This window comes from Cucumis melo, chromosome 3 (genome assembly GCF_025177605.1).
Source record: "Cucumis melo cultivar AY chromosome 3, USDA_Cmelo_AY_1.0, whole genome shotgun sequence".
In the NCBI taxonomy this organism is placed as follows: domain Eukaryota; kingdom Viridiplantae; phylum Streptophyta; class Magnoliopsida; order Cucurbitales; family Cucurbitaceae; genus Cucumis; species Cucumis melo.
In genome coordinates, this window is record NC_066859.1 from 11,708,519 (window position 1) to 11,772,850 (window position 64,332).

The window sequence follows — 64,332 nt, forward strand, 5'->3', positions numbered from 1 at the left end:
TTTCAGGATGGTTAGTCTTTTTATAAAAACAACATGGAGGAAATTTATCTTTTCTCAACACTCCTTTTTCCATATTTCTCTCGATCTTTAGTTGTTTGTCTATAAACTTCTGCAACAAGTTTCTTGTATTTAAACTTTGTGTTAAATGCACCCTCAACTTGCTCCTCATTATGCATTGTACCCCTTAGTTCATGAGCTTGTGATTTGCTAATTAATTCAAGCTATAAAGAGACTTGTTAGATCAAAATACTCTTCTATGACTAAGATCTTTTGACTCAAATTTATAAGGAACACTAACCATTATTTTTTCCTCGACTCTTTGATTTGAAAATTCTTCTCTAGCTAGTCTTATCTGGTTTACCATGGCCATCACTTTTGTTGTGTGATATCTCGCAATATCTTAGTCCATTTTAGAATCTCAAACTTTCTCTTGAGAGTCAATAGTTTGATAGCTTTCACCATTGCACTTCCTTTAAAACCATTGTGCAATTTATCTAAAGCTACTTTTGCCGTTTTAGAATCAATAATCATAGAGAAATAGGATACAATAAAGAAGCATGAATCACTAATAAAGCTTTGGGCTTCTTCAATTTCTTCTCTCCACTTAGTTTGATCTGATTCAACATTGAATTTTTTTTTTCTAGTGGTTGAGGATCAGCATCAGTTGAAAACAGATTCCAAAAAACCGAGTGCCTTGAGGTAAGATTGCATTTTCATTACCCAAAATTGATTTCACCATTTAAATGTGGAGGTGAGGAAACACTGAAATTAGAAGACATGTTTCAAGTAAAAAAAAAAAAATGAATTTCACTGGCAAACAAAATCGTAGACCCTTTAAATCAGGCTCTGATACCATTGTCAAAAAAATCAAAGTAGCTTTGATATTGCTGTTGAGAAAATGAAATTGATGAAAAAAATAAACGTTCCTGAAGCAAACCAATATCTCAATATTTTTTAAACGAACAGAAGAAAAAAAATGAGAGTATAATTAAATGTTTTTATTGACGTAAGAAAAGATATTCACGTGAGAGAACCCTCTCACAGGAACAAAGGGTAAACATAATAACTGAAGCCATGTTAAAAGCATAAACTTAATAACTTAAAATTAAAAATTTAAAAACCAAAAACCGCAAAATAAATCAAACAATGACTTGAAGCATTAAATAAAAATTTGAAACCAAAGGTGAGATGGAAAAAACTCATAACTCAACAACAAGCTCAAAATTTATTTTATAGAAGCATCGAAATGAGACATGGTTTTGGAGTTCGGTGTTCTAAATAACACCAATATATAAACCACATTCTTTTTTTTTCTTTTTTTTTTTTGGCTTTTCTCAAGTTGTGGAACTGTCGCTTGAATTGCCCACGTATTTGAATGGAATTTGGGAATATATGGTGTTCTATTTCTAACCCCATGTGATATTGCAGCCAATGAAAGAAATGAAATAATATAAAAAAGCTTACCAAATATGGTTTCAGAATTATGGTTGAGGTACTTGTAAGTGTAAAATTTCGTGTTAAGATATCACAAAAGTCTAGAAAAAAACAATTAGCATATCTAAAGGAAAATGTCATCAATATACTCCAATGAAGTTATTAATAATAGTGAGCTTCGCTTTATGATGAGCTTCAATTGCAAGCAAAATTAATTTGCTTTTGATCATATCTATTTAGACATGTTGCAAATATAATTTGATTATGATTGAGGCTACTCTGACAATATTTAAATTGAAAATTCATTTAAGAACATTAGCAAATAGGTCTTACGTAATTGTCAAATGCAATCAAGGTACCATTGATGTATTATGTTTCACTTAGAATAAACATGGCCTTGGATCAAAACTGAAAAACTATCCAAAGTGAAACCTGCCTTTTCCAAAATTTGGCCAAGAATTTGAGTTGTGTTTATATGCTTTCTAGAAACTAGATCAAATTAGAAATCGATAAATACATATTTTTTAGGAACGGAATAAAAATGAAATAATAATCACAAATTAGAATGGAATGATCCTAAAGACTAAAGAGCGCAAAGAGAAGAAAATATGACGGCTTTAGACAGTTGTCTTGATTGCTCTCCAAAACCTTTCTTTTGTTAAGCTCCTTATACAAAAAAAAAAAAAAAAAAAAAACAAAAAAACAAAAAAAAAAGCCTACACAAGACTACGCAATCTTGGAGAGCATAAAGCTACACAATCTTGGAGAGCATAAAGACTAAAGAGCTTCTCTTTCCCCCTCCCGTCTATATGGAGAACCCAAAAACAGACACATTACTATAACCTTCATCAAAGGCTTCTAAAACTACTTGGCCTGATTGGCCATCCTCCATAGTTGACCTAACATCTTCATCGCAGCTGATTCTCTCGCATCACGAGGGTCGGAACACAGTTCACCACAGCTTGAATACTCAAAATCCATCCCTTTTACAAACACATTAGCTTGGAACCCACCTTCAAAACACGTAATACACTTTAGCACCACTATTCCATAATAGATGCTCTCAGATGATTTCAAATTGCAATACGAGAAAAACCATAAAAGCTTTTAAAGGCGGAACCAGAAAAGATAGGAAGGAGAATGAGGCACCACCTAATTTTCAATCCACTGTACTAGAGTATAAATTGTATTTGTGGAATCTTTCGAGATGCAAGAAGGTAGAATCCGATTTTCAATGAACTTTAAAAGACAAACAAACCAAAAACACAAACAAAATAATGTGAAATCCAGAAAATAAATAATGCCATAATGCCATGCACATTCTACTCCAGGTGAAAGGAGAAGTATATTTTATCATTCATTCCACGTAATCTACTTTGGAGAAGCACAGTGCACTAGAAAAGAAGAATTTAATGTCTATCCATCAGTAAAAACCGTACCTCTAAAAAATTAAAAGAATAATAATATAAGTAATAACTGACTGAATTCACGAAGACTTTACCATCTAATGACGAAACTCCGTAGACTGGCAATATCCAATTATTCTTATGACATATACCATCCAGTTCCTGCCAAGTCAACAGAGCATCATTACATCTACAACTACAAATGTGGAAATAATGAAATCAGACTACCATTTCTTCCCTCTTAAATGCCTGTATAGAATATTTAACATAAAATGTACATCCCACACATTTTAAACCGTTTTGAAATGTTTATACTACATGCTTTTCAGAATTTTTTATGTTTGATGTTTCTTGTGCTATGCAAGTCCAAATTGATAACCGGACTCAATCAATTAGGCATGCAAGATACAGTTCCCGTTAACACATTAGAGACATCAATACAATACAACTTTTATTAGCCTAAGTTTGTCATACATAACAAATACCATCTTAGCAGCATCCTCAACTGCATGTCTCATGTGGCAATACAAGTTAAAAGTTCTTTTGATCAATTTGTTGCATCCTGGTTAAAGTATAAAGATTTGTTACTTCAAGGCCATTACAACATGACATTTATAAATTGTACATTGTCCTGGAAAAGAAATTCCCTCTTTAACAAAAAGAAAATCCACGGAATCCACATGGATATTGCAGTTTTGATTAAAGAATCTAGAGGATAGGGATCTGTTAAGCCAATTTCAGAATTTAGTGTTTCAATTACATGATCATTTAAAGTCAATAGTCGCCGTTTGTGGACTTTTTCTAGTTTGAATCTTCAGCCGTTGAATGAAGTCCCCCCACTTCTTGGACCAACTTCTGTCTTTCCATGATTCTCTTTGCGTGGGTGAGCAACTAAAGCCTCACTGATTGTGGTAGCTTGCTTAATATTGGTTTTTGTATTTGGTCTTTGTTTTCTAGCTTGCCAAATGGGAGTAACTACTGGGAATTTCTTTCGGGAACAAATTCTGTGGTTTGGAAGAGTTCTTCAAGCTCCTATGGGTATTGGATAGCATTTGCAAGATAGTTTTGAGGCAGCTGGATGCTAGCATTTCTCTTTCTCCTTTCATCTTGAAGATTTGAGCGTGCAAGATTTTACATTCGAATGGGCTCCTTTTGAGAGAGATTTTAAGCTTTGCATTGTTTTTAGCTTTTCATTGTCTTTGAGTGACTTTGATTAGCTCATTACTTTTTTTGTTCAAATTCGTTATTAGGTTGTCTAAGTATAGTCTTTGTTCGTCTTGGACTGTCTTCTCCCTTGGTTCTTTTTGTTCTTAGTATAATACTCTTGTACTTTGAGCTTTAGTCTCATTTATTATTATTAATAAAGAGGCTTGTTTCTATTTCAAAACAAATACAAGAGCGACCATAAAGAAGTTTAAACATGAAAAAACAAGTGGGCAGAACTAGGACCTCGAAAATTAGGCACCAACTAGTAGCACAAAGAATATTGAGGCAGCAGTTTCCTTGCATAAACTATGTCATATATATAAAGTAAAGGGGAAAAAATAAAAAAATAAAAGACCTTGAAAATTCACTCCCCCCTGCCCCCTCACCAGACGCAGTGAGAACTTTCCAATTGTCTATAACAAGTCATACTTCCAACTTTTAATAATGCATTCTTATGTCATCTCTAGTTTTGAAACATGCTACCAATACCATACTGTCCATGTTTTATATTTGGTTGACAGTTTGGCATCACAAAGAACTATGCTTGACGAATATCCAATCTTCACTACCACCAAAACATTAGCCAACAGCTAGATCAACTCTCACACCTTCGAGGTTAATAGTGTTATCAAGCTGATAAACGTTAATATTAAAAAAAAATATTATTTAAGTGAGGCTCCCAATGATCACTCAAAAGTTTTATTTGGTCAATTATCTTGTCACAAATTCCCTTACTTTCCCTCTTCTCTTTTTTTTTTCAATACAGGATAAGGATCTTTCTTTACCGAGAGAAAATGTAATACTATTTGAAAGCTATGCCAAAACCTCATAATGAATGCTCAAAACCATGTTCAATAGAAGAAACCAAGGACTTTGCCTCCAACATTCTTCCTTCTAGCCTCTTCATGATCCATAATTCCAGCAGATGTGAGCAAAGCACAATGAATCCAAACTGTCGGGAAGGGAGCAACCTAGCAATCCAACCTTCAATTTCCTTAACACCCACATCAAAATGAAGACTAATAGCCCCACATTTGTTCAGCCTACCATTTAGTTCAACAACAATTTCTCCAGATCTTTCATCATCGACAAACTCAAATTCACCAATAGCTTCTGCATAACCAGAAGAAACTTGATAATCACTTTCGGAGAAGGCCTGATCATGACCTGTTGTTTCCCTCTCTCCACTGCATTGTACATGCTCTAAAGAGCATCACTCAAAACACCAACTCTCACCATCCTTTCAAATTAAAACTTCGAAGGGTTTCTGAGTTGCAGCAGGAAGCATCGGATTCCTATTTCTCTTTCCTTTTTTTTTTTATTCTATATTGTTGGGTATCCAGACCCACTTGCATATTGATGTTTGAAACCATAACTCAAAGTCCCTTTAGGTCAACCCCCGTAGTTAATTCTCACTTTTTGATCTTCCTTTTGTCACAGTACTTTATAGTAAGATTTCAAATAATAAGCCTAAGGGTTTACTAGTTGATGGTAGCAAATAGGTGATATTGGCTATACCATCTCAATGATAAAATAGTAAGAGGCTAGAAGATGGTGGGTCACCCTATGGACGGTGTAATTTTTTTCAAGTCCAAGAATTTGCAATTTTTATACCAAGTGCCATAACAAAGCGTTTAACATCAATCTGTTCTACCGATGCAATTTTTGTGCTGTACAATTTTTTGAAGAGTTCCTTTCATGCCCCTTTGATCTTGTAGCCTCTCTTTTAATGTTTTACTTGCATCTCTTATAATGAAAGATGAGTTTCCCATAATTTAAAAATATAAATATGCCGTGGGCAGCATGAGGACATAACCATAACACAAATACAAACATGCAAATACCCCGGAATGTTAAAAAATGTAAAATTGATTTTCTTCAATTATTAACCCACCTGACATGGATTCTGTATGCAGAGAATTGCTTCTGACAATCTCTTCCTTGTGACATATTGAGATGAGCAGTTTTCTTCAAAGTATTGATAAGATTTATCTTCAGCAGTGCTTTGGCATAAATCATTGCAACAGTCAATCACAGAATCCAGCTTTAAAACCAAATCATCTTCATCACCTTCAGCAACCAAAATATATATATGCAGTTCAGACATTTTCTTTGGCTAATTATGATACCTATAGATTAAAAAACATCTCCATTGCTGTTAGCCACGCAGACACACCCAATGATGAGTTAGTACTTAGAATAGCAGAAGTACTCCACATGTTTTAGCAAAGTTTTAATTTCAATCTGAGTTTCTAATATTACTTGTTCTAATTTAACACTATCCATCAACGTACATACAATATTGAAAATTTAGCTCCAAAATATACACCGTATTCAGTAAAGCAATAACAAAAACCAAATCCAAAAATACTACTGTTACTCCCTTTTGAAGCTCAAAATCTGCCAACACTTGAAATAGTGATCATGACGATAATTCAAATCTTAGTCTCTAGCCAATACTGAAAAGTACTTTAGCTTTGGTGCAGTGGCCTTATAAGACCAAAAATCATAGATAGCTGGGGTAGGGGTTCATAAAGTATTTGAAAAGAGAAATTATCTAAATTTCTTGAAGCTTTTGTATTTGAAATAGTTTAAATAGACAAAAAGTGTAGAAACAAAACAAAAACAGAACAGAAAAGGAAAAGAGACAATAGAGCTTACCCCTTAATATTGTCTGCATGTTTTTATCACACTGAGCAATCTCATCTTCAATGAGGCGTTGTTGATGAGACTGCAGACAGAATGAATGGATTACACTGTCAAAAATATTATGTAATATGATTGAAAAGAGCTCAATCTATAACCAACCCCTGTTCAGAGAGAGAAGAATGGACAGCTGAATGTCATTGTATAGTGATACATACAACAATAACAGAGCAGGATCAATTATTTTCCTACAATCTCGTCTACTAAGGTTGAGATTTAAATCACTATGCCCATCTCTATTTACAATTATGGTGTAAGCTCTAAGCTCTTTATCATATAATATGTGCGTCAACATGCTAAACTTTAAAAGAAAGTTTCTGGTTCAAATGAAAATCATGAGACAAGGATAATCCCGAAGCATAACCACAATATAAGATGTATGTCCGTACCAGCTTATCCCTCTTTCTGATTAGAGCTTTAATTGCAGCTTGTGACAGTGCTGTTTCTTTTGAAACAATAATTGCTTGTAACTTGGAAAGATGCTCTGCATTCGATTGACAGGTGATGAGAGCATGATCACCATTCCTATTTTGATCAAACGAAATATTGTCAGAGAGATTTCCAGAAGCAATCTTTTCACCACTGCATTCAGCAATACACGGGTTTGTAGCTAATATCCCATCCTGGAAAGTAAACTATGGTATCAGCTAAATTATAAATAAAAGAATATGGTAAAATGTAATTCATTAAAAACTAACAGATTATACATCTGAAAATTCTGAGTTATTAGCACAAAATTATTTATTTACGACATCCTTGAAAGTGAATTATGCTATAGTTGAATTATAAATAAAGAAATATAGTGAAAACTAATTCATAAAAGCTAACAGATTATACAATCTGAAAAGTCTACTTGTTAGCACCAGCTTATTTATTTACAACAATAATAATTCTCTTTTTCACGTGCAGAATGAAACTGTCCTTTGATTTACAAGCTCATCACACAGATAAATGATTTGATATGGCCATGCCAAAATTTGAAAACCAAATTTACACTATGTTGAAAAGTAACCAATCATTTTCTTATTTCACAATTTCTTCAAAAGCTTCATTTGTTAAAATCATTTACCTTGCAACACCCGAGATAGTTCTTTACATAATCAAAGAAGTCAGGGATTTAAATGTGCAAGTTCTTCAATTTAATCCATCAAAAAGATGAAACCAAAAACCAAATAGTATCTTTTGTGGAGTCTAAAGCAGAGTAACCATGTCAATCCATCCCAAAGCTATCCCTTGGCCCAAAGATCCCAACATTGAATCTCGTTTTGAGTGATTGAAGTATGCATACAAAGTACCCAAAAAAATATTATTTAAAATCTGCTCTTATCATACCCAGATCCTTCAAGGGATGCACCCATAATAATTCTTAAAGTATAGACATGATTAAACGCCAAAATTTATAGGGAGAATAAAATATGAGTCAATGTTCCCACAAGCATCAGGAGTCCCAATAACAAATACAAAATTAAGACAACCTGTATCTTAAGGTCCCTAAACTTAGTGAAAAGACCCCAATTTCTTACCTTAGCTTTGATACCACTTTCTGAGGCATCTGATTCATTTACCATACACGGGATCATCAGTTCATAGCTATTGCCAACTTGCCTATCAGTTATTTTCTTTGTATAAGTCTTTGTATAAGAAACGATAGCTTGGCTAGTGTTTGGTACATCTTTTTTCTTCTCTACTGGATAGGAGGGAACTAAGTCATCCACACTAGTACTCTGGGGCCTGTAGATCGCATCATGCAAACTACCAACACAGTTAGTTTTATCTGGCAATCTCTCGAATCCTTTACCATAAATGTTAGCCCTTATATTCAGATTGTTTGCACTAGCACCATTTTGATTGTTTTGAACTTTAAGCCTCCTGATTACATCTATTCTCTCAGGCCTGTTCAAATTTTCATCAACCTTTTCTTCACCTATGACTCCCAACTTATCTGATGAAGATTCCCTACATGAATGAAAAGATAAGAATATTAGTATGGAATCACCTGTCTGTATACAAGTCAAGAAAAGAATAATAAAGCTTGCCGCTATGTAGCAAAAAGAATACTTCCTTTGCTCTAAAATATGTGATTATTCACTAACATAGATATTTATTTCATTACTTAAGAAAATGCTATATTACTAAAGAGTGCATTCTCCACACATGCAAACTACTAGAACGACAGATTTTTAACTGCAAATAATCAGCTGGAAATAAGGGAGATATGCAGCCAAGATCTCAAATTTATAGGTAAACTTTCCGCACTACTCAGCTTCAAGCAAGAACGTTTTCAGTTGCAAAAGCTTGCTTGGATCGCTCAACATAAATTCTCCCTTCATTTGGGAAAAACCCTTCCATCCTTCAATCCTTCTATTAAAAGATTTTCTTCCGTTTAACAAACTTTCAAAAAAACTTTTTCCAAAACCCATGAACAGTATACAAGCTTTACAAAAAAAAAAAGCACCAACAAGATCACGATGACATGCCAATTTATGAAAATGTAGGACACAAACACACTGGGAACACACTAACTTTAGTTCATTTTACTAACTACTAAAATCAATTAAGATTTGAAAATAATAAATAAATAATCCAACCCTAAAAAACTCCTTCCCCTCTCCCAATTCTTACTGCCCCTCCCTTGCTCCTCAGCTTCGTTCGACCTCCCTCTCTCCACTTCCAATGGACTTCGCCAATGACCATATTTGCTAAGATCATCATTATGTGATAACTTGTAAATACAAGTTATCGTAGCATTTTATTTAGAATAACGAAGTTAAATTGAGAAAGAAGGCAATGAACTGTAATAAACTAGTGAGGAAAAGCTTACTGTGCGAACACAAGTTCAAAAAAGCATAGAATGCCTGTTTATTATGAAAATTCTATGCTTTGGATGCAGGATTATTATAAAAGAAGAATAAAACGCAAGGAGTAAGCTGCAATGAAGAAACAAGCAAAAAGGTGCTCAAACTTGCACAAGATCAACATGTCAAGCAACGAACCAAAACCACGCGATGAAATCACAAAACGACAAGTTTAGTTGGTAGTCGCCCAATCAGCAAGTCGGCAGCCGTCAAAGTTTAGATTGTGCCAGATCCAATGGACCTATGTTGCGATGAAGGGGCAAGTAGGGTATGGGATTTAATATTCGGCGTGACAAAATCAGAAGGAAGATATCAAGGAATATTCCAATTTGACACCTATATAAAGCCCTCAAGAGCTCAGTCCAATACACAATCCAGAGAGATCATTCTAGCTGAAGCTCTGTCACTTTCGCCAATCCATCCCCTTTCCTCTCTAACTTCGTTGATGTTTTAGGTGAGATATTTAGTTCTTCTCTGAGAATAGAGATGGAATCCATTATTTTCGTTCACTAGATAATCCTTAGGATAGACAACTATGCAGCCAAACTGTCGATTGAGTTAAATTTCTAGAAAATAAATGGTAAGTTCTCTCCCCTCTCCTCTCTCATCTCTCCTCTCTATTTCTGGCTGCCGGCATTTCCTTCCTGTCTCCTCCCCTCCGACGATTTTCAAGCCTCAATATGGAAGTAGTCAGTTGCGAAGCTTTTCAGTCGTACTATTGCATTTGGAAAGAGGAAGCTCGCAGAATCATATCAATACCTGATAATCATCTCGAATGGATTTTGAAAGCAATCTCGGATTTACTAAGAGAGCCAGAGGAGAGTTATTTTCAAAAGCTTGGTGATGTTGACAGAGGAAGATTGAAGTTTTCAAAGTTCAAAGCAAAGATAGGTTGGGTTCTAAGCTGCAATTATTGACCTTATTCAGGGGGTCACTCAAATTTAAGTGTGTTCAGGGGAAAACCAACAGGGCTGGAGGTCTTACTGAGAGGAGGTTGCATTGGCTAAAGTGTTATCCTGCACAAACTGGTTTATGCATCAGAGATGGTTGGGAGTTTTGCCATCCAGATCATGCTCCAGACTCATCTTTTCGCTTTCTTCTTGAGAAATGGAAAGATCATTCTCCCCCTGGGTATTTAGTCAAGGAAGCGTCCGTTTGATCATCCTATCAAAGAAGATACTTGTCGCTGCCATTTCTCATTTGACCCAGAAGACAATGCAAGCGACACAGTTGGTGCTAACACATCAATGGTTTATTGAGGAGAGAATAGCTATGGATTTTGCTGATATACCTGATGCTACTGCTGTGGTATATTGGCCAAAACATGAAGGTATCTGAAAAGTGTTAAAAGTAGAGTGCACTCCCATCCTTGGAGATACAAAGTATAATTCCATAGTCGCAATATTATCTAGGAAGCATAATTCCGAAGGTTGTAGACCTTAAAGTGCACGGGAAGCTTGTGGAGAGTAATTCTTTCAAAGGCTCGGGTGTCGGGGCATGGTGTGGAGGATCTCCAGAGAAAAGTGTTGCCAGATGTTGTTATTGTTGGAGCAGAAGACGAGGAGCATTGCTTGACAGGAGATGACATTGATTCAACCTTGGTTCTCATGTACACACCTGTTACAGAAGAAGGTGCCAAAGGCGAACCTCACTATAAATATACTGATTTTGTCAAAGCCACTCCCCCCCTCAGTTAGTAACATTCAAATAATAGGATGTTGTTGAAGGGAGCTGGTGATTACATTGGCGGAAGAGAAAGCCCAAGCAAGTTTGAATGGTTGTATGAGAACAGGGATGCTTGGGGTTTTGATTTAGTGTCTTCTAGTACATATGAATATACCTTACATAAAGAAGACGTTTGGCGGCAATTAACTTTTGAATATGTGCCTGTCAATTTGGAGGGGCAAGAAGGTGAATCCGAGTCAGTGACATCTAATGTAGTTAAACCAGCTTCTCTGTAAGTGAAGAGCGTGTGGATAATTGGAGATGAGAGAACAGTCAGGTTACTGTAACCGGCACTGTTACTGGAGGAAGTGAAGGCTCCAGTCGAGTACAATGGTTTAAAACATGTTCTTCAATATTGGAAAGTTTGGATGGCTTCGAGGCTTTAAGCACATCCAAAATTGCAAAGGGATTCCGCATACCTTTAGGCATTGTTGGCCTCTATTTTGTTGCAAACTTCACTCCAATGGTGGTGAATCTGGGGGACCCAGATATGCAAATATCAGATAATTCAGTTGATACCCTTCCACCTAGCCTGAACTTCTTATCAAATACTGGCAATTACGCAGAAAGCAAGATATTAATAGCACCTTATGGTTATGTTGGGAGTCATGAAGGAAAAAGCTTTTACAGATGGTATCTTCATGAGAAGCACAAGATTCGACTTATTTATGGTTTTTATTTTAGTAGAGGAACTCCAATTCATTCTGTTAGAAACAGGAGATTTTATGTTGGGGTCTTTTTGATACTGCTTCTCCCCTGTACTCTTCTTTTTTACTTTGGGTTTGGGTTTGTTTTCCAGTCTCTGGACTATTTGGTTTCTATATGTTCTCTTGGAATTTTTCATCTAGGATATGATGATGGCGCTAAGGGGGTGTTAACCTAGTTCAGATGTTCAGACGCGCCTCCTAATCCTCTCTCTCTACTTGTTTGGCTTCTCTATTATCCTCATTGTATGATTCTCTTGAATTTTGAGTTCTATATTAATAAAGAAGTTAATCTCCTTTTCAGAAAAAAGACAACTATGGAGCCAAAGGATGCAAGAAATTACATCCTACTGCTCAACGTATTTCTATTCTCATACTTGAATTTTCATTTAGTTTGTATTTGTAGTTTGAATTTGATCGTCGAAAGACCAAAAGTTTCTAATATAAATAAGAGTACCTTTGAAACGGGAAGAATGAATCATCAACAACTCCTTCATCTTTCAAAGCTTAGTTTTATGTCTGCAAGTCAAATGGGTTTGAAAAATCTTCAAATGATAAACGGCCCTTGGTTAACGGGGGAGGCTCGATCTATTCAAAATCACCAAAATGCAAGAAAAAATTCCCTCGGTTGAAGTCTGTTATTTCTAATATAGCTTGTACAAAACCATATTGGTTTCTTTTTACTTGAATCTTTGCTTCGGAAACATTTAGTAGGTTAAACGTTTCAAAAATGATATTTTCCAGACCTCCAAAATGATCTCCTATAACTTTGAATGTCCTATTGCTGCAATAATCATGAGGGAGGTTTTTATTTTAATCCATCCTCTATAGCCTTCAACGATTGATGGTCTGCTATGTTTACTTTTGCTCCATTTCTCAAACTTTAAATGAAAAGGACCCATTACTTGCCATAACTCTTTTCTAATGAACTCTTCTAAGGAACCTTTAGCCAATTTAATCAAAGCGTTCTCTGCAAACAATTGATCAATGATTATCTTCATTGAAAAAAATTCTCCAAGGCTTTTCTAATTTCCTTCCAATCATCAAACGCAAATAATCTTGAAATAATCCATAGATTATCAAAGTCTTCTTTTAAAACTTCCGGACTTTTAATCACCTAATGTTGAGTTGCACTCTGAATTTCATAGGACAAAACAGGGAAAGAAGTGCTTTGTTTTACCAATTCCTGAGCAAATGATCCATTAAGCATCGCCTTTTCAGCATAACTTCCTCCTAGTGACTCAAAAGGAAGCTACAAGGAGGTATGGAGATGTTTTCTGTACCGATTCGAATAATTGTGCTTCATCAAGAAACTTTCCAACATTTTGTGAAAGGATTTCCAACCACTGTCGAGAGACACCAGAACAAGTATGGATGAAGGATAATTTTTTGTTCCTCTTCCAAGCTACACATCTAACCTACTTTTGACATAAATTTTAAAAGCCTTGTACTTCCAAAATCATCAAAACTGTTTCAAAGAAGAAAAGCATTCTCAGGGCCACACAAGAATTCTGAAATCTCCTTCAAGAACCACGTAAGTTAAGTGTTTGATAATGTCAAGATCTTCCGAGCTTCCACGTCATCTATATGAAAGTATTCTTTGTCGAACCAAATACAGTAAAGTGTGTTTGCTACTTTGCATCTTTCTATTTCCATTATCACCAAAACCAGATTGCCACTTAATAGGGATGGACAAGAAGAACAAGCTCTAGGGACTTATCGGAGAAGAAGGATGAGAAACGCCAGAGGAGAAAAAGGGGGCTGGAGTGTGGTTAGGGATGAAAGGAAGGAAGGAAGGGGAGAGGAGAGAGAAAGAGCATTGATGACCTCTAATTAATTCATTTATTAGTATCCAATAATAGTCAACCTTCACATTTTGTATCTTTAGAGCATTAGATAAAATGTTCCGTTTCTTGTCATCAAAATAATCATCTGTTAACCCTCACACTACTGGCAACTAGCAAAAGCCAAGAGGGTGGATATAGAAACAGAAAGCAGAAACAAACAAGGTCATGAACAATCAAGCTTAAAATATCAAGTAATGCCGATGATAAATAAATACACCAACATTTAATACTAATATCCATAGCAATTAAGAGTATACCTGTGAAACCAGGTTAGTGCCATTTTAGCATAAGGAAGAATGTGGAAGTACTCAACTTTTGAAGTAATGCTCCATCTCCTTCCACTTTTTCTAAACAATGAATCCTGCAAACTAATACCATGGAAAAGAGAAAAATCATGAGCAAAAAGGGTATCCATGCCTTTGAGGACTTACCGGCATCCATGTTCATTGCACATGAGGTCCTGGAACATGCATTCAAACCATGACACAGAATTGAAGACAACAGGGGCAAAAGAAAAATAATGAAACCTGTTAACGACATCTCTTATGGGAACTTGAATTACATCTTCAGTTGCTGATCGGGTGCACTGAATCATATAAAAGCAGACTGCTGATTTTTCTTTACTTAAAGAGTATACAACGTGACTTTCTAAAATTTTGAGATCGCTTTGATTAATCCCTGTTTTGCATCAAAACAAATAAAATGTTAGAACTCCCATTAAGTTTGTGTATAGCAGAAAAAAATAAGAAACACAGTGTAAAATGTGAGAGGGAAGTCGGTAAGTAGTTAGTATAAAAGTTAGTTGGTAGGTGGGAAAAGGTATCAGAACATTTATGTGAGGAGTGGGGTTGCATCTCAAGAAGGAGATCAACAGTGAGGAGAGACCAAATTGATAATTCATCAATTCGATTGTAATTCTTTGTGGAAATAAATAAAGAAGTTTCTACAGAAGAAAGAGTTCCATCATTTTGGTATTAGAGGATCGAAGAAACACTGGAACAGATCGATCAAGAGATCGTCGGAATAAAGAAAGAGATAAGTAAAATGCCAGTTATCGAATCGAGTTTAAGCGATATCGTTAAGAACCTGGAGTTAATGCGATCGCAATCAGAGAAGCAACAGCAGATGCTTCTGCTGATGATGGAGTCGATGGCGAAAGAACGATCGGCAGTTAACAAGCGGATGACTGAATCGGCTATGCGCGAGTCTGTATCGATGAAAGGAAAAGAGAGCAAAGCGACATCGAGTAAATCGGCCGAGTTGAATCGCAATATCAGGGAATGTCAAACTGAAAGGAAATCCGATATCGAAGAAATTGCTGCTGACCGGAGCAAATTTAAAAAAGTTGAAATGTCGGTGTTCATCAGAGAAGATCCTGATTCGTGGTTATTCCGCGGTAACAAGTATTTTCAAATTCGTAAGCTTACAGAATCCAAAAAATGTTAGTTGCAACAATAAGCTTCGACGGTCCAGCCTTGAACTGGTACCGCTCTCAAGAAGAAAGAGATAAATTTCTAAGTTGGTCGAATCTGAAAGAAAGACTGTTAGTACGATTTAGATCGAGTATGGATGGTACAATCTTAGGAAAATTTCTTCGAATCAAACAAGAGACTACCGTAGAAGAGTATCGTAATCTTTTCGACAAACTTATTGCTCCTTTAACGGATATACAAGAAAGTGTAGTAGAAGATATGTTTATGAATGGGTTATTACGTTGGATAAAGGCTGAGGTTGCTTTTTGTCGACCAAAAGGGCTAGCTGAAATGATGCAAATTGCTCAATTAGTTGAAAACAGAGAATTAATCAGGAATGAGTCGAATTTGAAAGGCTTCGCAGGCGGGAAATATCCTAACTAGTCTGCGAATACCAGTAAGTCGATAGTAGGAGGTACAGTGACTGAAAACAAAGGCAATGCTACTTTTCCTGTCTGGACAATAACATTGGGAAGCTCCAATGCTAATGAAGTACGAAAGGAAGTGAATTCTAGATGGCCGGGTGCCAAATTTCAGGCCAAGAAAGAGAAAGGACTCTATTTTAGACCATAAATGTAAAATGAAGGAATTACGAGAGCCAAGGATGTTTGTAGTAATGAACGAAGAAGAGGAATATGAAATAATTGAAGAAAAAGAATCAGTGGAGAAAGGCTTAGTAGTGTTAGAAGTGAAAGAAGATAATAAAGCTTATGTTGAACTATCCATTAATTCAGTTGTGGGATTAAATGACCCGGGCACAATGAAAATTAGAGGGTTGTTGCAAGGCATGGAAGTGATAATTATGATAAATTGTGGGGCAACTCACAATTTTATTTCTTAAAAAATAGTTAAGTCTTTACAAATACCAACCAAAGAAACGGTTCATTATGGAGTCATCTTAGGTTCTAGTACGGCCATTCAAGGTAAAGGTGTATGTGAAAATGTGGAGATTCAGCTGAAGAATTGGAGTTTGAAAGAAGATTTCCTGCCTCTTAAACTTGGAGGTGTAGATATAATTTTGGGTATGCAATGGTTACACTCATTGGGCGTAACAGTGGTGGATTGGAAGAATTTAACACTCACTTTCACTGGTAATGGTCAACAAATATGCGGGACAGAGCAAGACTGGTCTATGAAAGGGAATTGATGGTTGTAGTTTTGGCTATACAACGTTGGCGTCCTTACTTGTTGGGGGCAAAGTTTGTTGTTAAAACATATCAAAAATCCTTAAAGTCTTTGCTCGAACAGAGGGTGGTTCAGTCGCAGTACCAGAAATGGGTGGCCAAATTACTTGGGTATCCGTTTGAAGTTGTCTATAAACCTGGCCTTGAAAACAAAGCAGCCGATGCTTTATCAAGAAAACCCCCGGTGGTACAATTGTGTGGAATTTCTGCACCAATTCTGCTGGATTTGAAAATTATCAAAGAAGAGGTAGAAAAAGATGAGAAACTACAGAAGGTAGTAAATGAATGGAAAAATGAAGATGGAGAAAAGAACAATAGATTTTCAGTGAAAAATGGGATGCTGCACTATAAGAACCGATTGGTTCTATCAAAAACTTCGTCCTTGATTCTAGCAATGTTGCATGCTTTCCGTGATTCGGTGGTTGGGGGCCATTCTGGGTTCCTAAGGACGTATAAAAGATTGACCGCTGAACTCTATTGGGAGGGCATGAAGTCCAATGTGAAAAAGCATTGCGAGGAGTGCTTGACATGCCAACGTAATAAGACTTTGGCTCTATCGCCAGCTGGCCTATTGGTACCCTTGGAAGTTCCGCAACAAGTCTGGAGTGACATTTCCATGGATTTTGTTGACGGATTACCAAAAGCTAGAGGATTTGAAGTAGTCCTTGTAGTGGTTGATCGTTTGAGTAAGTTTGGTCACTTTCTACCATTAAAACATCCATACACAGCAAAGACAGTGGCAGAATTGTTTGTCAAGGAGGTTGTTCGATTACATGGATTTCCTTCATCCATTGTTTCTGATAGAGAAAAATTTTCTCAGCCACTTATGGAAGGAAATGTTTAGATTAGCGGGCACGAAGTTAAATAAGAGCACCGCTTATCATCCACAGTCTGATGGCCAAACTGAATTCATAAACAGGGGTTTGGAGACTTATCTGCGGTGTTTCTGTAGTGAGAGGCCAAAGGAATGGGTATCGTGGCTGCCGTGGGCGGAATTTTGGTACAATACTACGTTCCAGAGAGCATTAGGCGTATCTCCGTTTCAAGTATTCTATGGACGTAAGCCTCCTCCGTTATTATCCTATGGAGAAGGTGATACTTCTAATTCCACGCTAGATGAGCAATTGCGTGAAAGAGATATAGTCTTGGCGGCATTGCGGGAACATCTCATCTTGGCCCAGCAGCAGATGAAACAGTATGCTGATCGTAAAAGGCGGCATGTGGAATATCAAGTGGGTGACTGGGTTTTTCTAAAAATTCGGCCCTACAAACAACTTACGTTAAGAAGAAAAAGGAATGAAAAACTCTCCAAAATATTTTGGGCCTTATAAAGTTTTGGAGAGAATTGGTGCAGTAGCCTATAAGTTGGATTTGCCAGCGAATACTTCTATACACCCAGTTTTCCATGTCTCCAAGTTGAAGAAACTAGTGGGTAGTCATGCTGGAGTACATCCGATAATCCAATTTATCAATGAACGTTTGGAATGGTAGGCGCAATCAGAAGACATTCTTGAGTATCAGAAGAATAAGGCTGGTAGCTGGGAAGTGTTGATTGCGTGGAAAGGACTTCCTAGACATGAAACTTCGTGGGAGGATTACGATGAGATTCGTCAGCTGTATCCTGACCTTCACCTTGAGGACAAGGTGACTTTAGAAGGGGGGAGTAATATTAGACCTCCCATTAAGTTTGTGTATAGCAGAAAAAAATAAGAAACACATGTAAAATGTGAGAGAGGGAAGTCGGTTAGTAGTTAGTATAAAAGTTAGTTGGTAGGTAGGAAAAGGTATCAAAACTTTTGTGTAAGGAGTGAGGTTGCATCTCAAGAAGGAGATCAACAGTGAGGAGAGACCGAATTGATAATTCATCAATTCGATTGTAATTCTTTGTGAAAATAAATAAAGAAGTTTCTACAAAAGAAAGACTTCCATCATAAAATTAGCAACTATCAAGGGTGATAATAACAATAAAGATTAACTCCATGAATTTTGCTTCCACGCATTAGCATCTGTTTAAGGATTAAATTGAAGAAAATTAACATTAACAGTGAAGAAAGATTTAAAATTCATTCAAGTTTATTGAAATTTTCAAACAGCTTCTTGGAGAAAGATTACTTCTATTAAGGGGAAGACTACCCAGAAATCCCTTGTATTTCTTTCTTTTCAACTGTCATGGATCCATCAAGAAAAATTTGGAAGTCACAAGAGAATTTCTATGGGGAGGGGCCGAGGAGGGAGGTGGGTCACATTTAGTGAATTGCAGTGTGTTGTCGAAACCTAGAGAGGAAGTTGTTTAAGGATAAGAATTTGACAAGAAGAATTAATTTGAGGATACAAAATAAAAACAAATAAGCTAACAGGGGACCAAACATCAACAAAGGAGCTCTTACACCCTCGTCCTATTGTTTCTCTCCCCTAAGACTCCCACGCAATAGCATATACTCCAGGTTGCCAAAAAAGATCGCCATTTATCACAAAAAGGTGGGTGGAGGAAAAGCTCCACGAATGAATCCTTACAACTACAGTGGCTGACAAAACAAAAGCCAAACACCGGAAAGAAACTGCTCCAAACAACACAAGCAAAAAACAGCTCCACATGATATGTTTCAGGTCCTCAGATTCCCTCCCCTGGAGAGAATACAACAAAGTGGCTCGACCACTAAAAACCCTCTACCCAAGATTCGATCCAAGGTGTTAACTCTTCTAAGAAACACTTGCCACAGAAAGAACTTAATCTTCTTGGGAATTTTCACCTTCCAAACAGAGAAAAATGAAACCCCCCACCATGGGTGGGTTCGAAAAGAACTAGAATGAAGAGTCACAAGAATAACCTTTCAAAGGACATGGGATCTAAAGGCGAAAATCTATCCTTCCAGGCATAAAGTGAAAAGAGGAGAGAAAGAAAAGGAAGCTGAGACATTCATTGTTTCCCTATTGATCAATGAACAATGAAAACCCATTGAAGGAGACGACAATAAATCTAAATGGCCAAGGATCAAAGTAATTGAGTGGTTCTTGAGAGAAGATAAAGTGATAAACGAGAGTTTTTTTTTTTTTTCGATAACATGTATATTCATATAACAAGAGAGAACAACCTAAGGACAATGGACAAGAGGGACCTTCCAAAAGAAACTATAAAATATGGCCTTTCGATTGTTGAAAATCATAGAAAGGCTATAATTACAAAAAAATTTTGGTGTAATTTGTACTCCACCAAGAAGCTGTGTGTTGCAACACAGTCCAAAAAAGATAAAGAAAAATTATAGCTATCTTCAAAAATTCTCCATAAGATGTTCCTTTCGGGCTATAACCTCTAATGTTGAGCCCTTCAATCAGCCAACTATCAACCTTACTAGAAAGACAAAGCTCCAAATCAAAAATTCTAAACAAAGTGTTTCAAGCTTTCTTAGTAACGAGACAATGCAAAAATAAGTGGTCTAGGGTCTCCTCTTCTTTGAAACAAAGGCAGTACATCAAGGGGCTGAGCATCGTGTGCTGGAATTTCTTATGGAGTTTCTCATGGGTGTTAAAGACTTCTATAGGCGAGCGACCATAAGAAGAACTTCACCTTTTTTGGAATTTTAGTCTTCCATATGTGACGAATCAAAGGAACAACAACGAAGGAGGATCTCTTGGTTAAATTAAGAAAAGCAGACTTCATAGTTGTTATATGTCCATTATCGTAATTGTACATACAGTCTAGGGTTTCTCTGTTCTATATATATGTAACTTTATTTTGAATCTAAATGATAATAATAAAGATACTTTTCTCTGACTTCTTGAGTACATGGTATCAGAGCCTTTAGGGTTTCGAATTTCATAGTTGGTGGTTTCCTTCTCCATTAGAGCTTAGTTTAGGTCATCTTTAAGTGGCCGTTTGTCGACACCGTCCAGCTCAGAAGAAGGGTCATTGCCATCCGCCGCATTCTGTCGTTGCCGATCGCCTAGAAACGCCGCGCATGAGCTTCACGCGCCATAGAAAGATTCCTGCACTTGCCTCGAATCCTGTTCTCCAGTCATTCTATGCAGTTGGGTCCATCGAAGATCATTCGATTTTGACGAAAATTGAGGATTACTACCTCGTTCTAGGGTTGTGGCTGGTTTTGTTTGGATTGATTTGTTTTGTTTGTGTGGACTACAATCAGTTTGTCTCTAATATGGCCGAAATAAAGAATATGGCAGTTTCTAATGTTATTCCCTTAGCCTCTAAGATCACTAAACACAAGTTAAATGGATCTAATTATTATGATTGGCATGGACAATCTTATTCTATTTGAGAAGTACTGATATGGATGATCATATGACCGAAGATGCCCCAGAAGATGCAAAGAAGAAGAAGGATTGGCTCCGTGATGATGCCCGTCTATATCTTCAGATCAAAAACTCCATTGAGAGTGAGATAATTGGATTGGTTGATCATTGTGAGTTTGTTAAAGAACTTTTGGAATTTTTAGGTTTTCTATATTCAGGTAAAGAGCAAGTACATAGAATGTTTGAGGTCTGTATGCAGTTTTTCCGTGCTGAACAAAAAGCGGAGTCTGTTACCAACTACTTTATGCGCCTTAAGAAGATAACTGCTGCACTTGCTTTGTTGTTACCATTTAGTCCTGATGTTAAAGTTCAACAAGCTCAACGAGAGAAGATGGCTGTTATGATCTTTTTAAATGGACTTTTACCTGAATTTGGAATGACGAAGACACAGATTCTCTCTGACTCTAAGATTCCATCATTAGACGATGCTTTCACTCGTGTCCTTCGCATTGAAAGTTCTCCGAATGGTGTATCTATTCCTCAATCCAGTAGTGCTCTCATTAGCAAGAACAATAACCCTCGAGCACCTCGAGCGATGGATGGTAATGTTCAAAGGAAGAGTTATGATCATCGAAAACCATATCCTACAAAGATTGTTTGTAACTATTGTCATAAGTCAGGCCATATAAAACATGATTGTCGAAAATTGTTATATAAGAATAGTCAACAATCTCAACATGCTCAGATAGCTTCCACATGTGATATACCAGAGGCGTCAGTTACGATTTCTGCAGATGAGTACACTAAGTTTCAGAACTACCAAGATCCATTACAAGCGTCATCTTCCTCTACTCCTATTGCATCCACTGTTGCCCCAGGTAATACCAAGTGTCTTCTTACATCATCTACAAAATGGGTCATAGACTCTAGTGCCACAACCCATATGACAGGTAATTCTCGCCTATTTTCTAGACCATTATCCCCTGCTCCTTTTCCATCTGTCACATTGGCAGATGGCTCCACATCTTCTATTCTTTGATCTGGCACTATTCATCTTACCCCATCATTTTCTCTAGTTTTTATGTTACATTTGCCTAACTTATCCTTTAATTTAATTTCTGTTAGTCAACTTACTCATGAACTTAATTGTGTTGTCTTGTTCTTTCCTGGTTATTGCTTATTTCAGGATCGTGTGATGAAAAAGATTATTGGTAGAGGATATGAGTCGGGAGGCCTTTATCTCTTTGATCACCAAGTATCGCAAGCTGTGGCATGTCATGTCGTTCCTTCTCCCTTTGAAGTTCATTGTCGTTTAGGTCATCCATCTTTGTTTGTGTTGAAGAAACTCTATCCCGAATTTAGGTCTTTGTCCTCTTTAAATTGTGATTCGTGTCAATTTGCTAAATTTCATCGTCTTAGTTCGAGTCCTCGAGTCAATAAACGAGCAAGTGCTTCATTTAAGTTAGTTCATTCTGATATTTGGGGTCCTTGTGTAGTTGTATGTCAAATAGGCTTTCGTTATTTTGTTACATTTGTTAACGATCATTCTCGTCAAACTTGGTTATATTTAATGAAAAATCGTTCTGAGTTATTATTTCACTTTTGTGCCTTTCATGCTGAAATAAAAAATCAATTTAATGTCTCTATCAAAACTTTGCGCACCGATAATGCAGGCGAATATTTTTCTCATACTCTTGGCTCTTACTTGTGTCAACATGGCATTATTCACCAGTCTTCGTGTGCTAACACTCCATCTCAAAATGGTGTCGCAAAACGCAAAAATAGGCATTTACTTGAAACTACCCGTGCTTTATCGTTTCAAATGCATGTTTCGAAAACATTTTGGGTTGATGCCGTGTCTACGGCTTGTTTTTTAATTAATAGAATGCCTTCATCTCTTCTTAATGGTGATATTCCTTATCGTGTTCTTTTTCCTACCAAGTCTTTGTTTCCTATTGCTCCTAAGATATTTGGTTGTGTTTGTTTTGTTCGTGACGTTAGTCCTCATCATACTAAGCTAGATCCCAAATCCTTGAAATGTATCTTCTTGGGTTATTCACGTGTTCAAAAGGGGTATCGTTGTTATCGTCCTACTCTTAAAAGGTATCTTGTTTCGTGTGATGTTGCTTTTTTTGATGATACACCTTTTACTTCATCACCATTGAGTTCGTGTCAGGGGGAGGATGACAATCTTTTTATATATGAGATTACCTCTCCCACTGATGCACCTCCTTCCCGCCCGTTCTTCTCGAGTCTACTCCTGACGACCTCCATCACAACCTTCAAACTCATGTCCTACATCAATGCCTCCTTCATCATGCAATCCGGGACCAAGTGATGATCTTCCCATTGCTCTTTGCAAAGGTAAACGCAAGTGTACTTACCTTGTTTCTTCTTTTGTTTCCTATCACCAATTGTCTCCCCCCACATATGCTTTTATTACATCTCTTGACTCTACATCTATTCCTAACACTGTTCATGAAGCTTTATCTCATCCTGGTTGGCAAAATGCAATGATTGAGGAGATGACTGCTTTAGACGATAATGATACTTGGGATTTGGTATCTCGTCCTGCAGGAAAGAAGGCTATTGGTTGTAAATGGTGTTTTCTCTTAAGGTGAATCCTGATGGAACAGTGGCTCGATTGAAAGCTCGTCTTGTTGCCAAATGTTATGCTCAAACCTATGGTGTTGATTATTCAGATACATTTTCTCCAGTTGCCTAATTAACTTCCATCCGCCTATTTCTTTCCATGGTTGCTACCCATAACTGGTCTTTGCATCAACTTGACATTAAGAATGCTTTTCTGCATGGTGATCTTCAAGAGGAAGTTTATATGGAGCAACCACCTGGGTTTGTCGCTCAAGGGGAGAGTGATAAAGTATGTCGCCTTTGAAAATCTTTGTATGGTTTGAAACAGAGTCCACGTGCGTGGTTTGGTAAGTTTAGTCAAGTTCTTGTACGCTTTGGTATGCAAAAGAGTACATATGATCATTCTGTTTTTTTATCGCCGATCTGATAATGGTATAGTTTTACTGGTTGTATATGTTGATGATATTGTTATTACTGAAAATGATGCATCGGGATTTCATCTCTCAAAACTTTCCTTCAAGATCAGTTTCACACGAAAGATTTGGGTCAATTGAAATATTTTTTGGGCATTGAAGTGATGAGAAGTAAGAAAGGTATTTATTTGTCTTAACGAAAATATGTACTTGATTTGTTGTCTGAGACAGGAAAATTAGAAGCCAAACCAAGTGGTACTCCGATGATGTCAAATCAGCAACTTGTTAAAGAAGGAAAATTATGTAAAGATCCTGAGAGATATAGGAGACTAGTTGGAAAGTTGAACTACTTAACAATGACTCGACCAGACATTGCTTATTTTGTAAGTGTGGTAAGTCAGTTCATGTCTTCCCCTACAGTGGATCATTGGGCTGCAGTAGAGCAGATTCTATGTTATTCGAAAGCTGCTCCTGGACGTGGGATCTTATACAAAGATCATGGACATACGAGAGTTGAATGTTTTTCTGATGCTGATTGGGCGGAATCTCGAGAGGATAGGAGATCAACCTCTGGATATTGTGTCTTTGTAGGCGGAAAGTTGGTATCATGGAAGAGTAAGAAACAAAATGTTGTTTCTCGTTCGAGTGCTAAGTCAGAATATAGAGCTACGGCACAATCTGTGTGCGAAATAGCATGGATTCACCAACTATTATCTGAGATAGGCTTCAGTATTACAGTGCCAGCTAAATTATGGTGTGATAATCAAGTTGCACTTCATATTGCATCTAATCCAGTATTTCATGAACGAACTAAACATATTGAGGTGGATTGCTACTTCATTCTAAGAAAATCCAAGATGGGTTGGTGTCCACAGGATATGTGAAGACTGGAGAACAATTGGGAGATATTTTGACCAAAGCTGTAAATGGAGCAAAGATAAGCTATCTGTGTAACAAGCTGAACATGATCGACATATTTGCTCCAGCTTGAGGGAGAGTGTTATGATATATATATTTACATTATATGTCCATTATCGTAATTGTACATACAGTCTAGGGTTTCTCTGTTCTCTATATATATCTAACTTTATTTTGACTCTAAGGGTGTATTTGGGGTGGGGTTTTAGGGGGAAAAGGATTAGGAAATTGGGCCAAACCGTGTTTGGCCCAAAGAATGTGATAAATGATTCTAATCCCTAAATAACCCTATCTTATCCTCTCTTTACTTTCTTACAACTCTACATTACCCTACCCAAATAACTCAATCTAAATTCTATTATTATTTTTTAAATTACTACAATCATAATCTTTCCCCCAAAAACATATTATTATAACATTACTATCATAATCTCTCCCCCAAACACATACTATTATAATACTACCTTTTATATTCTTTCCTCCAAACACATATTATCATAACACTAGGATTATCATAATCCTAGAAATATTATAATCCTTATCCCTCATAACTCTTTCCCTCCCCCAAACGCACCCTAAATGATAATAAGAAAGATACTTTTCTCTGCCTTCTTGAGTACAATAGTAAAGTTTCCATCAACATCAGGAGTACATTTAAGATTATCACCACCATAATGAGGGGGCCTAAGAATGAAGAATTTCCAAAATTGAGGTCACGTTATCAAGCTAGTTATCGAGCACATTTCTTCTAAAGGCCCAAGTTCCACGAATGAGTAATATTACACCAACAATCAGCCACGAAAGCATCCTTGTTTAGTGACAAGGAGAACAAGTTAGAAAATTTTTCTGCGAGTGGTTCCACGCCAAAATCTGATTTTGGTTCCTTTTCCCAACAAGAAAGAGCATATAGGTATATCCATAACCGCTTGTCCTTCCGTATCACGTGCGCCCCAGCGTCATTTTGAGTAATGAACAAATTGACAAAGGAAAAACTGACACAATCTCTTTCCACAAGTGTTTGGAAGTGCCTTTTAAACCCTCACCAGTTCACTCAAAGGGCTTAGGCAGATGCTCGTACTTGCTAACAATAACCTTGTGCCATAAGGTATGACTTCATGATAGAATCATCAAAGCCATTTAGTAAGCAGGGTAATGTTTCTCATCCTGCTGTTACCAATATCTAAACCTCCTTAAGTCCATGGGCTAGAAACCACATGCTATCGCACCAGGTGCAAACTCTTCCCCTCTTCAACCTCCCTTCCATAAGAAATTTCTCACAAGCTTCACCATTTCCTTTCCAATTAGACTTGGGACTCTTTTAAGGCATAAAGTAAGTAGGAACACCAATTAAAACCAAAATAGGATGAAGGGAAGACCCCAACCTCACAACCTACAAATTTAGCCACCTCCCTTGAAAGAGTCACAATTAATGCCCAAATTTGACATTGCCTCTTTTAATCTTAAGGCTTGCAATCATCTCAAAAAGTAATATCATCATCGAAATGAGTTAAGAGAGATAAATCTTGTCCTTTCCATTCTTTTCCCTTTTTTTTTATTGAAAAAGGAAACAAGCCTCTTTATATCTTGTCCTTTCTAATTAGAAATGACTCATAATATTACCTTAAATCCCTTCTGAGATCATCTGACTCAAAATGATCACAAAGAGATACAAAATAAAAGGAGAGATGGCATCACCTATCAAATTCTTCTAGAGGCAAAAACTCTACCCCTTGGATTACCATTGACTAGAATGGAGTAGTTCAAGTTGCTGATGTGTGAGGCAATAAACTCACAGAGATGATATTCAAACAATAATACCAATGAAACAAGGGAATAGAATTCAATTAAACAGCACAAAGAAACAAACAAAAACTACAGCCAAGTAGGAGGGCTGCTATCTCCACAACAGAGCTACTGTTCACACACAATGTTCAAGATAACTAATCTTAGCACAAAACAACATTTAAATACCAACATTCCCCTTACAACCGTACAAAATAGGACCACAGTCAACTACCCCTTGGTCGAGGGTGCAAACCCACCCTTTTACCCCTTCTCTAATAGACTTGCTTGATAGGAAGCCTAACATGATATAAGTCCCAGTCCAGTGTTTCCAATCAGCTCCAAATCCCTTCTTTACCAACACTTTGTTGTAAAAATCTCGATCCATGTGATCACATGTTTTCTCAAAATTAACATTGAAAACGATCTCCTCTTTCTTCTAAATGTATTCATTCCAATCCAAGCTTGTCTAAAATTTATCTCCCCGCTAGGAAGGGTGCTGGAGATCATTGGCTGAAGACTGTTCTTAAGCATGTGTGTGAGGACCTTGGGGATAGTCTTATACACGTTGGAATGGAACTAATAAGTTTGAAGTCCTTAACCTTCTTCGTATTAGGTAAGGAAAGGTGTCATATACCACATTCGATGATGCCTTTCTCTTGGAATTCACTAAAAATTTTCCAGAACTTCTATTTGATAACCTCCAAAATAAAAATAGCATAACAATCATTCAGAACTAGAGTCAAGGCACAAATCCGCCACCCGCCCCCCCCCCCCCCCCAACCCAAACGAAGGAGGTCCAACCAAAGGGCTATACTAAGAAGAGAAATGGCAAATAATCTGGTCCTCAATCTCGTGATCCTCAACTAACAACTTTCAAAACTCCTCAATAAGTTGAAGTTCTTGTTTCTTCTTCTGTCAGCAAATGGAAATAAGTTGAATTACAGTGACTCTCACTAGCCCATTTAACTTTTGCTTTTTTTCGAACTCACATTCTCCTTCCCAACTAACTCTGAAATATCGGCCCTTTAGGTTCAACCACCTTCTTCCTTGCCTCAAATAAACCTCCTTCACCGCATCCGGGCTATCCAGAACCATAAGTTTTTCAAGATCTCACAGTTCTTGAGCCTAACATCCCCAAAACCTTTTTAGCTTCCCCAAAAAACGAAACCCCTACCTTCTCCCTCAAACCTTTATCTGCCACCACCGAGGGAAGGAAGACTTAAACAATGGGTGAGAAAGCCACAAGTGCTATCAAATTCGAATCAAGTAGGACCCCATTTCACTAATCCTGAGTCGCAGAGGGGTCAAGATCTCCAAAGTGACCCTAGGACATAAGACAGCCTAGCATTATGAAAAACAGCCATCCATCCTTTCGAAAGAAAAATCTACCAATTTGGCTTCTATATCCACCGTTGACCCTGTAAATGTCCCTTTGACTAAAGAGAGATCATATAAAGCACACTTTTCAATCAAACCATTAAAAAAGCGCATGTCACGTAGATCAAACAATGTTCTTTTCATGATATGATGAAAGAAGCAAAAGCACGATTTGCAATATCACAAGAAACAAAAATTAAACTGAAAAAAAATACAATCCCAGATAAGCATAAGATAGACCAGGATACAACCTTTTTGAGAATTAGAACAAGAAAAACCATGGAACCATCTGATGAGTTAGTGCAGTAAGATACATACCAGTTGCTTCCTTAACTGCTGTATATGCAACCTGCTGAGTCTTAGTTTCATCAACAACTAGCCCCTCTTTTGAAGGTTTCTTAATCACTCTTTTCTTTTTGTTTACATGTCTTTCCTCATCCACAGTTTCTGGTTGCCATTCAGACGAATCTATATCTTGTTCAATGACAGACCAAACTCCTTGAGTGATGAAACTAAATAGCAAATAACAATGCTCCTTCTTAGAGTCAACTAAAAAAACAGCAACCTTAGAAAGAGGCCAGCCCTCTATGTTTTCATCTGGTGATGCCTCCAGACATGTGGCTATATCACATGCATCCATAATTGCTTTTTCTGCTGGAGAAAGCTGCTTCTCCGGATTTTCCAATTCAATATCATCTGAGCTTTGCATGAGTTTCATGTGAGACAACAAAGCTGGTTTAACGATCACAGCTAACTTGCAAAATGCCTCAAAACTCAAAAACTCAAGATGTGGATGTTGTTTCCGGTGGTAGAAGTTGTATAATAGAACAACTGCATGCATCTAATAGTAGATTCAAGGGCAAATCACTAAGTTAGATAACACCTTGTTTTAACAATAAACTATTTTTAAAGCTAGATGACACTTTTATTCTCTCTTTACAATGTATTTCTTACGGGAAGGTGTGGTGAGAAATGAGCTGCCACATGCAGTTAAAACTAACCTACTTTACAGTTTAAACCTATTGTGTTTTAATCATATCAACAGTTTTAGTTAATGTCTGCTGATTTTTAAATATAGGAAAATCCAAACTTTTCCCCTGTAAGAAAAATGGTGCTAAATTTAAATGTGTAAATCAGAAAAATCAAATAAATCATAGACTTGCAAAAGCAGCAGAAGTGCTGATATCAAAAAAGCAAAAGCAGCAGAAGTGCCATAAATTACTTTTTATTTGCATGTGTTTCAAAGATTGGAAAATAAATGAACTAATTTCCTCAAATAAATTTTTCTGCAGGGACATTTCATGTAACTTCAATTATCATGGAGTAGCCGGAGCCTGGTTACATAGCCCCCCCTTCTCCTTCCTCCCTCTATGTCCCTTCTTTTAATTAACAAGTCTGTGTGTGTGTGAGAAAGAGAGAGAGAGAGAGAGAGAGAGAGAGAGAGAGAGTTATTTATAAAAGTAGTTTTGTGCTTATAATCCTGCCTCTTTCAAATGGTTAAAAAAAGTTAAAGCATACAGTTGGTTGAGGAAGAGAGACCAGTGGAGAAACTACACAAGCAATAGTATTTTCATAAACTGTCGGTTCTTGAAAAAGATGACAAATATTAAAGCACAGATTGCGCTTGCACAACTTTGATGTTTCCAGTAAACTCCAACCACCCAGAGTCTAAAACCAAACATATTAGTCTGATTATGATCGTTTGGATATTTTCAAGCATGAAGGTCAATGAAATTAAAATTTTAAACTCATGAAAGTCAATTTCAGAAGTACCTGTTTTGCAACTGATTGCAGTAGAGCTTCTGGTGGATTTTCTCTCGAAGATGACTTTGCAGGCAGCATAGGTTCAACTAAATAGTCTAATAATGCATGTATAGCATCCTCGGTTGGGCATACACCTGGTGCACTCATGGTAAGGGTGTTTTTTTGGTGCAAACAACAGTCAAATTTTCCAATTCGTTATGTCCCTTGTCAGAATAGACTGCTGGCACAGAGATTAAAAAACAAATCAATTCATGTGTAGACTTTAGCTGCTTGATTGTTAGCAAACATACACTATAACTAACTCCTTGTAAAGAAATTACTCAATTCAAATCCACGTTGATCTTGTACTACCAAATGTGTGAGAGTGGAGAAAAAAAATTAACAGAAAAAGCCAAGTAGAGGAACAAACATTGACTAAATTCCAAACAATATTGCTAAAAACTAACATATGTTTAATACCAAAAAAAAAACAGAGAATTATATTTTAGCTTTATAACTTTTAAAATATGATTAATCAAAAAACATATATATATATATATATATATGAACATAGACAAGAATTAGAAAAAAGAAGATTTCATCCCTTTTTCTTCAACAAAAGATCAAACTTACCATTAATGATTGAAAAGCAATAAGTGAGTTGAAGAATTCAAATTGTAACAATGTAGACCGAGAAAAAGAAATAAAGCATAAATGAAAATTTCGAGACGAGATAGAAGGAAGAACACAGCTGAAAATTGTTACAAGTCATTGCAAGAAAGACTACCAATTAATTTAGACAAAGAACGGCATCAAGAAGTTTCAAGTTTGATGAGAGCAAAACGATCCAACCAACCTGAATGTCTTTGAAGTTACAGTAAACAAGAGACTTAAAATTTTTACTTCTTTTATGCATAATTTTGGAGACCTTCAAAAAACTGAAGAATGAAGAATACGAAGTTTCAGGTCTCTTCGAATTAATCCAACAGAAGAACTACAAAATTATTAAAGATGCGCCAATTTCTCAAAAACAGAAGCCAATTGTCAAATGGACCCTAGACATTCTAAGAGATTTCCAGTACCAAGTATTTTAAAATGCACAAGGTAAAAGGTTGTCCATCAGATTAGTATAATGGTCTGTGCCTCAATCACAACCAAACAGCAATCATAAAACAAGGCCTCAATCCGTCATACTCGAGGGAATTTTGAAATTTTGATTGAGAATCCTGGTAAATGGCAGCATTTTGGGCCCTTTCATATTCTAATTGAAAAATGGAACAAGTTTAAACATGGCAGACCAGAAGTTATTCGAGGTTTTGGAGGATGGATATCCATCAATAACTTACCACTTGATTTTTGGAAAAAGGATGTTTTTGTTATTGGGAATTACTTTGGCGGACTCGAGAGCATATCCTTAGACACAATGAATATGATTAATGTATCGAAAGCCAAAATTAAAGTAAGGAAAAACCTCAGTGGATTTATTCTGGCAACAATTGAATTGAAGGATGAATCTCATGGAATTTTCTATCTTAATCTTGGTGATATTGAAGTTATAGAAGAACCTTTACTCATTCAAACTGCACTTTTTATCTAGGATTTCTCAAATCCGATTGACTTAGCAAGAATTAACAAAGTTTGGAGAGATGAAGGTTTAGATTTGAATGTCTTAAATCCGGTATGGGATTTCACTTCGTCCGTCTCAAAGCCAAGCTTCTTAAGAAAACCTTTCTGCTGACCTCTTTAGTAACTTTGTGCAAGCTTTTCCGGTCGAGGATCCTTCCTCATCTTGCTGGAATCCTCATCTCACCAAAATAAATTTGAAAGAGAATTGCAATTTTGGAGGGAAATCATCTGACAAAGACGAAGAGTTCCAACCACTAAGGAGAGTGAAAATTGCAGCCAAGTCTTTTGCTTTGCCCATTGAGGACCCAAATTAATATTGAAATAAATCCCTCCCTGATCGATTGATAATTCATTAAAGGAAAGCCAAAAGCCAAAATGTCACATGCACGCTCAGACTTCTTCAAATTGCCAGCAGCGTCCATCAGCACAATCAAAGCTTTTTGTCCCCTCCCCATCGGGTGTTCCAAAGTCCATCAAAGTCTCCTCCGGCCAAGCTCCCATTAACTCTTCATCATCAGGCTCTTTCTCCTCTTCTGCCCTCCACTCATTAGCTAGTTCGGAACAAGATTAAAACTGAAAAGAAAGTAATCTTCAAAGCTCTTCCCACATTGTCTCAAGCCCTTTCCGAAGTATTTCATTCAAAGGAAAAAATCAAGGAAGATCTTGCAAAAGCATTCCTTAGGAGCCCAGATTCGTGAAAATCAAGCTCCTGACTTGTCAAAGGCAAACTATGTCTTTGCTCATCCCTCAGTTCAGTCCAACGGTTTCAAGGAATCTTTAGAAACTAATCCAGGTTTATTGGAAGTTAGTCCTCTTAGTACAATACTCTTGTGTTTTGAGCTTAAGTCTTTTTTTTTATCATTAATAAAGAGGCTTGTCTCCATTTCAAAAAAAAATAAAACTAATTGCCTCTATAGAACTCCAATTCCATAACGATTCTACACTCAAGAAACTAACTTCCGCACCTTTTCACTTCCCTAATAAACTAACAACACGTTTAACATCAAAATTTTACCCGATCCCAGTGCATGTTAAACAGAAGAAACGGAAGAAAAAAAATATCGACATCCAAAAGCACAAACAACTAGAAATCGGCTGAGTTCAAGAAAACTATTCATCCAACACTGCATCCTCCTTGAGCACAAACTCGAGAAAGAGCAACGCTGAACTAACTACGCCTGAATCAAACTCGGAGAAATAAAACTTATTAGCTTTTACAAAATTCCAATTCAAAAATGAACTTACCCACAAACTAACAACACATTCAGATCCCAATGCATGTTATACCTAAAGAAGAATAAGACGAAGAAAAAAACCAACAACGGCCAAGTTCCAGAAGACGAACCATCACCATATCAAACTTGAGGGAAAAAAATCAAGTAGAAAGGCGGAAGAAGTTGGGCATTACCTCGAATGGAAGATGAAGAGCGAAGGTTAGGGTTTGGAGAAGAGGGAAAGCAGTCAAGAGGTGGGTTGATGAGCCAAGGAAGCATTAATGTGAAGGTCGAGAATAGAGGAATCAATCTGTAAGTGTCAGGAAGGTGAAGAAAATGACTGCATGTCAGCCGCTTTGTGATTCTGTGAGTAAGAAATGGGATTTGTGTTTCCTTTTTCTGAAGGTTCGTTTTAATGGCGCGAAGTTGTGTTTTTGTAATTTTATATTGCATATATACACCATTTACGTACTCCAAACAAAAACCATGCCATTTAACTCATACTACTAAATTAAAAAGGGTAATGGGTAAAAAGTTCCTAAAGTATTGGGTTAGTTACGGTTATATATTCATACTTAATCTTTTAGGCCTCCAAAAATTTAAGGGCTATAGTTTCAACTACCATCATGTTTTAGGGGTGGTTTTTGTAATTTGCCCTAATTTAAATTGAAATTAGCTAAGTGGTATTAACATGTCTTGATAATATTCTTTTCATTGATGTGCATAATATTGCGTTGTCACAACTACTTGGTGCACATGGTAGAAAGCCATGTTTTTTCTTTACTTTGAGGGAAATTTTCTATTCCATTTGTTCTTACCATAAGTTTGTTTTCATATATATTTAGTGGATTCATCTTTTTATTTTTATTCTAAATGAAAATGAAAGGATTTGAACCATAAATATTTTGGTCCACAATGTTAACCAATGTCATTTGAGCTAAGCTCTTTTTTGCGACCTTACCCTTATTTTTCAAAATGCATACTTACATGGTATGCACTAAATTATGAATCTAATATATTATTTTAGAGTCTTGTTTAGAATTTTCATATGGACTTGTTTTGTCTTTTGCTTGTACTAGCAAATTTCTAAGCTTGAAGGGGTGAAAAGCAATAAAAGGTAATTTCTTAAGTTTAGGATTTAGTTAGGTTTGCTCATTACGTGTGTTCATTGATGCTTTTTATTCGTTTGAATTTGTATGAATCAAAAATTTAGGTTTAACATACTACTCGAAGCAAAATGTTGAAGAGAATAGCCTTATGAAGGTCAAGGGTGACTTGAGGCTTGATGAGAGAGAATGATATGCTTAAAAATCTGCTCAAGAAGCGTTGCAATGCTATGTAAACACTTGAAACCTAAGACTGCAAAATAGGGCAGTGACACAACGATATACTTTAACATCGCAACCCTACGTACAATACTCATGTGGCTCAATGTTGCAGCATGTTTGGGGCAAGTGAGCATAACATTGGTGTCGTGACGCGGAGCGACTAACATTCTATGCTATAGGGTCTGTTTCAAGGTGAAAAGTTTTGAGTAGCCAACAATCAGTTTAGGGTGTGATTGGTCACCTATTTTTAATTAAACTAGTCTTATTTTATCAAAGATAGGTTTAGGGGTCACCTATTGAGTGTAAGGAAGATATTAGCATCCTATAACACCCATTTGAAAATATTTTACTCTATTATCTAATATTATTATAAAAACTTCATAATTTTTTTTTAAAAAAAGTTAAAGTTTGAATAAAAGAAATGTCTCATTTAATTTTACTATAACTTTTAAGAACAAAGCATAGTTGAATATTCTGAGTAACAGATATACATCGATTTGTTAACCATGTACTATTTGAAAATCTATACTGAGAGAAAATATTTCCCTCGAAAGTTGAGGTGTTTGACGATTTTAATTTCATCATAGAATTGACATGATAATTAAAGTGATGCCTTATGTGGTAATCCATATTTTAGTATTTAAATATGAGTTAATCCTTAAGAGTGGTGCAAACCCTCGAAAAGAAAATTATAATTTACTTTGTAAAGATCGGTGAAAATCAAATTAAATCTTTGTTTAGAAAATTCAAATTTGATTGAAATTGAATTTTTTTTCGGAAACTTGGGATTAAAACTAAAACAAAATTCATTTATGAAAATTAAGATTCATATTGTTTTTAGAAATGAAAATTATTTAAAATTCATTATATTCGAATTTAATTTATTTAGAGAATTCAAATTAAGACCGATGCATTTTGGGACTTAAATGAAATTTTAATTCATTTGAAAGATTTAAACTAGTAATAATAATAATAATAAATTTGTGAAATTTTAAATTAAACTTTGAGATTCAAATGTTTTCTTAAAAAAAACTCAATCTTGAAATTTTTTTTTAGAACTCCACGTTGGGATTGAATTGAAATGAATTTTATGAATAGTTGAGATTTAATTAGAAAAAAGACTGATTTGGAGCACATTTATAAAAGTTCTAAATTAATTAAATTTAACATTTACTTAAACAACTATAAGAGTTTATTAAAGGAAAAAGTGAAAAAGAAATTGATCTTAGAAATTAAAAATTGTAAATTGAAACTAAAATGAAAGATATGATAGAATCATTTCGGATTGGAACGCAAATAAGGGTCTCCGATATTAATTAAATTTAACCTTTACTTCACCTATATTTATATATATTGAATTCCATATACAAATATGATAAAATCATTTTGGATCATAACAAATATGGGTCTCCGATAGAGAGAGATGAAAGAAGATAAACAAGAACTCCAATAGGAGGAAACGCTTTTCAATAGAGTAATCAGTATTCTAATGACTTCAGTGGTTTCAGTATAATACAAATGAAGGAAAACGGGGAAGGGCATCATAATACGAAACCTATTCTTTTCTTCTTGAACCATCATAGGGTATTCAATCGATAACATTTATCCTAACCCTGGGAGGGAAACCTTTTATCAAATCAAATGATAGAATCATTTTGGATCATAACAAATATGGGTCTCCGATAGAGAGAGATAAAAGAAGATAGATAAGAAATCCAATGGAAGGAAATACTTTTCAATAGAGAATCAATATTCTAATGACTTCGGTGGTTCCAATATAATACAAATGAAAGAAAACGGGGAAGGACATCGTAATGCGAAACCTATTCTTTTCTTCTTGAACCATCATAGGGTATTCAATCGATAGCATTTGTCTTAACCCTGAGAGGGAAACCTCTTATCAAGTCAAATGGGAATACAAATTCATGGGCAAGTAGGTTCACATGCGAATCAGAAAGAGGAATCAATAATGGAAAAGGCGGTGGACGAATTTCCCTATTTTTAGTTAGAGTTAGTCCAAGTTCTTTTTTTACAGGTACCGAGGAAAATGTTCGTGCTAAACTAAGCTCCTATATCCATTCCATCTCAATTCCCCTTACTTGAGCTTGAGGTTTCCAGTGGTGAGTAATTCCCGTCCTTTTCGTGATCCTACTAGTTAAACCGCTACGTGGGGGTCTTTCGGTCGTGCTTCAACGAATGAAACAATATTAGTGTTTATAAGTGTTGAATATAAATGGGGCATGGCCAAGTGGTAAGGAAACAGGTTTTGGTCTCACTATTTAGAGGTCCGAGGTCAAATAGGAAGAACGAGAAGATTCCACCTCTGAAAGCTCCTACACCTAATGGCTTAAGCCGTAGTTTTTGGCACTAGTTTTCTTGATGGGTATAATCCATCAAGGAAATTGTAACGCCCCGAAAATTCGAGGTAAAATTTTCTCGTTTTATGTAAATTTTCGGAAATCTAAAATGTTGGTGTAAATTGATATAATAATAATATAATATTAATTATATTATTATTATTATTTATTTTATTTATTATAATATTAATATTATATTTATTATTATTATTAAATATTATAGTAATATTATTATTTTAAAACAATAACATTATCATTATCTAATGTTAATTTATTTTATTATGTAATATTAATATTTTTATATATTATTATTATTACTTTATATTATTATTATTATTTTATAATTATTAAAAGTATATATATATATATATAATAAATTTTTTTTTAAAAACCCTAAAGGAGGCGCGCGAACACACACCCCCTTCGTTTTCGTTCTCTCCGCCGCCTTCACGAAGCGCCGCCACCATCTCCGTCTCCCTCTCCTTTCCGCTGCCGTCGTTTTCTTCTCTTTTCCCTTCCGTTCGTCTCTTCGCCATCCATCCTCTCCGTCTCCGTCCGTGTGGTAGTCGTCCGCCTTCGTCTCCATCGTCGGAATCTCACCGCCGCGGCTTCCTACCATTTCGGGTCTCCTCTCACCGTGCGTCCTTCGTCCGACGTATCCGCCGTCGCCCTCCGCCGCGTGGAAGTAGGGCCAGTCGTTGGACAAGCTGCGAATCGTCCCGGTCGCCGAAATCCATCGCTCGTGGTTGCTCCGATTCCAATCTGACCTGACCCGAATCGCGAACCCAAGCCGACCCGAACCGAAGACCGAGCTGAGCTGCGCCACGAGCCGCGCCACAAGCCGCGAGCCGAAAGACCGAGCCGAGCAGAAAACTGAGCCGAGCCGAGCCGAGAACCAAGCCGAGTTGAGCCGAGCCGAGCCGAGCCGAGCCGAGAACCAAGCCGAGCCGAGCCGAGCGTGAGCCGAGCCGTGAGCCGAGGCCAAGCCGAGCCGTGAGCCGAGGCCAAGCCGAGCCGAGCCGAGCCACCTAAGCCTTCCTTCCTCCACTTCGGGTCACGGTGAGTCTTCGGTAAGGATTTGTTTTGATGAATTCCCTAATGTTGCCATATCCGATTCGAGTTGAATATTGGAATAAACTTTGATCCTATCTTTCACCCCTTAAAGGTAGTAAGGGATTGACGTTTAAGCTCTCGGGTTCTGCGGCTGGCTTGTTTGGAGATAGCTTTCCTTTCCTTGGGTAAGTCAACGGGTGTCGTTTCAGACCTTTTAAAACGACTTCTACTAGAGTCATCAACTAAAACCTTTGTGTTTTCGTTTAGGTTGATCCGTTGAGCGTGGATTCGATCGAGGGGCATAACCGAGTATTCAGGTAAGGGTTTTCCTACTACTGGACCTCGGATCGAGGCTGAAAACGTAGTAATCCACAGGGGATTACACGTTAGTGACTGTACTGAATAACTGTATGTGTGTTGACTGTTAAGCACTGTTATTATATTTTGTCTGGTGTAAAGGTACTGTGACTGCTATCTGTAGATTGGGATTTTATGTGGATGGACCTTGAAGTTACGGTTCAGTATGTAGAAATCATTGGGCTGGATGTTGATCATGGAGTTTGGAAGGGGAAGGACAGTGAGTCCGGTTTTGGTTGGTTAGTTGATTGGGTCTAGGGTTTTCCCTAATGGTGTGCGAATTGGTGATGCGTATAGCAACTGAGGGTGTAGTTGTTTAAACCTATACTATCTGACTGACAAAGCCTATGGCGAAATTGTAATATGAATGTCGTTGGGGTGTGACTGTTGTAGACGGTTTAGTATGGACTGAGGGGTAACGGTTAGCTTCATCTATGGGGTAGTGTGCCTTACGGATATGTGCATCCTTCGGGAGCCTAGACTGATATGTGCATCCTTCGGGAGCACTAGACTGATGTGTGCATCCTTCGGGAGCACTAGACCGATATGTGCATCCTTCGGGAGCACAAGACTGATATGTGCATCCTCCGGGAGCACTAGACTGATATGTGCATCCTTCGGGAGCACAAGACTGATAGGTGCATCCTTCGGGAGCACTAGACTGATATGTGCGTTCTACGGAACCACTAGACTGTTACGTAGGGTACCCCCGAATAGGAAGTTAACTGTTGTCCCCTAACGGGCCCAGTAGTGGGTCCCTTACTGGGTATGTTTATACTCACCCTTTTCTCTTCTTTAACTTTTCAGGTAAGGGCACAGCGAGGGGCAGACCGACGAGAGGCAGGAAGGACGCGTGAAGGCCATATGGACGCGTCTGGTTTTCTTATCGCTTCCGCTATGTATTTTGTCAGAATATTTGACTTGTGCTTTTGAACTGATGACTTGAGTTTTTATTTGAGACTTTTTATGATTGATTTAAAATAGGGCCCGAAACCGTCTTTTTGTAAGATTTCTAATGCTTTTAATGAATCGTAACTGGTCCGTTTTAAATTTTATGTTGAATGGTCGAGTTTTGGTATTTGGTAGTGACCTCAGCTTAGTCCGGAAAGTTGGGTCGTTACAGAAATACTACAAGAAGTGGGAGATTCCCGACACATAAAAACGTCAAAAGAAGTAGAAAAGATGTTGGGAAACCAATTCCAGATGCAAAAAGGAACGTCGAGAAGATCTTCGGAAGAAACACGTCGGGAGACCTTTTCCCGCCCGACGCGTCACCAACAAGCCGTCAGAAATAACCTTCTCTCGACGTTTTCTTCACTAACGTTCCTGATGCGTCGAAAGTAAGTAATCCCCAACGTCGACATTTTCAATGTCATTGGTGCGTTGGGAATAACCACTCCTGACTTGTATATATCTGACGTCGGTCATGCGTCGGGAAAAACTATCCCCAACGCGATGGTTGCAGCATATTCCTGACATTTGTAGTGAGTCGGAAAATATTTTTAATATGTATTTTTTATATTTTTAATATTAATTTTTATTTCTTTTCCTAAAATATTTTCTTGTAATGTTTTTCAATTGAGTCTCTATTTCCTAAAATATTCGCATTCGTTTTCGATTAAATTAAAGAAAATTCAAAATAAATTAGTAAATTAGAAATACAAACACAAATTCAACAAAAAATTTGATGTTCAAAATACAAAGAAGTTAGCGTTCATAATACAAAGAAGTTAACATTCATAATAAGAAAATTTTAATGTTCATAATACAAAAAAGCGCAAAGAAAGCCATACGTCTCCTAACAAGCCTTGTACGCCATTCTACACTACGAGTCCTACAATGATACAAAAGTGGCTAAGTTTACATATATATGCATATCATCACTGTATACTGTAATTTCAAAAACTTAAAAATAATGAAAATATATATACGTACCGCAAAAGCTAGGGATCATCATGTGGTGGTCCTTGTTGTGACCGAGTTTTGTCTTCTATTAGCTTCCGCATTCGTTCTACTTTTGAAACTAACGTTTCGTGATTTCTTGTCTGCTCTTCAATCTATTGCATAGCTTGATCAAGTTTAGCTTGTAATTGAAGCTCTATTGTGGATTGCAGATATGACGTCGTGGAACTACTCGCACTTGTCGTCTTGCGGGCCTTCGACTTGGATCCCCAACCAAGACCTTTTGAGTAGCCCGGTCGTCTACCTAACATCGTATCACATATCTCATCCTTAGAGAGTGGTTGATTACTCTCTTGGGTAGACTGGAACTAGAGTTCTAGTATTTGCAATAAATTTAGAAACTATCTTAGTAAGTAAAAAATATATTATATATTAAAGATGACAAATGAAAGCAGAAGTGTTGGTTGGATAACTTACATGCGCATCCTCTGCAACTTGGGACACGAAAGTCCCATCTCGAATGTGTGTTTATCAGAACAACTCCACACGATCGATCGACTCCTCTCTTTACTTAGAAAGCTCGTGTTGTCGTTGTAGAAACGACTTTAACCCGCTACTGTGATTATAAGGTTTCTTCTGTGTAGCAGTTTTATTCGTCCGTGATTGCTCCTACATGAAAATAATTATATTGTTTATTTCTTATACATATCAAAAGTTGAAATCATAATTAACCATGACAAAGAGTTCAGTTGCTCACCTGGAATGTGACTCATGTAGTGGTTACAAAGGAAGTGTTAATCCTCATCACATCCCACCAATAGGTGGGGGTAGGTTGGCATGAGCCTCCCCGGGGTCGTTGTACTTTTTGAAGTGTCTGTAACAGTCCTCTCAAAACTTTTTAAAGGTGGTAAGCATCTGATGCTAAACGAACCTATTCATTGCTTGATCATTGAAATCAAGCACAAAAATCCGTTATACATTACAAAAACAACACATTATCTTGGTTAACTTAAGTATGTTTCAAATGAAATCATAAATGTGTAGTGGACTTACCTAGAGGTCGCCCTTGACGATATCGATGTATTCTCTGCCTATGTCTATCCACTTAAGGCAGTGGACGGAAAATGTCTTTTGTACACACACGCTATCGCTTTGCTGAAGCGAACGACGTGTGGGGAAATAGGCTTCTCTGCGCTAAGGGCGATCATCATCGGAATTCGCTCATTGGCTGCAACCTAGCGCTCCAACTTTAAAAGTCGAGACTACGCACGTCTCCTAAGAGTTGGAGTTGTAGATGGTTGAAAAGACGACCCTGCTCAATAAATTACAAGAACATATAACGTTAGAAAAAAAACTTGAAATAATCCTAAGTTAAAATATCATTATTAGACTCACCCGAATTGTCACCCACGGACGACGACCCTCCCACAAGGTTATCTAAATCGTCTGCAAACTCGAGGAACATAACATCCGTCTCGAGGAAATTAATGCGTGGGAATGACATAGTGCCTGTGGACATAGAAAGCAAACATTCAATAAGCAAATACGAACACATAGCTAGAATCGAAGTATATAAACTACATAAATACGTGGATAGGTGGTTCGTCATTATAATTCGTCGTCGTTGCTTGTTCCGCTTGTCAGTGACATGACGCACAATCGATTTTTCAACGATTGTGGGATCAACGACAGTCTTGCACATAATGTCATCCTCGATGTGCTCATCCACTCGATGGCTGACAATGATTTCTAGATCTAGTACATTTAGGTCCTTATTCTCAACATCGTCCACTTTTGGTACGTCCCATATACGCTTATTCTGGACAACTTGCACAACTTTCCAATTGCTACCATTTTTTGGGTCATGTAGGTAAAAAACTTGATGTGCTTGCGTCGTAAGAATTACAGATTCCTCCGCGAACAAAGAATGGAATGTGTTGAGAAATTTGTACCCTAGTTCAACATGTGTTCTTTAACTTTTATTGACATTTGTGTCATACCACCGACACTTAAATAGCCAAACATTTCTTTCCAATGGATATTGAACATGCAATACTTCGTCCAGAACACTGTAGAAATTATTGACGTCACTTTCACTTGCATCGCTTTCACCAATGACCATTAATCCACTGTTTTGTGTAGTATGTCAAGAATCACGTTTTGACGTATGAAATCTCAGCTCACCTACAATGCATCTATTGTAACAACGAACGTCATATGATGGTCCCATCGCAAGTGAGAAGAAATCGTGAGATAGATTTTTAGACTCATGCAATTCTATAACTTGAAATCAATGTGACAATAATTATATATACACATTCACGTGCTTAAATACGTTAGTGCATACATGTTACACGAAAACTTTCGATATACCTGTGCTCGAAACCATTAAGGGGCCGTTTGGGGGAAGGAAAGGAATATAGAGGGAAAGGAATAAGGAGAGGAGGGATATGAAAAGGAAAAGATTATTTATAATCCATGTTTGGGAGAAGGATTAAGTAGGACGATTATGAGGGATTATTTATAATCCTTGTTTGGGGGAAGGATTAAGTAGAGGATTATGGGGTATTATTTTTCATCCTTATCATTGTTTGGGAGAAGGATTATATAGAAAAGATTATGAAAAATTTTGTTCCATTACTTTTGTTTTTTCGTAAATTAATCAATATTTTTAAGGGAAAACTTACATGAATGTAACAAAACACCAAACTATTTACGGCTCGTATAACAAAGCCCATAAAGTTAGTCATTTTTTAAATATTTCAGGTTTGGCCTTCCATCTTTCTTTTGCGATTTGTCTTCCTCCTGCTATTTCTTTCATTGTCTTTCTCTTACGATTTCGTCTTTCTTCTTTCCTATTTTGTTTTTCTGCAATTTCTTTCCATCATATTTCTTATTTTAAATTTTTTATTTACGTCGTTTAATCTTTCCATCGTTTTTCTTCTTTTCTTCTTCTTTTTTTTTTTGCTTTTCCATCATCTTCCTTCTTTTCCTTTTTTTTATGTCATGTAAAAAAATAGCAAAATCTAAAAGATCGTATAGAAAGAATCTTGAAAAAAAATCATTTAGATTGGAGTAGCCAAATGTAAACTATTGTGTAAAAAAACAAACAATTGTGTAAAAAAAAGAATCGTGTGTAAAGAATCTTGATAAATGATCGTGTCAAAAAAAATAAAAGATTGTGTATAAAGAATCTTGAAAAAAATCATTTGGATTGGAGCAGCCAAATGTAAACGATTGTGTAAAAAAAGTAAACGATCGTGTAAAAAAAATAAAAGATCGCGTATAAAGAATCTTGAAAAAAAATCATTTGGATTGGAGTAGCCAAATGTAAACAATCGTGTAAAAAAAGTAAATAATCATGTAAAAATAGTAAACGGTCGTGTAAAGAAATCTAAACGATTGTGTACCAAAAGAATTAAAAAAATTGTGTAACAAATTTTGAAAAAACATCGTTTAGGTCCCCAAATCTAAATGGTCGTGTAACCAAATTTAAACGTAACCAAATTAAATGATCGTGTAACAAAATTAAACGATGAAATTGAAAAGATAAATTGTAACTATATCTAAACGATCGCATAGAAATTGTAGCCATATCTAAACGATCGCGTATAAATTGTAGTCATATCGAAACGATCGCAAATAAATTATAGTCATCTAAACGATCACGAATAAATTGTAGCCATATCTAAACGGTCGCGTATAAATTATAGTCATATCTAAACGATCGCGTATAAATTGTAGCCATATCTAAACGATTACGTATAAGATGTAGCTATATCTAAACGATCGCGTATAAATTGTAGGCATATCTAAACGATCACAAATAAATTATAGTCATATCTAAACAATCGCAAATAAATTGTAGTCATATCTAAACAATCGCAAATAAATTGTAGCCATATCTAAACGATCGCGTATAAATTGTAGTCATATCTAAACCATCGCAAATAAATTGAATTTATATTTTTGAAAAGACCCTATTTTTAATTTTCGTTTTTTTAGAAATTGAATTTATGTTTGTTCAGCATGCGACGTGAATTTTTTTTTAAACGTGTAATGGGTAGTGTAATACACGTGCAATTACTATAATTCGCTAAGGACATCATTTTGAACCGTATATTGATATGCATTATGCAACAATTACATAAACTAATTATTTACGCACCATCAAATAACGTTAGATTAAAATAAACAAATATAAGTCCATGGTTAAAAAAAAAATAAATAAATAAAGCATCAGAAAAGTCCTCGACGGGAAAGATATCAACATAGTCACGGGTTACCGCCAAGGAGGATCCTACAGTAAGCGACCTTCATCGAATTGGACATCTTGATGAAGTTTCTCATGAGCAACACCTTCTAATTCACTATCAGAATGCACTTACTCTTCTCCGCCATAGTAAGGTTTGGGATGGCCTCCATAAGCTCAATCACCTGGGCTGCCATTGCGTCCTCCCGGCTCATAGCTTTCTCTGGCCATTCTGCAATGGTTTTCAGTTGATCAGTCGCAGCCTCCATACATTCGCAAATCAGGTCATACATCTCAAACTGCTGCATGGAGCGCTTCCTTTTGTCCACTAAAGCATGTCCTACCATCGCTCGACCAGCTTGATCTACCGCCCATCATGTCCTTAGGGGACATGTTCATCCTTGGGCTGTACATAGCGGGGAACTCCATGTCGATGCCATCCTCTGCGGAAACACTATCGTTATCGACCGATACGTTCGAACTGATGTCTGCAAAGGTCTCCACATGGACTCTTGTGGCTCGATCTTTCCCGAACACGTACGACAGTGCGTCGTAATGCGGGAATGGGCTTGTTCAGGAGTCCTTTTGTTGTTGGGTGTGTCTGGAAAAAAACATAAAAAAATAACAAAGCAATTAGTATTCCATAAAATCCAGTTATTCATATAATTATGTTCATACTCTTACCCGGACCCAATGATCAAACACGTTCCTCTCGACGATGATGCACTTGACGTCATCGTTTCAGTCGAAGCCACTACCAATTAGGCCCCTCATCTCCGCAATGGCCTGAAACGTCTTCTTCAACAACTTTATTCGACTTTCGATGACGATCGTCGTCAAACTGGAAACGACCATTCTCTCCCCTAACATCTTCACCAACTGTGCTAAATAACTAGGCCGAAAGGTCCCGTTGTCTGACCTCCACCCCCTGCGTTAACCAAGTTCACAAGACAATCTACTAGGCACGCCTCCTTTGCATGTGTCCAGGAATGCTTTGGGCTCCTAGAAGAACTTGTCATTCTGATACAAAAAATGAATCATTACACGTAGTATACAATACATTCAATGAGTAAATATATTTTAAGAACAGAAGACACGAACCATGTTATCCAATTAAGCAGTAAGGTAATTAAACATATACACATACATCTTTCAAAACCAAGTATCAGTACATAATACAGATGAAGAGTTGCATAATAAAATATGAGGACGAAAATCAAATGAAGAGTTGCATAATACAAAATGTGTATCGAGCCGTTACATATGATTTCTCATACTCATTGGCTCTACTTTTTGCCTATACACTGAGGGAAAGCAGAAGGGAGAATCTCTCATTTTTGTTCTAAGATCCCACCTAAAACAAAGAAAGGTAAATGGAAGTTGGAAGTGAGCTTGCTCTATGGGTAGAATTTGCACACCATTCTTGAAGATGTAACCTTCTATTTATAAGCGAGGATTGACATGATGTGTCATAGGCTCAGTTTCATTAATTCCTTGAAAAAGTTGCTATGCATCGTAGACTAGCAATTATTTTGTCCTTTTTTGACATTCGCGCCAATTATTTTGTCCACTAGCAATGTAAGACGCCTAGCTTTACTCTTCTAACCGCCTTGTTGATCACGTGCCTCCTCGTCTCATGTTTGTCACTTGGCTACTCCTCTCTCCTTTGCCTAAAATCCCACGTATGGATATGAAAAACATGATAAACAGGCAGAAAACTCTTTTGTAACTTATAACATGTAATTGAGTTATTTTATATGTTTAACTACGTGTTTTCTTCCTTTTCTTTGCATTGAGACTTCATTATTCTACCTAAGAGACTATAATAACTTGTATTTCTACAAGTTATCATTGATGTGATGTATTTAGGTTGCAATGATCTACAACTGGAATTTACTTTCTTCTTTGATCTCCATCAGCTGGTCGAGTTTCTACATTTTTTTATTCAAGCAACTCCTTTGGCTTCACACCATATTTTTAATAGATTTTGTATTTGAATAATGGATACATGAATTTTTTTAAGTTTTTTATGGATGTTTACCATTTCTTGTCTGAAAACTATTCTCACAAAGGACTCGAGAGCATGTAACTGAATTCTAGTATTATGCTACAATCCTTTTATCTTCATTTTACTTTTTTTTCTTGATAATATTATATAAAGTATAACATACTGTTATTATACATAACAATGCAATATCTTTTTTTTCTTTTTTAGTTTAGGCTGTAAGTGCCTTAGAGGTAAATGGAGATTTCTACTATCACACTCATGTAGAACCTTTCCTTTTCAATTAAATTGGCTATCAAATTTAATTAAAGTGATATTGTTAGTTTTTATATTTATATTGTAATAATAACATTATATTTTATTGATTTGTTAATAGGGACAAAGAAAAAATCATCAAGATATCTGACGTCAAGTTTGAATGAGTTACTTGAATCTGTTTCAAACTTGAAGGCTTGTTGATGTCTAAGTAATTTTGATTACAAATTTATTAATTTTCATTTTCTTAATGATGTTTGACATATTTTGTAGCAAGTTGTTGATACGTTTGATTTTGTTAAATGATATAATATTTGTGAGTTTTGGTATCTTGTAGAACTTATTTGAAGTTGGTTTGTAGTTTTATTTATACGAATCTTGTATATTTTGACGTGTCTAGATTAAAGGTCGCATATATATGAGCATCGTAATGACTCTTTTTTTTTTTTATATTTTTTTTAAATTATTATAGTTGACAGTTAAAAAACGTCAACAAAAGAGTTTAGTTGTGTTGGGTTTTATGTCCTAAAACTCGTAGATAGTAAATATAATCATTTAACCATTATTAATAAAGTGTTATTGATTATATTATTAGCTTTGTCTTAATAACCTAAATCCAATAAACTAACATCCTAAGCTGTTTGATGAGTCTTGAACAGTATGTAGAGACATACAAGGATCGATATTCGAGATTAGCTTAAAGGGTCTATAGTATAGAGTTAAGGCTCGGTACCTTATCCTAGTAACACTTTGGATGCGGCTCACTTTGTATTTAATACAAACTCATTGATCTAACACGTTCATGTAGGCGACATACGAGTGAGGGTATCCTATAAAGATAGTACTTGATAGGCAAAACACGTATATGAAAACAACTATCTTGATAGGCTTTCCATATTCTTGATGAGTAAAAGAGGTCAAAGATTCCTTTCTTGATGGTTGACCATCAAGAAAGGGTTTTGATGACTTGCTTTGGCTATCAAGAAACCTGGTTTTTTTTATGGGCTTTTCATTACAGTGCTTGATAGGCAAAAAATATCAAATTCTCTTTCTTGACAACTAATACAATCAAGAAATGGTTTTTCATTACATGTTATGGCCATCAAGAAAACCAAACTTTCATAGACTCGAAACCAATCCATCAAGAAAACTAGCTTTCTTGATGTCTGCCTACTTGGTGGGCAAAGGTACACAACTTTTTATATGCTTTACACATAAAAAAATGTCAAATTTGTAGTAGTGTTGATAAATTTTGCTATATTTGTAATTCTTTAACAATGTTGCTATATATGCTAATACTCTGAATCTGATTGCGATATTTGCAATTGTACAAGCATCATGACTCTCCAAGTTCTCCAACCTATAAGAATGCTTATTATAGCTCTCACTGACACTACTTTCGCAGATGTAAATGTTTTATTCTTATAAGGATGTTATTTGAAGACAAAACCTTCTCTCCATTGACATTGATGATATTTTAGTAACTTCACAGACCCAAAGAACTGTAATAGTGTCTCCAAGCTTTATTGGGGTCGAGAGAATGAACCCTCTAATACCAATAAAATCCATGGTGCTCTACCCAGACCTGCAACTAGAGAAAAGAACATGCACATCAGGAAGAGACAAACAACCAAACTTTTTTAACAAAAGAGCGCTCTCGTAAAAGTGTGCACAACATACCCCTCAAAATATTTATAGAGAGGACAAAAGGGTTGGTCAAAATTCATTTTCTAAAAATATTCAACTTAAAAGGGGTGATATCTAGGATAATTCTCCAAGCACAATGCATAGCTTCTAGGGGAATTAGCTCCAGTCTTTCAAAGGGCTTTCTACCAAAAACCTCCATTATTAAAATTCAAAGAGGATCCAACTTTGATGAGCTTAAGACTAGTGGCGAGATGGTAGACACTTTTAACCCACACGCACCATTTGGAGTTATATGTTCATATGATTTCCTCTTTGGAACATCGTACATTCTCTTGAAACCCTATTCTTACAGTTAACTCAACAGGCAAAAGAAAAAAAATATTATCAAAGGGCCTAGAAAGACAAACACATACCTATTTTCAATAACCCTGAACAAAGAAAAAAGTAATTTTTAAAAATATTAAAAAGTGTATTTTAAATCATAATAGGAGAATCCCCATCCCCCATATATTCTAGTATAGAAAAAAAATGTAACCCCCACAAATGAAAAGTAAAAACTTATGAACCCCCACAAATTATAGGCTCTTTAGAGTAAAAACTTCTGAACCTCGCAAATGAAGAGAATCACTCTATTTATAGGGTTGTTTGGTAAACTTTATGAGTTTACGCTTGGTTGGTCTATGGATCGAACTCCTAGGCCCAACCATATGAAATTGAGCCTTATTTAGCATTTGGACTAAATTAAGTTTATTTTTTAGGCTCAATTGAACTTTAGCTCAAATAAATAATATTTAATTGAACCAAAAGAATTAACTTGACCCAACGGTCTTTATAGAGTTGTTTAGTGGACTTTATGGGCTTGAGCTTGGTTGGTCCATGGATGGACTCCTTAGGCCCAAATATATAGATTTGGGTCTTATTTAGCATTTGAGCTAAATTAAGCCTATTTTTAGATTCAATTGAACTTTAGCCCAAATCAACAATATTTAATTTGACTAAAAAAATTTACTTGATTCAACGGTCATGATGAAAACATGGGATGTCTGTTGGAATTTGTGTCCTAAAACTCGTAGTTTGTAGTTAAAACTATATTTTATTCAATAAAGTGATTATTATGACTTATTAGTGAAAATAGAATACTATAATCTTAAATCTAATTAATTAAGATCACGAGACTATCTAGTGTACACTTGAACTTTATATAGAGACATAAACATGGATCAAGTTCGAGTTTATAGTCCAAACGGTCTATAGTGTATGAATAAGGTTGGACGCCTTATAACCTTATTCTGAAAATGCTATGGATGTGACCCGCTTTATAGTTAGCACAAACGAAGTGATCCTAAATCGTTCATGTAGAGATATGGAAGTGGAGGCATCTTATGTAAATAATAAGACTGGAACCAAAAAATAGTCACATTAAAGTTATAACATCGTTGACTATATAAACTAACTATTTTCGATTATGATGACCTAGGTAACTTAATCTTAATCTTGAGCTAACTATGAACTTTTGTTCAAACGGTATTATCCTTAGATCTGCATGGGTGAGGGCAGCTCAATGGTGCTGGCCCAACAATCCTCCCATTTCAGGGGTAAGACCGAGTAAATGGCTAGGGACATAGGGTGCAAGATGGAATTCACTCCTACCAGCTTTAGGGTTAATAGATAGGTTGTTCCCTTAATGACTGAATCCAATTCTTGAACAAGGGATCCCGCCCTCTCATTGGCCCGAGAGAGATTCGGTTTATAGGTTAGACCTTAAACAAAATATCCAATAGTGGATTAGTGGGACTTAAGGAACAAGATGTAGTCTTAGGGGTAAAACAGTATTTTGACCTAGCCAAGGTTATGAACAACCTGTGAACGATTAACTTACTAATCATGGTTATATCAAATGGACACAAATATATATATAGTGAGGGGAGTGCAACTACGAAAGTTTAGTGGAATGACTCGTTCGTAAAATAAATGTTGATTAGCTCGGTCTAAAAGGGTTTAGCCAGTTAATCTGGAATCGTTGGAGCCTACGATCTATAGGTCCATTAGGTTCCTCTGCTAGCTCATACGGAATGAACTTAGAACAATAAGTTGGAATAATTCGAATTGTTCGAATTAGGTAGAGAGAGAGAAATCGACGAATATATGTGATATAGTTGTCGGTTATAGGGCTTTATGTTTAAATGTGATATAAATGTTAAAAATATGAATATGGATTCATATTCAGAAGCTCGAACATGATGGAAATGGTCAAAGTTGTGAAAAGTCAAAATGTTGAGTTTTGACTTTGAAAAGTCAAACTTTGACCGGCTTTATATTCAAATGTGATTTGAATTTCAAAAAAATGAATATGGATTCATGCTCAAGAGGTTGAAATTAGTCAAGATGGATAAAATGGTAAAAAGTCAAAATGTTAACTTATGACTTTGAATATAATGGTCAAATGACCATTTTGCCCCTTGTCCAAAGTTAGTGGGAAAATCCAATATTTTATTGGATAATCCCACTAACTCTTAGTGGGCTATGTGGAAGCTCATAGTGATGACATCAAGCCCACTAAGAGAAAATGGAATGGTGAATCAATCCACTAATGTGAAGTGTTAGGCTTTGGTGATTCAATTACATGCAAATTTTGCATGTAATTAGTCTATTTAAGGGGAAATTTTCATTTTGAAGTTTTTTTTTGTTGCCAATTTTTGTAATTTTAAATTAAAAAGTAAACTTTTTTCTCTCTCAAATCTCACAGTAAAATCTACCTCCAAATTCAATTTCTTTCTTAAATTTCCTACTCTGAACAGGTCCCACAACCTGGTTTCAAGTTCGTAGAATAGCGGGTCAACTCTAGTGGTGGTCCGGTTCAAGTTTGGAAGAAGATCTGGAGCTTCAGGAAGCTACAATGGTAAGTATTTCTTTTAACCGTAATTTAATATAATTAGGATTGTGTTTAATGTATGTTAATCACTATTAAGTTTAGTTGCAGTTAAGTTTAGTTGTAATTAAGTTTAGTTGCAGTTAAGTTTAGTTGTAATTAAGTTTAGTTGCAATTAGGGTAAAAATTCGATCTTTTATCTGTCGCGTTCGTATGCCTTCCTTCAAAGTCATCAGGATTATCACTTTTAGTTTCAATTTGAGGCACATGTCAAATTTTAATTAGTCCAAAGTTCAATTATTTGTATATTTGTCATTAATTTAATAAATGACGTTGCAAATTGTGATTGGTCCAAAATTTGTTGTTCAACAAATACTCATTTTCAAGATTTATGCACGTTTATGGGTGGATGAATCTCGAAAAAAAGATAAAGTTAACATCAAAATACGAGCAATTTTTTTGGCTCAATTTGACATGTCAAATCAATCAAACTACAAATTTAGTACATCAGTTTGGATTAAATTTGGGATAAAGTTTGAGAGGTAGTCAAACTTTAATTTGAGATAAGCTAGGGTTTTATGCGCAAATTAATTTGATTTGAGGATAAAAATCTAATTTTTAATTTGGGATAAAATTTGAAATATAGCCAAATTTTAATTTGAGATAAGTTCTTGATCTCATTCGTAATTTAACTTGTCTTAAGCATGCAGATTTAAATCTTGACAATTTTTTTTACAAAAAATTGGAATATGGCCAAATTTAAATTTAAGATAAATACGAGTCCTTAATCTTGAGATAGAATCATATTTATAGTTCCAATTTAAATTTAAAATTAAATAAAAATATTATTAATAATTTGATTTTGATTGGAGTTAAAAGTCCAAAATTTGAAGTAAAACTTGGAATGAATTTTAAATAAATTAGTAACAACCAATTTTTATTCAAATTTAAAATAATAATAACCAAATCTATGGAATTAGATTTCCTCTTTTGAAGAGATTTTCCAAAATCTTGAGCTCAACATATAAATAGGGACAGGACCCCACCCATTTAGAGCCTATTTATTCCTAGCAGCTTAGAAGCGAAGCGACTTCCCACATACCTAGGCTTTCTTTAGGAGAGGATGAGTCATCCCCATGGTTCAATTGGGCCTTATTCGCAAATAGCCTTAATCAAAGAAATCCTTGTTCTTTTCTTCTCCATCCTTGCGCTAAGTTGATGTCAGAAGTACGAAAAGAAGCAGCTCGAATTCAGATATAAAAGTAGGACAGGGTCTTCATAGGACGTCAATGATTCCACTAATAGATTAGAAGTTGAGCTTGTGTGCCCACCTTTGACTTGGTGGATAAAATGGAAAGCCTATCCTCTATTAAATTTATTAGTGAAATCTTTGACTTCTAATAGATTTGACGGGGTGCAGGAGAGATGAAGTCCCTGAACATCGCATAGTTTGTACTGGGATTCTGGTCTCGTTCTAAAGTTGAGCTTCTGTGCCCATATTTTTCTAAAATATCAAGATGGTTAAGCGTTCCTCATCGCGAATTGAATGTGGGATATCCACCCTAGATACCAAGAATGAACTAAGGATATCTGAACTGGATGAGGGATGAGGTTAGTAGCAAGGAGAATAACTAAAACTGGAGAAAGAAAAGCTAAAGGAAAAGGAGGATGTCGTTAGGTTATTCTTGCCCACTCGGGCGCTGCCTTATCTTTCTTCGAAAATTCTCTTCTTTTTTTTTCGTTAAAGGGATGCTAGGCTTTCTAGGAAAGAGATATTTGATCGAACTAGACGACTTATCCTCGAACCATGACTTTGTACTTGATTGAGTGAGACTATTATTTGCTGATGAAAAACCTCCTCCTTTGAATTATCCATACCGATCCTGAGTTCGTGCTTGGTCTCTTTATTCTTATTCCATCTTGTTTGTGGAAGTTCTTTTAACTATAACCTTCCAATTTTTCCTTTTTTTCTCTTTGCTCCACATTTTTCCTCCACCTTCTTTCTTTCTTTTTTCTTTTCTTTTCTTTTTAATATTTTCCTTTTCCTTTTTTTTTTTTGCAAACTTTAAACTCCACTGATTTCTTTTACCTATTCCTTTTTCCTTTTTCTTTTCACTCTCTCATGTCTTTTCTTTTTCCTTTTAGCTTTCCCATCAACAATTTCACTCCTACTTCAAACACTTTTACTTTGTTGTCAGCGATCCCACTTTAGTAGGAATGGTCGAGCACCTTTACTTTGTTGTCAATAATCACACTCCTACTAGGAACAATCGGACACCTTTACTCTATCGTCAACAACCTCAATTCTATGAGGAACGATCTGTTATGCCCCCACCCACTTGGACGGTTCTGGTGCCTTTAAGTGAAACGCCAGAATGCACAAGTTTTAAAACTTAAAATTTACTTGGACTTTAACAACTTAAGAGCATGCAATGCGATAAACTTCGATAACACTTAAACTTGAGTAAATTTAACAACTTTTATTCAATCCTTAAACAAAACTTAATACAACTACAAGTTTATACTTGAACAAATCTAAAACTTCAGGCTCTTAACGCCTACTTTAACACCTCATCGCTTGACAACTCGTCTTAAACTTAACAAGGCCTCAACGTCTCGTTTACCAATGGAAGGAAAAACTTAAAACATAAGCTGAATGCTTAGTGAGTGACACTTTTAGGAAAACCTTTGGGGAATACAAGATTATGCATAAACTCGTTTTACAAGGATGTTTCACAATGCCTCATCTCATGACAAAACATTAAGCACGCATTAGCCTCTACTTATTCCTCTTCATCTGGACAATGAACTTGCTCAATGCGTAGGCTAATATGATGACTTCATCATCAATATCACTGCAGACCCTCATTCAACTCTAGTTGCTTAGGCGATAGACTTGAGCACGAACCACTCAACGCGTTCAGTCATCCTTCTGGCAAGCGGACCACTTAACGCAAGGCAACCTCTACTCTTATGTGCATATAATAGCTAGCTCATGGTAGGAATAAAGCTAATAGTTTACTCGCATACAAGCATCACAAGAAAAACATACTTTAACTCATAAATAAACTTTCAACAGTCAAGCTTTTCTTATTAAACATAAATCACATTACAACATGCATTATACTTTACATAACATTAACATCAACATGACATGATTTTGGACAAAAGCTTTGTAAAACTTAGTCCTTTTCTTTAGAAAAGTCACTTACGAAGCCTAACTCTCTTTGCTCTTTCCTCTCTCTTAATGTCTAGTTCTTCTTTCCCCTTGTTACATAGTCTTCCTTTTCTTCCTTCTACTTAGCGCCTAACATCAGGAACGTTTCTTCTCGCCTAATACTCTTTCAGTAGAGTTTTACTACTTAGTGCTTTCTTACCACTTTCTTCAAAACCTTAAGTCTTATTTATATTAGTCTTAAATTGGATTAGTCATCGCTAAGCTAATCTTAGCTTGCCAGCTCCTTCTTAGTATTTTACACGTGTAAGTTTAACATCTTCTTTAACCATGCTTGACCTTAACCTAATAGATAAGGTGTTAATTAATATGAAATAATAGCTTTACTTGAATTTCTTAACTTTCTTTCCTCGTCTAGCCCTTCCTTGTCTAACCCAAATCATAAACTCACCTTGCATCGAGAATGAGTACTCCTCATTGCATCTTTGGTCAAAACGCATATCCAAAATGCATTTCTCTTATACTTAACTACTTTCACTCCCTTTATCATAGAACACAAGATACTTAACGTAGCTTCCTTTTCTTCAACACTTTTATTAAAACGTAGGCTTACACAACCGAGCACCTATACTTTGTCGTCAGCGATTCCACTTCCAGTAGTCGAACTGTAAGCCCTCATTTCTTTCTCTTTTATGTTATCTATATATTTAATATCTCTTAAATGGTGAAAAACAAGTTGGAATACTTTTATACTCTTTAAGATTAATTCGTGTGATAAGAAAATTTTAGAACTATATCAATGGAGTTTTAAAGCTTAAATTGTTTTGTATAGGTGTTGAAAGGAATGAAGAATGGTGAAAATGAGTTTAATTTGGATTGAAGGGCATTTTGGTCATTCTATCATTATTATTAGTTAAAAAACATAACAAATAAAAAATAAAAAAATAATTTCTTCTTCTTCTTCTTTTCTACTTCCTCACCCTTCTAGATCAACCGGCCCCCTCCCATTCAAAATCTCTTCCATCGCCACTCCAATCTCTTGCTTCTTTACGCCGACGCGTCGCCAGCCGTCATTACACTACCCCAACTGCCGGACGACTACCACCCACGCCGTGCACCGCCTTGAACCACGTCGTTTGAAGATGTCAGTTCGAATCGACACGATCTCCTCGAGTTTCCTTATTGTGTTTCATCGTTAGTCGAGTTGTGCATTATTTAAACATCGTTTGTCGTCATTTGGTAAGCCGAATCATTTCTAATCTCGTTCTTCTCAACTCCGTATCGTTGGATCTAATTTGTTGGGTAAATCTTCTTTGTTTTAATAGATTTCTTGATGAGTTTCCATTACCCATTAAGTTTTAACTCGATTTTCACAATACCCATTACGTTTTGATGCTAGATTTAAATTTTGGAAGAGTTTAAACTCACTCCTACAAAATTTGGATTACTTGACGTTAATACAGTGTCAAGTAAACCTATACTTGACGCTTTAAAAAGCGTCAAGTAATCGACTGTCAAGTATAGTCACATTACTTGACACTAAAAAACCGTCAAGTATTATATTTCTTGACGTTATTTTTGTGTCAACTAAGATATCATACTTGACGCTTTTTGTGTGTCAAGTAAGATAGTATACTTGACGTTGTTTACGTGTCAAGTAAGATATTTTACTTGACAGTTTTTACACATCAAGTAAGATAGTATACTTGACACTATTTACACGTCAAGTAAGATAGTATACTTGATTGTTTTTTATATGTCAAGTAAGACAGTATACTTGACACTTTTTACATTTCTCATTTCTTGCTTTACTTCATTCAAATAAAGACAGATTCATCGACAAAATAAACCTTCAAATCAACAATAATTTCATTCTTCGACAATAAGTCATATGTATACATAATTTGCAGTAATATACATAATTTACAATAATATTATACAAGCAGTATGACTATTCACGTCTCTCCACAAACTACTCTCAATTTACACCGGTAAATAAAATTACTAACTATAAGACTTTAAAACATTAAATTATGTTCTGACCCTCAATAATTACGTATGTTCGAGTATTAATACTTCATGAAGCCTCATAGTAAGTTTCACCAAATAATTCTTGCAACAACCTACAATAAAATTTAGCAAGTTTTAGTAAAAAAGAATAACAATTCCTCTTTAAAAGTTTGTAGTCCGATCATCTAAACACATACACATATAAAACGATACTATGAAAGGGTTGCACATTGAGAATGTACATGTTGTACTAACCTTCATACTATGAGGAATCCTCCAGTCAACCATTAGAACAATCAGCCCTCAAGTATTTAACAACGACCATATTATGAAGTATCTAAGAAAGACAAGGACAATCATAAATGAAGTATTTAACAAGTCAAAAAACAAAAATTGTAGGCTATATTAATCATTGATTGTCTAAGGAAAAATAAAAGATATGAACTACAAACACGTGTTATCCTCAACTACTAAGCTTCAATTTAAAATCACTACTACAAAAATTGAATATTCTGTAAATGAAGAGGCCGTGAGTACATTTCTCAGCAAACATACAGATTACAAATTCATTTAGTTAATAAGCAAAATGAATTTACTATTGTCAGTGTACTGTGAGTTCATATTCAAAGTTGATATTACATACAAAACATTATAAGGTTAGTGAGGGAGTTCTTGAATGATAAAAAAATGTTGTTTTATCTAAAAGCTAAATCATAAGCCACAATCTAGGATAGATAATAACATACTCTTGTTTATATAACTTAAGAGTTTATACATATAAAACAATAACTACTATTTAATCATTCATAAATATTGATCAAATACGGTACAATTTGGCAAACATTGATCAAATAGGAAGGCTTAAAAGTAGTAAAAAGTGAAGTAAACATTGATCAAATACAGTACAATTTGGCCAAAAAAAAAAGTACATGGGTAGAGATTACCTAAATTTTGCTTTTTGAAGAACCCTTGGTCAAGTAGAGCCTCCACATCATAAAAGTGTCTTCATTGTCTTACAATCAACGGAAGAGAATGTCTCACGTAAAGTCATTGTCATCATCTATAAACAACCATAACCATGAAAAGTCTCAACATTGAAGGGAAATTGTGAAATTGAAGAGAAAAGGATATAAAATAAGATATGAACTATTATAACTGTAGCACCTACTCTATATCGCAGTCACTACACACTCACCCTAACAGCAGGCAACATAGCTCGACAAACACCAAAAGGTAGCAGAATCTTATCTTTACAGCAAAGTATGAAAACTATCAATGAAACTCACCATACAGTCAGGAAATTTTAATTCCACTAATTAAAGGATTCTAAAGATCTTATGCAATCCATAGAATCTTGAAAATTCTCTTAAATTTCCACCTTTGATTCGGTTTTCTCCTTTTACAAAGTCTCTATGTGTTGTCCTTTTAGTAAATGAAAAAATGAATAATCTTGAAACGTGGATTAATCCAAAAGTTATATTGTAATCAAAAGTATTTTTGCATATCTTTAATACTAGCAAACACCTAAAAGAAAGGATTTTCAGATGAAACCTAATAAGATATGCGATAACATAGGCAATTAGGTCCTGATTTGTGTTATGGTTCAACCATTAATACAAATATGAGATCAAACTTGTCTGTCATATAATGTGAACAAACCAACAAGAACATCAACCTCATTGGATCCTTCTCCTCCTCAGAACAATCTTCAATTACATTCTCATCAGCCAGCCTCCAATCTAACTTCAATCCAATTCAATATTATTTCTCAAAAGTAAACCATTAGTGCTAAAAAAAAAAGAAGTTGGGAAGGATATATATGTTACAAACATCCAGCGAAGCAAAATAACAGAACATCTTTTTTAGATAAAAGCAAATAATGTATAGAAGAGATGAGATTTACCGGCAAGGAAGGTCGGAATCGTCGCAGGTAGGAGTCTGCTGCATGGGTCGTTATGGAATGGGTCGTCGCAGCGTGGGTCGTGCAGAATGGGTCGTCCAGAACAGATCGCTGCGTGGGTCGTGCGCAATGGGTCGTTCGGAACAGGCGGCGTCGTCCGGCGTGGGTCGTCGCAGAATGGGTCGTTCGGCATTGGGTCTTCGAGGCGTTGACGTGGGTCGTCGTGGGTCTTCGCGTGGCGTGGCGTGGGTATTCACGCGTCGAGTGGGTCTTCGCGCGGCGTGACGTGGGTCTTCGCGGCACGTCGACGTGGCTCTTCGCGGCGGTCGTCGGCGTCTTGGGCAGAAGGTTGGGTTATCGACTGGGTAAGGTAATGGAGATAGAGAGATTGAAGGGTTTTGGGAGAGAAAGGGGGAAAATGAAAGAGATTGAAGGGTTTTGGGAGAGAAAGGGGGAAATTGAAAGGTTTTTTGGAGGGAATTTTTTAATAATTTTTTTTATTATTTTAATAAATTTCTTTTTACTAAATTTATTTTAATACATTTCTTCTACTAAATTAATTTTTAATAAGTTTCTTTTGGAAAATTTATTTTAATAAGTTTGTTTTAATAAGTTTATTTTAATAACATTGTAATAACTTTATTTTAGTAATTTTATTTTAATAAATTTATTTTAATAAGTTTATTTAATGGAATGAGAGAAATAAAAAATATTTTTATATTTTTATATTTGACATTTTTAAAATATTAATTTTCAAAGTATCAAATAAATTTTTTTACTATACTTGAAGTTATTTCCACGTCAAGTAAATGTCAACTATACTTGACGCGGAATAAACGTCAGGTAAAATCTGCACTATACTTGACGCTACAAAACCATCAAGTACAATCTCAACTATACTTGACGTGACACAAAACGTCAAGTAAAAATAATTCGAAAATTTTGGTGAAAATTTTGTCTTCTTTAAACTATTCTTGACGTTGTTTTCGTGTCAAGTAACATTTTCGCAATACTTGACACGAATACAACGTCAAGTAAAATATCCTTTATACTTGACGCGAAAAAAACGTCAAGTAAAGGTTAGCGTAAAATTGTCCGAAAAACTCCGTGAAATCTTCGCTTTTTTATGACTATACTTGACGTTTTTCCTTTAAAATTGTCAATACTTGACGTTTTTTTAACAAAAGCGTCAAGTATGTAAAAGTGCCTAGTGTCAAGTAAAGTAGATTTTTTAGTAGTGACTGCAGTCCAGTCGTTCGGAATCTCAAAATCGGACGCTTTGGCACATTTTGGGGGACAGTCTACCCATCTAGTTTTATCGTGAACTTGATTTGAACCATATTGTTTTGTATGAGGAGTTGAAGATTTCGAGAACTTGGAAGCATTAATTAACATGGTCGAGGTTGTTTTAAATGAGATGGAGTATGCTTCTAAGTTATTGTCTGGTTAAATGGATGTTGGGATTGTAAATAGATCTAAACTTCTAAGGTATAAATATTGGATATAAGAGATTATGGATTTAAAAGACGACATAAGTTTGGGTGCTTGTGGTGTTAAGTGTTTAAGTTGAAGTTTAAGAGTCCAATAGCCAAATTAAACCAATTGGGGAATAGTTCAATCTAAATCTTAGAAGTACTTAAGGTTGTTGGTCCCTTGTTGAGATAATGGATATAAATCCACATAAAGGATCCATTGAGCTTGATGTATTTTCATAAAAGACCCATTAAGCTTGAACTAAGTTGAATGCTCATTGTGTTAAGTAATTAAACTTCAAGTCTAAGGATTCATAGGTGAAAAGTCTAGTCTAATTGAAGGAAAATTGAGAATTTAAGGACTTTAAAAACATAAAATAGTTAAGTTGGTCTTATGAAGTGATTTGAAGTTTGTTGCATCATCTTGCTTTGTGAAGCTAACCGATAGACCTTAATCTTTGCTTCAGGCCAATTTGAGGTGGGAAAAGCGTATAATCCTGGGGGATCGAGCCATTGATTGTGAGTGGCTCATTTTCAAGCTTTCTTTATACCTATACACGTTATCTCTTAATATTGCTTGGAAACTACCATGACTTAAACCTTTTATGACCACGTTTTTGTTTATGTTTAAACAATGTGTTTATGCATCGCAATTTAAGGAATGTTTATGACTTGGATTGTATAAAAGCGAGTTTCAACTTCCTGTTTTCAATTACACTTGAACGATGTGTTATTCATCACGATTTTAAGAATACGCATGGCTTAAACTCTATAAAATAGTATTTGATGTTTTTATTATACTTGGATTTGAAATATGGTTAATTGATGCTTATGGTGAACGAGAAGCTGATTTCCCTAAGCTACGTGAATATGTTTTCGTAGCGCCACCTATGGTTGTCAATGGGTTTCGGGGCTAAAATAGGTCGTGACTAGAGATCCGAGAACCTGAGCCTAGGTCAGGACATGGATGGAGGATTGTGATATGGCTTTGGGCCTAGCTTAACCCATGATGGGTGGCTCTATGTGCACATAGGAGCAGTATGTAGTTGTTGTGGTAGGTGCTGAGTATACATGAGCTCCATTTTGCCGTGTGTTTCCTTGTGGATATGGAGCACGTGTGAGCTATTCTCAGGTCGTATGCTTAATATGCTATCATGGTTGGTTTGGATTGGTTAACGGTTGCTATTTGGTGGGTATTAAGGATGCATGAGTTAGTTTTGGCCGCATGATTCTTTATCATGTGCGAGCTATCTTTGGCTGTATCTTTATATGTCTTGCCATGGTTGTATGGATTACAAATTGTTAGTGGTCTAATGACTATGAGTTAATGACGTTTTTTTCACTAATATTATATTTCTAATGCATATTTATAATTTTTCTCTTTAAGTATGTTTTATGAGCTTTACATTTAAGAAACTTGCCACTCACTGAGTATTCGACTTATGTTTTTAATGTTTTCTTCCCCACCCCCGTCAGGTAGCAATCAAGGGCTAAGAATTTGATTGAATTCTCGTCATTGGTTATAGATCTCCACTATTCTTTTGTATGTATATAGTTATCTTTTGTAATACATCAGAAAGTGGTTAGATTGTAGCGAGAGCAAGGTTAAGAACTCGTGATTTTGGGGAGATCCCTCTTTTGGTGGAATTATTTTGTACGACAAATCTAATTAGAGTATGGTTGTCCGTCTGAAACTCTGAAACTATAGAACTATCTGGATAGGTGAGACACACTTGATGCATTGTGCATTATGTGGTTGTTTATACTTATATAGAAGTAAAAGTTTCTTCCCTTTACAGGTTTGGCTAACCCATATTTTAGAGGAGGTGTTGCTGAAATTTTTATAGAATTCTTGAAAACCATTTTATTAATCTTACAAAAAAATGGTTGTTTAAAGTAATAGATTTACCACGATCTAGGTTAGAAGGGAAATTAGAACGGGGTGTGACACGGACACCTTTATTATGCCGTTAGCAATTACACTTCCACTAGGAACGATTAGCATACTTTTTTGTCAGCGATCTCACTTCTTGTAGGAATGATCATACATTTTTACTTTGTCGTTGGTGATCCCACTTTAAGTAGGAACGGTTAAACACCTTTACTTTGTCGTCAGCGATTCCTCTTCTATTAGGAAAGATCTGTTGGATTTTATGTCTTAAAACTCATAGTTTATAATCATATTTTATTTTTCAATAAATTGGTTATTGAAGAATTATTCGTGAAATTGTATATTCTTGAATCCAATAAACTAAGGTCCCTAGGCTTTCTTGTGTAGACTTGAACTTTATGTTATAAACCTAAATTAACATGAGTCAAGTTTGAGTATATAGCCCAAACGGTTTATAGAATATGAATAAAGATGGACACCTTATTTTGGGAACACTATGGATGCGACCCGCTTTGCAATTAGTACAAACGTTGTGATCCTAAATTTGTTCATGTGGAGACATGAAAGTGGGAACATTCTATGTAAAGTGTTTGCATAAGATCAAATCATGAAATAATCACTTTTACGTTATAATCACATTTACTGTTTAAAACAAACTATTTCTTTCTATTGATGACCTAGGTAACTTAATTTTAATCCTGAGCTAACTATGAGCTCCTGTTCACACGAGATTATCCTTAGATTTGCATAGGTGAGAGTAGCTCATTAGCACTAACCCAATAAGCTTCAAATTTCAAGGGTAAGATGGGTAGATTGTTAGGGACATAGGATGAAAGATGGAATTCACTCATGCTCTCTATAGGATTTGTAGATAGGTTGTTCCCTTAAGTGTTGAGTCCAAGTCTTGAACAAGGGGCCCCACCGTCTCATTGGCCTGAGAGGGATTTAATTTATAGGTTGGATCTTAAACTAATTATTCATTAAAGGATTAATGAGACTTAAGGAATAAGATGTAATCTTAGGGGTAAAACGATATTTTTTAGCCAACCAAGATTACAAAGAACTGGTCAATGATCAACTTACTAATCATGGTTATATTACATTTATAGCAAAAGGGAATGCAACTACGATGCTTTAGTGGAATGACCCATTAGTTAATGGATGTTGATTATCTTGGTATAAAAAGTTTAGTCAATTAATCTTGGATCGTTAGAGCCCATGATATGTAAGTCCATTAGGTTCCCCTACTAGCTCATATAAAATAAACTTATAATAGTATGTTGGATTAAATCGAATTGTTTGAATTAAGAAATGAGAGTAAAACTGATAAGTATATATGATATAACTGTCGATTATTAGTTAAGAGATAGAACTTTGTATTTAAATATGATTTGAATATCAATGATATGAATACAGATGCATATTTGAAAGCTCACAAATAATGTAAATGGTCAAAGTTGTATAAAGTCAAACAATTGACTTTTAACTTTGAAAATTCAAACTTTGACTTGTTCTATATTTAAATGTGATTTGAATTCAAGAAAAATGAATGCTGATTTATGTTCAAGAGGCTGAAATTAGTCCAGAAAGACAAAATGGTAAAAAATCTAAATGTTGACTTTTGGTTTGAAAAGTCAAAGTTAAACTTTGACTGAATTGTGAAAATGCCATTTTACCCTTTGACTAAACTTAATGGAATAATCCAACATTTTGTTGGCACTAACTGTAGTGGATTTTAGTGGATGCTTGAGGTACTTTCACCTAGCCCACTATGAGATAATGCTTTATGAGGTATTGAGCATTGGTAAATAACTACATGCATTTTTTCATGTAATTTCTTTATAAAAATAGGACTTTTTGAAATGTTAAAAAAGGATTTGAGTTTTGTTGAAATTTTTCACTTAGCTTCACCAAATAAAAAAAAATTATAACCCATATCTAGTTTTTCTTTTCTATCCTCCATATATAATCTTTTTCTCTTTTCAATCCTTCACCCATCGGGTCCCACAACTCGGTTTTGAGTCTAGAGGATAGCGGGTAAACTCTAGTGGCAAGTTTGTGTCGTCTTTGTGTAGAATTTATAAGCACTCGAGATTGGACATGGAAAAGCAGTAGTGTAATCTTTGAAGTTGGAGATTAAGAAGCAACTACACCATCATCAAACTTGGAGATGAAGAAGCATTGGCCAAGTCTTCAATCTTGCATTTGAATGAAATTTGATAAAATCTTTGAACTTGGGGAGTGATGTGCTTATAAGCATCTAACTTTGCGGTGTTTGGTTCCTAATGCAACACCTCTTTGATTTGTCATATTGCTCTTAGCATGACATCTTCAACTCTAAGTTGACATTCTTTAATGAGAATGGACACCATCAAATGCCTAGTGTCATGTTTTACGTGGTTATGACACTATTTGTTTGTATACGACTAAACTTAAAATTTATTTTAAATTACCTGCGTACCCTTGTAGGGATCATGTCATGACATAGTTTAAACCTTTTTGTTTCTTTTGTTATTGGACTGAATTTAAAGTTTTCGTTAAGTTGCCTACATACCCTTAAAGAAAAGGATCAAGTTATAATGTAGTTGATCAATTAAATATATATTTTTCTTTTATTCTTCACTAGGCTAAATTTAAAGTTTTCTTTAAGCTGCCTACATACCCTTTATAATATAGAGATCAAGTCATAACATAGTTCAAATATATATATATATATATATATATATATATATATATATATATATTGTTATTTTCCTTTTAAGCTCCCATGGGTTAGGAGCACCATGTAGTTTAGGCTCTTATGATAAGAAATTTTTGCATATCTAGTAGCTCATATTTTTATCAAGGACTTGTTCACCTCCTTCATTTGTAGGAATAGTGAATATAATTAGTTTTGGCTTTACCATCAAGGAAACTTTTGTATTTATGTATACAAAAAACTTTCTCTTCATGTGTGAAGGGACACAACATGAATCTTCTTAATAATTGTTTTCTTTATTAAATGGTTTTGCATTCAAAGTTTTCATCTTTCTTTCACGTTTATTGCTTGTCATCTTTAGATGATCAAAAGCAAATGTTGAAGATCGATCTTTCTTTGATGTTTAAGATACTTAGCCTTTTGAAAGTTGAAGTTCAAGTAGAAATAGAAGTTGAACATCAATTTTCTTCTTCCATCGTAGGCATACTGAATCGTTGGAAGATTGAAGATCGAGTAGTTGAAGGCTTGATACGATTGAAGACAAAAGTTATTTGCTCGCTTTCCCTTGAATCTTCGACTTCTTCATAAGATATATGATTGTTGTCGATTTTTGCTATGCTGACAACATGACATGCAATGACTTCTAATACTTTCTTTGAATGATCATCGAGGAATTTTCTTGGGAGGAATTTTGACAAAATTACCG

The 64,332-nt window shown here is 35.7% G+C and overlaps 1 protein-coding gene, 1 long non-coding RNA gene and 1 pseudogene across 4 annotated transcripts; all 3 read right to left on the bottom strand.

Moving 5' to 3' along the window:
* Window positions 1–2,043: 2,043 nt before the first annotated feature.
* Window positions 2,044–32,891, bottom strand: LOC103488666 (uncharacterized). Of its 3 annotated transcripts, none has more exons than XM_008447494.3 (11): window positions 32,650–32,890; window positions 29,646–29,853; window positions 28,191–28,713; window positions 14,411–14,561; window positions 14,141–14,251; window positions 8,276–8,708; window positions 7,142–7,375; window positions 6,708–6,777; window positions 5,941–6,116; window positions 2,936–3,002; window positions 2,044–2,447 (listed from the first exon to the last, which is right to left on the bottom strand). In XM_008447494.3, exons 2-11 carry the CDS (start codon window positions 29,781–29,783, stop codon window positions 2,299–2,301), a joined length of 2,052 nt encoding a protein of 683 aa, XP_008445716.2. In that variant the 5' UTR covers window positions 29,784–29,853; window positions 32,650–32,890; the 3' UTR covers window positions 2,044–2,298. The 3 variants fall into 3 exon arrangements, with proteins under 3 accessions (XP_008445716.2, XP_008445717.2, XP_008445720.2); XM_008447495.3 differs by having other exon boundaries at window positions 29,646–29,856; XM_008447498.3 differs by lacking the exons at window positions 2,044–2,447; window positions 2,936–3,002 and having other exon boundaries at window positions 5,951–6,175; window positions 32,650–32,891.
* Window positions 3,009–5,934, bottom strand: LOC107990750 (40S ribosomal protein S15a-1-like; annotated as a pseudogene).
* A 22,623-nt stretch (window positions 32,892–55,514) lies between the features above and the next one.
* LOC127148617 (uncharacterized) lies at window positions 55,515–57,096 on the bottom strand. The gene is made up of 3 exons (XR_007819708.1): window positions 56,610–57,096; window positions 55,921–56,002; window positions 55,515–55,778 (listed from the first exon to the last, which is right to left on the bottom strand). It is a non-coding gene; the product is annotated as an uncharacterized LOC127148617 (long non-coding RNA).
* Between the last annotated feature and the right edge of the window lie 7,236 nt (window positions 57,097–64,332).

Bases quoted from the DNA above. Each gene is read 5' to 3' on its own strand.
- LOC103488666 (XM_008447494.3), bottom strand. From the start codon at position 29,783: ATGAGTGCACCAGGTGTATGCCCAACCGAGGATGCTATACATGCATTA. The intron at 14,252-14,410 runs GTTTCATTATTT...CCATGGTATTAG, and splicing joins ATAAGAGATGTCGTTAACAG to TTTGCAGGATTCATTGTTTA. The intron at 2,448-2,935 runs GTAAAGTCTTCG...CGTGTTTTGAAG, and splicing joins CGGAGTTTCGTCATTAGATG to GTGGGTTCCAAGCTAATGTG.